This window comes from Giraffa tippelskirchi, chromosome 11, assembly GCF_054371585.1.
Source record: "Giraffa tippelskirchi isolate mGirTip1 chromosome 11, T2T-mGirTip1v1.2.pri, whole genome shotgun sequence".
Taxonomy (NCBI): Eukaryota; Metazoa; Chordata; class Mammalia; order Artiodactyla; family Giraffidae; genus Giraffa; species Giraffa tippelskirchi.
In genome coordinates, this window is record NC_137285.1 from 11,501,995 (window position 1) to 11,571,895 (window position 69,901).

The 69,901-nt window shown below is 50.7% G+C and overlaps 2 protein-coding genes across 3 annotated transcripts; one reads left to right on the forward strand and one right to left on the reverse strand.

Annotated features, from left to right (window-relative positions):
• The first annotated feature begins 1,670 nt into the window (after positions 1 to 1,670).
• On the forward strand, positions 1,671 to 16,888 carry SDSL (serine dehydratase like). Of its 2 annotated transcripts, XM_081546406.1 has the most exons (9): positions 1,671 to 1,945; positions 4,849 to 4,993; positions 9,408 to 9,602; positions 9,897 to 9,936; positions 10,596 to 10,735; positions 12,249 to 12,337; positions 13,193 to 13,420; positions 15,392 to 15,516; positions 16,477 to 16,888. In XM_081546406.1, exons 3-9 carry the CDS (start codon positions 9,429 to 9,431, stop codon positions 16,668 to 16,670), a joined length of 990 nt encoding a protein of 329 aa, XP_081402532.1. In that variant the 5' UTR covers positions 1,671 to 1,945; positions 4,849 to 4,993; positions 9,408 to 9,428; the 3' UTR covers positions 16,671 to 16,888. The 2 variants fall into 2 exon arrangements, with proteins under 2 accessions (XP_081402532.1, XP_081402531.1); XM_081546405.1 differs by lacking the exons at positions 1,671 to 1,945; positions 4,849 to 4,993 and adding an exon at positions 5,175 to 5,250.
• Positions 16,889 to 29,162: 12,274 nt separating this feature from the next.
• LHX5 (LIM homeobox 5) lies at positions 29,163 to 38,585 on the reverse strand. Its single transcript, XM_081546407.1, has 5 exons — positions 38,413 to 38,585; positions 36,133 to 36,356; positions 35,208 to 35,485; positions 34,338 to 34,503; positions 29,163 to 30,536 (listed from the first exon to the last, which is right to left on the reverse strand). The coding sequence occupies exons 1-5, from the start codon at positions 38,583 to 38,585 to the stop codon at positions 30,169 to 30,171; spliced, it is 1,209 nt and encodes a 402-aa protein (XP_081402533.1). The 3' UTR covers positions 29,163 to 30,168.
• Between the last annotated feature and the right edge of the window lie 31,316 nt (positions 38,586 to 69,901).

The following is a 69,901-nucleotide window of genomic DNA, read 5'->3' on the forward strand; positions in this document are numbered from 1 at the left end:
TGCAGCCAAATAAATAAATATTAAAAAGTTAATATTGTCATAAAGACTGTTTCCAAACACACAAAAAAGCATACAGAGTTGTACCACCTCCTTTGGTTGTTCAGTCGCCAAGTCGTGTCCAACTCTGCATGACCTGATGGACTGCAGCATGCCAGGCTTCCCTGTCTCTCCCTCCCTGTAATCACCCCCTAGAGTTTCTGAATACTTAATATGTTGTACGATATTTAATACATCGCACCCTAAAAGCAGTCTATCCATTTATCTTTATTTTAAAAATCTGAACATAGGGCCAGAACGGTTTCCCTTTTTCCTCTGGGCCCCATCTTTGCCATCCACAGTAAGGATGGGTTAGATGCCCCCTGCAGATACATCCAGGTCAGATATCATGGCTGTGAGAGTACGTCTCTTGGGACAAGACCATCCATGTTGGATGTGGTATCTCTCAATGATTGGTCCCGTGGGCTACTTGCTGGGCAACCAGGGGCGAGTCACTGAACCTTATCCTGTGCCTCAGTTTCTCCCTTAATAACTGACTCCTTTCCTTTTCAGGGGCAAGAGGAGAGAGGAAGAGTTCCTCTGCCCAGAGGTTCCCAGGGCAGGCAAACTCAAATAACTCCAGGGACCAAGTAGGATCCTGCTGGGTGTTGGGGAGGCAGTAGAGAAAGATGGGGACAGTGGCAGATAGAGCCATGTTCCTCTACGGAGGACAGAGTGAATCAGCTCCAGCCTGCAAAAACATCATCCCTAGTTTAAGACCCTCTCACCTCTGGAATGATTTACCATCTTGGTGAGCATCTGAGACATTAGCTCAGAAGTACCAGATGCAGGTTGGATCCCTGGGTTGGGAAGATCCCGTGGAAGAGGAAATAGCAATCCACTCTGGTATTCTTGCCTGGGAAATCCCATGGACAGAGGAGCTGGCGGGCTACAATCCATGGGGTGGCAAAGAATCGGACACAACTGAGCGACTAAACCCCCACCAGCACTGGCTGTCAGGAGACGTGGGGCCACATCCCATGGGGGTGGCTCCCTAGCTGGGCTGCTTGCTTGACTATTCGAGCTCCTGCTGTTTCACCTGTTAATGGAACTGAGCCTCAGACTTGGAAAATGTATGACTCGGAGCCCAAGGTTGAACCTACAAGTCCCGAGGGCCAGTCCTCCATGTCCAAGAATCTGTCCCTCCTCTCTATGTAGTTCCCCTGCCCTGGGAACAAAAAGGCCAGCTGGGGTTGAGGATGGTGAAATGAAGCTTAATGAATAATCCAGGAAGCTGGCCAGGGTGAGCGTTTGGCAGCCTGAGATGTCAGGGACAGGGACTGGCTAATGAATGTGGCTCTGGGACAGGAGGGGGCCGGGGTTGGGGGGGACCCCTCTCCAGCCTCCTCTGCTCTCTGATGCGACCAATCTGGCTTCCCCACCCGATCCTCTTTCAGATCAGGAGCTCTGGAGCTTGGTCCCTCTGGGTCTAAGCCCTGGCTCGGCCACAGCTGTGTGACCTCAGGAAAGTGACTCGGCCTCTCTGAGCCAAGTCTGACTCCATGATGTGGCGTTCACTACAATACCCACCTCACCCTGGGTGTTGTAATCATCCTGTGATAGAGCAATGTCATACCATGTCATGGGCTGCTGGTGCAATTGTTACCACACTGTTGTGTCACACCTTTCATCACAGTGACAACAACAACAGCAGCAGCAACAGCAGCGAACACAAAATACTTCCTACTGTTCTAACTATTTTTTTTCTTTGGCCACGCTGAGCGGTGGGCCTGTGAGATCGAACCCCCTGTGTTGGAAGTGTGACTTCTTAACCACTGGACCACCAAGGAAATCCTGCTACTGTTCTCAATATTTCACATCTGTTAACTCTTTGATCTTCACATCAACTCCACAAAGGAAGTTGACTTTACTCCTCACCCCACATTTGAGAATACTGAGTCTTGCTCTGGTAAGCAGGCCCCTGCTGGGTGAATCTTTACTCCAATTGTCTGCTGATGGGTGGGGCTGTGCTCCCTCCTTGTTGTGGTTTGGCCGGGTCCTGGAGTCTACAGGCTCTATAACAGGGCTAAAGGCGACCTCTAAAAGGACTTATGCCAACACAAACCTTCCAGGACTGCTGTGGCCAGTGTCCCTGTCCCCACAGCAGGCCGCTGCCGACCCACACCTCAAAATATCAACAGCCTCAGATATGCAGATGATACCACTCTAAGGGCAGAAAGAGAAGAGGAACTAAAGAGCCTCTTGATGAAAGTGAAAGAGGAGAGTGGAAAACTGGCTTAACACTCAGCATTCACAAAATGGAGATCATGGCATCCAGTCCCATGACTTCATGGCAAATAGATGGGGAAAAATGGAAACAGTGACAAATTTTATTTTCTTGGGCTCCAAAATCACTTCGGATGGTGACTGCAGCCATGAAATTAAAAGACGCTCTCTCCTTGGAAGAAAAGCTATGACAAAACTAGACAGCGTATTGAAAAGCAGAGACACTGCTTTGCCGACAAAGGTCAAAGTTATGGTTTTTCCAGTAGTCATGTATGGATGTGAGAGTTGGACCATAAAGAAGGCTGAGCACCGAATAACTGATGCCTTCAAACTGTGGTTCTGGTGAAGACTCTTGAGAGTCCCTTGGACTGCAAGATTAAACCAGTCAATCCTAAAGGAATTCAACCCTGAATATTCACTGGAAGGACTGTCGTTGAAGCTGAAGCTCCCATACTCTGGCCACCTGATTCGAAGAGCTGACTCATAGGAAAAGACCCTCATGCTGGGAAAGATTGAGGTTGGGAGGAGAAGGGGATGACAGAGGATGATATGGTTGGATGACATCACCGACTTGATGGACGTGTGTTGGAGCAAACTCTAGGAGACAGTGAAGGACAGGAAAGCCTGGCATGTTGCAGTCCATGGAATCACAAAGAGTCAGACATGATTTAGCGACTGAACAATAACAACGCTTGAGAAAACAAGACACAGAGAAGTTAAGCAACTTACCCAAAGTCACACTGCCAGTAAGTGCAAAGCTGGTATTTGTGCTAGAGCCTGGCTTCAAGTTCTGTGTTCTAATTGTTATTGTCTCTTCATGCCAGAAACTTACTGCTACTACTTCATATTTTTAAAAACAACAAACTCCATTTCAAAACTTGAACACCTGCCTTAACTTCTTTCTAAGCGATAATATTCATAAAATTCCGGATATTATTTTATGCACACACACACAGAGGATATAAATACTCAACTATTAAACTTTGAGAGGGAACTAAGACCCCACATGCCGCAGGGCAGCTAAGCCCTTGTACCACAACTAGAAAGTCTACACACCCCAATGCAGGGCCAGTGGAGCCAAACAAACAAAACAAACAAAAACCTATGGGAATCTCTTGTCAACACAGAAGGGCTGGCATACAGTAGACCTGCAGTCAATGCGGCTGTCATGCTTCTTGTCTGAGCATGTATGCTAAGGCCCCCCTCCTCCAGGGAGTCCTCCCTGATCACACCCCACCCTCAGCTGCCGTTTGGGGACCTTCTGTTCTGTGTCCTTTTAGGGGATGTTAGGGTTGTCACTGAGTTGGTATCTTCCTCTCCCCTCAGGATGGGGGACACCTCAGGGCATAAATTAGGTTTTACCACCTCCGTGTCCCCAGTTCCCTGTCCAGGACAGGACAGCTGACAAGGATGCCGTATGCTTAACGTGAGAAGAGGATGAAATTGCTAAAGTCTTTATCAAGAATCATGATCAAGCAGTTCCCCTGACCGCAAGGGGCTGGGAGTTAATCATCAAATCCGGGGAGGTCACAATCAGACCAAGAAGGTCCCAGACCATCTGGGCCGCCACATGCTTCCTGGACCTCACATCCAGTCTGACATAGGGGAAAACTGAGCCTGCCCCCACCCCCTACGGATGTGACCAGCTCTGAATCACCCATTGAAAGGGCGATAGAGACAAGACAAGAATCTGATCATGTCATTCCCCTGCCTAATGCCTTCCATGCTCCCCAGTGCCCCGGGTGAGGTCCACACTCTGCACTGGTAGGGGCATCCTGTGGGCTCTGGTCCCTGCCCACCTCTCCAGCCCCAAACCCACTTCCTCTCCTACCCTTGCCTTTTCTGTTCCAGTCCTACTGCACACATCTGTTCCTGGAATACCCCATTTTTTTTAGTTTCAGACATTTGCTTTCTGTGTTCCTGACTCCTGGTTTCACTAAGTCTCCTCCTCCAGGAAGCCTTCCCAGCCTCCAGGGGCCAGGTGAGGTACCTGCTCTGGGCACCCACAGCCCTGGCCCTCCCCGCTTCCTGCCAGCATCTGACTGCACTGATCGCAACTGCTCTTCAGTGGTCCCTTGGGGCTTACTTATTTTATTTGGCTGCATCGGGTCTTAGTTGCATTATGCGAGATCTTTGGTTTCAGTGCATGGCCTCTCTAATTGTGGCACACTGGCTCCAGAGTGTGCAGACTTAGTAGTTGCAACAAGGCAACTACTTACTTTCCTGATCAGAATCGAACCCACGTGCCCTGCATTGCAAGGCAGATTCTTTTTTTTTTTTTGGCAAGGCAGATTCTTAACCACTGGACCAGCAGGGAAGTCATCCTTTGGGGCTTCTTGAGGGCAGGGGACATGCTGTCTTGTTTGAGGCTAAAGGTCCCAGGGCTTGACCTACAGTCGATGTCCGATAAATATTCTTGGAATGAATGAATCGATTGTCAGAGTTATTCATTTGAACAATAAATAATTGTTTGAGCCCCAATGTTGGGCATAAAGTATCAGAGATGAGGAGGAACTTCAGAAGGAAACATGACTTTCTCATATGACAGATAATAATTGTTTCTTTATCCTTGTTTTCTCTTCTCAGACTTAAGCTGACCTTGACAGTGGTCCAGGGGAAGTGGCTTGGCATTTGGGACAAGCACTGGACTTGGAGGTGTCTGTGTCACAGCAGAGGTGATCCAGAGGGAGGGGTAAAGGCTGACCCTTGCTGGCTGGGTGGCCTTGGCCAAGTGAGTTTCCATTTCTGGGCCTCAGGTTTTTTTATCTGTGAAATGGGGCCAGGTCATCACATGTCTGGGACAGCAAACCGAGAAGCAGTGAAGGCTGATCTTGTCCCCTTTTCCCTCCAGTGGAGAGCTATCCCTTTAACACGGAGGGAGGGACCAAGGCCACAGGAGGCAGCAGGGAGTTGGCACAGCTGGTGCCCAGGAAGGCTGGTGGGCAGCGGGCTGGGCCCGAGCTGGTCTGAGAACTGTTGGGAAGGACGGTAAGTGGGTCTGGGCTCAAATAGGGCCCTGGGACTCTGTGTGCATTTGTGAATGTGAGTAGAGGTTAGTTTGGAAGGTTCTGGAGCCAAGTCCCAGCTGGTTGGACAGAAAGTGGGAGAGTGAGGCTGTCCAAAGTCCTCCCATAGGTTCAGCTCTGGGTGCCTGTGGCTTGTCTGCCGTGCAGCAGAAGGCTGGGGGCCCAGGACCTTGAAGACTGGGGAGCCCACCCTGCTCCCAGGGTGGTAGGGCTGGGCATTCTGGCAACTAAGAGGTGGCTGAGTTTCCCTAACCCTGGCATCAAGGATTTGGCTGCGGATGGTCACCCAGGTGGCCTCTGGAAAAAAGCCTGATGGACAAAGGAGGTGGAAAAGTAGTTAGTTGGTCTTGACCCCAATTCATAGATGTAGCAGGTGCCCTCATGGGCGTCTGGGCTTGGTAAGGCTGTTGGCAACTTGGGGCTCATTCATTTAACTGATGCCTGCTGGTCTTTTCTGGGCAGTCTGACCAAGAGGGCTGGGGGAGCCTGAGGACTGAACCAGGAGCATTTGCTTCCAAAGACAACCGGCGGTCAAGTGCTAAATGCTCATATCTTTAATCTTAATAATAATGCTACTATAAAAGAGAAAGTACAGCATGGTGGGGAAGGGCACAGATGCCAACTTGTACTGCCTGACTTGGAATCCTGGCCATGCCATTTCTAGCTGTACGACCTTGGGCCAGTTATTAATACTTAACCTCTCTGAGCCTCAGTTTCATTGTCTATAAAGTGAAGTTAATAATTGAGCCTATCTCAGGATTGTTGCAATTATTATAAGGTGCTTGGCATAGTGCCTGGCTCACAGTAAGTCCCATATAACTATTAGCTGTTCTTGTGCGTGAGGCAGAGTTGATGTCTTTACTATTTAATATAAGGCCTTGCTTAATCCTCACAGTGATCCTGTGATGCTCACGTTCTCCCAGTTTGTTGTGTGGTTAGTTCATTCTCATTTTTTTAAGTCTTAGATTTAAAAAATTTTTTTTAAATTAACTTAGTCGCGGCATGTGGGATCTTCATTATCCGCTTATCATACTATTAAGTCCCCTCCAAGAGTAGACATCTGTCTTGTTCACCATGGTATCCCCAGTTCCTAGGTCCGGGCTTTGTAAACATTCTAGAGTAAGGACGAGCATATTAGCATTGTTAGAAGACCCCAAGGAGATGACACCTCCAAAAGACTCAGCCAATTTCTGGCACGTAATAGGGACTCAACAAAGAATATCTGTTATTATTATTGTGCTGAGCCGCTCAGTCATATCTGACTCTTTGTGACCCCACGGACTGTAGCCTGCCAGGCTCCTCTGTTCATGGGATTCTCCAGGCAAGAATACTGGAGTGGTTAAATCTGCACCCTAACCTGTGAGTTGGGATGTTATTATTCCCATTTTAGAAGGGGAAACAGGCATAGAGAGGTTGAGACACTTGCCTGTGCCACACAGCCAGGAAGTCCTAGCTAGTTTCTAACTTCACCCTCTGATTGACCCCCAAACTCAAATTCTTGGGCTCTGGTGCCAAGCTGAAGCCCAGGGCTGGGTCTGCTGGATTTGGGTGGCCCACAGGCTGCTGCTCTCCCCCAATGCCATGCATTTTCCTGGGTGGAGCTGGGTGGAAGTGTTTCAGGCTTTTCCCTGCCTGGGGAATCTCAGGACAATCCCAGCAAGGACTCGGAGTCAAATCCAGGGATAAGAGACCTGGAACCCTCTGATGCGGGGAGCCCAGCCCTGACTTAGAAAGTGTGGACAAGAAGCTTTGAGCTGGTGGTAGCTGACGGAGGTTGATGTGCTCCACCTAGTGGCAAACAGTGGAACTGCAAGGGGCGGCCCAACACTTTTCCCTCCCAAAGGAAAAATAAAAGGGACACAGCGTTTGCTCCTTAAAAAGCAAAACAAAACAAACAAACAAACAACAACAAAAAAAAAACCCTTCTACTTTCCATCCCTTCTAATTTCCTCCCTCTCTGCTTCTTACCCTTTCACACTGGTTCATTCACTCCCTCACTCACCCGCATCTTAGCTTAAAACCTCCCAGCGGCTTCCCACCAGCAAGTAGAAATAGAATAATATCCCAACTCCTCACTGTGGGCTGGAACGCCCTCCCCAACATCCCTGCTCACCTCTCCGTGTTCAGTCCCTCGGTCTTGCCCCACCCTTTGTGACCCCTTGGACAGCAGCACACCAGGCTTCCCTATCCTTCATTATCTCCTCGAGTTTGCTCAAACTCATGTCCATTGAGTTGGTGATACCATCAAACCATCTCATCCTCTGTCGCCCCCTTCTCTTCCTGCCTTCAATCTTTCCCAGCATCAGGGTCTTCTCTAATGTGTCAGCTCTTCGCATTAGGTGGCCAGAGTATTGGAGCTTCAGCTTCAGCATCAGTCCTTCCATTGCATATTCAGGGCTGATTTCCTTTAGGATCAACTGGTTTGATCTCCTTGTAGTCCAAAGGATTTCTCAAGACTCTTCTCCAGCACCACAATTTGAAAACATCAATGCTTTGGTGCTCAGCCTTCTTTAGGGCCCAGCTCTCACAAGACTAAGTACTTTTCTTTGCTTGCCTCATACTCTCACCTCTACCCAGTCCCTTGTCTCATCAGCGCCAGGAACACTCCAAGTTCATCTCCCTCAAGCGGTGGTTCCATCTGCTGTTCCCTCTGCAGGAATGCTTTTCCCTTGCTTTTCTTCTTGCTCATCTCAAAGTTTCCCCTTTGTTGTTGTTGTTGTTTAGTTGCTAAGTCGTGTCTGACTCTGCGACCTCATGGTCTGTAGCCCGCCGGGCTCCTCTGTCCATGGGATTTTCCAGGCAAGAATACTGGAGTGGGTTGCCATTTCCTTCTCCAAGGGATATTTCTGACCCAGGGATCGAACCCACGTCTCCAGCATTGGCAGGCGGATTCTTTACTACTGAGCCACCAGGGAAGCCCTCCTGCTCTGAGAAGTTGCAGATCAAAAGAAAATTAAATTATCTCTCAACCAACCAAAATGCACAGCTCCCGTCTGCAACCTGATTCAAACTGTTAAAAACCTTAAGCTGTCACCATCTGCAAAACTGACCGTTAATCACGTTTACTGAGATGATTGGAATTTTGAACACTTAGCAGATATTTGATGATGTTAAGAAATGATTGTTAATATTTTTAGATGTGATAATGGTATTGTGATTACATTTTTAAAAATGAACATCACTGAGGTATAATTTCCATGAAATAAAATTAGCTTACTCAAGGTTAGAATTCGAAGATTTTGGGCAAAGGTATACTGCTCTGAAACTGTGGCTACAACGTTTTAAAAGAGTTATTTAATTTTATAGCTACATGAGGAAATATTTGCAGATCAAATAATATGGGAGGAAAATATAATAATAAAGGTGGAAAAAATAATAATACAGAAAGGGGGATGGGTACAGATATGGAGCAAACAAGGTAGGCATGAGCTGATGACTGTTGAAGCTGAGTGGTGGCTACATCAGATGGTTCTTGACACTTTTGCTGTGTTTAAATTTTCCATAGTACAAGTTTTAAATTTGTTTTTTCCTGAGGTACGTGGGCTCTTTGTTCGCCAACCTGTGGTACAACCTGTGTCCCCTATATTGGAAGAGCAGAGTCCCACCAGGGAAGTCCCCTTAATACAAAGAGTTTTTTTTTTAAGTTTCTTTCCTGGGAGAGGCTATTTCCTGACCACCCTCGATAAAATAGTGCCCTCCCCACTAGGTCACTCTTGTTTGCAATTCTTTGATTCTGTCTCCCCAACTAGAACATGGGGCTGCCTCTGACCTGTCCACTCCTCGATCCCCAAACCTGAAACTGCCTGGCACACAGTAGGTGCTCAGGAATGTTTTTTTTTGAATCAATGAATGATGACTGCATGAATTCTCCCAGTCTCATTCATTCATCACCGCTATTGGCCAAGTTCTCCATTCCCACGCTGTAGCATCCACAGTAAAAGAAGAAAAGCGCCCTTAGTACAAATCTCCTTGACCGGATGGTGAAACTGAGGCCCAGAGAGGTACAGATACTTGCCCAGAGCCTCACAGCTTGGCAGCCACTGGGATGGAGGGAGCCAAGCCGAGGGGCTTCTCCCCTCCCCTCCCCACCTGGGCTATGACGGTCCTGCCCTCCTGCAGGCTCTCCAGGTGGTTGCTGAGATGAAGAGCCCTCTGGCGGAGTGTGCCAAGGATGAGCGCTTCCACATCGTCACACCTCTGCTGGAGAGCTGGGCACTGTCCCAGGTGGCCGGTATGCCTGTCTTCCTCAAGTATGAGAATGTGCAGCCCACGGGCTCCTTCAAGATCCGCGGTATCGGGCATTTCTGCCAAGAGGTGAGGTTGTGCGGGCAGGAGGGGAGGAGCGAGGTTGTAGAGCTGGGAAGGGACTGCTGTGGGCAGGACGAGGGATGGGGAGAGTTGGAGGTCGATGTGGTGTGCTGCGCTGTGCTTAGTCGCTCCAACTCTTTGCAACCCATGGACTGTAGCTCTCCAGGCTCCTCTGTCCGTGGGATTCTCCAGGCAAGAAGACTGGAGTGGGGTACAATGAGGAGAGTCTAACTCCATCCCCCCCAGGGCTCCAGGACACCTGCTCAGGTCAGCCCCCGCCTACGTTTCTTGTCTTCCTAGGTGGCCAAAAAGGGATGCAGACACCTGGTGTGTTCCTCAGGTGAGCCTGCCCCCCTTTCTACTTCCTGAGGATTCTCAGGGCTGGGTGTTGTGGTGGAGGAGGAGGAGGAGAGGAGGAGGAGTTGGAGCTGCAGGAGGTGTCCAGGGCTTGGCCTCTTCTTAAAGGTCCAGTCTTATCAAGCCTCCTGGTAGTAAGTGATGGAAACCCAATTCATACAGGTTTAAATTACAGACTCTAAGAATCAAAGAATTCTTGGGATAATGGGTTTCAGGCACAGCTGGATCCAGGTGCTCTCCTCTGTATCCCTCCTTTTCTTGGTTTGCCTTCCCTCTACACTAACTCTTCTCTCATATAGACTGCCTGATGGCCATCGGGAGTTTTAGGCCTGCTTCCTACCATCCTGCCAACCATAATGAAAAGGGAGTACCCCTTCCCCCGTGACCTCCTCGATCTATGAATTGGTCTTTTTGGCTCAGCTTGTATCATGCACCCATCCCTGAATGAATCATGGTTCAGGTGACTGAGTTCTCTGATTGGCTCCACCTAGATCATGAGTCCACCCCTGGGGCCAATAGGGGGACATATAAGTGTATAGAAGGAGTGACTCCCAAAGGGAAATGGAGGGGGGTGGGCAGGAGAATAGTGTGTCAACAGACTAATGCAACCGCCCACAGCACCCTCTTCTACTGCCTCTGCAGGGGGTAATGCAGGCATCGCTGCTGCTTATGCCGCCCGGAAGCTGGGCATCCCAGCCACCATTGTGCTCCCCGAGGGCACCTCTGTGAAGGTGGTGAAGAGGCTGCAGGGGGAGGGGGCCGAAGTTCAGCTGACTGGAAAGGTAAGGACCCCAAGAAGGGCAAAGCAGCTGGAGGGGCTGTTCCCCCTTAACCCCCCCCTCACCCCTGAAAGACTCTATATTTTCTTCCTTTTGGTGAACTATGCCTGGGACCCAGTCATCCCTTAGGATGGCTAACCTGAAGGGTGAGTGAGATGGGATGTATATTAAGGGCTGAGATCTGTTGACTAGTCTCTCCCCATCTGGAGAAGACTTCCTGTGTGAACCCAGGAGAAACAGGAAGCTGGTGATTATCAGGATAGTATCTGTCTCCCTGTGTGTGTGTGTGTGTGTGTGCGCGCGCGTGCTCAGCCACATCCAACTCTTTGCAACCCCATGGACTGCAGCCCACCAGGCTCCTCTGTCCATGGAATTTTCCAGGCAAGAATACTGGAGTGGGTTGCCATTTCTTACTCCATCTGTCTCCCTACCTCCTCACTAACCCTTGGTATTATTCGCTATACGTTTTTACCATTCAATAAGACAAGAAAATGTAAAGATCATGATAGCATCACTACCACTCTGAGGCCACCTGATATGAAAGGATATCATCTGATGAGGACGTCACTGGCTCACTTTGTTACCAAAGAAACAGAGACTTAACATGTAACTCTTCTCCGTTCCTGGGAAGAAGGAAAAAAAAAATCTATCCATCCATCCAGCTGACTGTCATCCCTAGAAAACAGGTTTTATCTTTAATTAAGTAATAATTAACAATTAATTGATTTTGGGGCTTCCCTTGTGACTCAGATGGTAAAGAATCTGCCTGCAATGCGGGAGACCCAGGTTTGATTCCTGGATTGGGAAGATCCCTAGGAGAAGGAAATGGCAACCCACTCCAGTATTCTTGCCTAAAGAATTCCATGGACAGAGGAGCCTGGTGGGCTACAGTCCTTGGGGTCTCAAACAGATTTTGTCTTTAATTAATTAATAATTGGTGGTGGTGGTTTAGTAGCTAAGTCATGTCCAACTCTTGTGATCCCTTGAACTGTAGCCTGTCAGGCTCCTCTGTCCATGGGGATTCTCCAGGCAAGAATACTGGAGTTGGTTGCCATTTCTTTCTCCAGGGGATCTTCCCGACCCAGGAATTGAACCCAGGTCTCCTGCATTGCAGGCAGATTCTTTACTGACTGAGCTAACAATTAATTAATTATTAAGGATTTTCCCCACAACATGTGGGATTTTAGTTTCCTGACCAGGGATCAAACACACACCCCCTGCACTGGAAGCTCGGAGTCCCACCTTCCCAGCACTGCAGGCTGGTGGGCTTTGTTCTCATCCAGGCTGGCAGCTGAACGGGTTCCACCTGAATTGCGGAAATCACGTGGGATCCTTTTCTCCACCCGGAAGCTCTGCCTTTGTCCCAGGAGGCTGCTGGGTCCACACCAGCTCTGGTCCCACCCATGGGGGTCTCCCCAGTCCATCAGACCCTGGAGCCATCCAGGAGACCTCAGGCACTGCTCCAAACTCTGTAGCTGTCTGAGTCCCACCTTCTGAGTGTTTGGTTTCTCTTTAGATCTGGGACGAGGCCAATCTGAGAGCACAAGAGTTGGCCAAGAATGACGGCTGGGTGAATGTCCCTCCGTTTGACCACCCCCTGATATGGTAAGGCTGGTGTCCCTTCCCTTATGAGTGCTGGGAGACCCTCATTGAGTCAGGGTCCTCCCATTGGACAGAAGGGAAAATTGAGGCCCAGAGAGGAGAAGAGGCTTGGAAGTCAGGCACATGGAGGTCCAGACCCGACCTCTGCCACTCCTGAGTTGTATGACCCTGCAAAGCATCTTAGCACCCTGTGCCTCAGTTTCCACACGTGTAAGATGGAAATGCTAAGAATAAATCCCCTTGACTAAGTGTGTACTTTGGGACACATTTAATCCATTTATCCCTCCCCAAGAGAGATAGATTTTTTATGCATATTTCACAGGTGAGGAAACTGAGGCCCAGAGGGGTTAAGCAACTTGCTGAAGATCACACAGCTAGTAAGTGATGGAGACCTTGGGTCCCAGACCCGGTGTGAGTTGGCCTGATTCCAAGTGATACACTGGTCTGCCCTTTTAATTTTGGCCACACCGTGTGGCATGCCGGATCTTAGTTCCCAGACCAGGGATCGAACCCATGGCTCCTGCAGTGGAAGCGAAGAGTCTTAACTACTAGACCACCAGGGAAGTCCCATGCTGGTCTGCTCTTAACCAGACACACGAACGCTGCCTCTTTCCAAAGCTGTGGGATGGATGAAATGGATTGAGAAAGTGCCTGGGAGGCTGGTGAAGGGGAGAAAGAATGAGTGAATGAATAAACTGAGTGGATGGAAGCTGAGTAAACTAAGTGTGGCAGGGTCTCCTCTCCCCTTGCCGCGGATGGGACTGGGGATGGCAATGTGGGGGGTTGTGTCCCCGTGAGACTTGGGGACCAGGTCCTCCCTCAGCCCTGCCACTCTCTCCCACTCCCTTCGTCCCACAGGGAAGGCCATGTGAGCCTGGTGCGGGAGCTGAAGGCAGTGCTGGGCACCCCACCGGGTGCCCTGGTGCTGGCAGTCGGGGGCGGAGGTCTTCTGGCCGGGGTGTCAGCTGGTCTGGCAGAGGTGGGCTGGCAACGCGTGCCCATAATTGCCATGGAGACCCAAGGGGCACACTGCTTCAACGCGGCCATCAAGGCAGGCAGGCTGGTGACGCTGCCTGGCATCACTAGGTAAGTGTGGGCTGGGGACATTTGTGGGGTGCTGGGCTGTCCTGGGGCCTCTCAGTCCCAATTAGTGAGGGTGGGAGCACTCAGGGGAGTCTCCTTTTATTTTTTTTTAATTAAAAAAAATTTTTTTTGGGCTGCACCACGTGGCACGCGGGATCTTATTTCCCTGACCAGGGATCAAACCTGTGCCTTCTGCAGTGGACGTGCATCCTAACCACAGCAATGCTAGTGAAGTCCTTAAGTATTTAATTATCTTTTAATTTTTATTTTCTTTTTTTTGGCTGTGTCATACAGTATGCAGGATTTTAGTTCCCCGAGCAGGAATGGAACCCATGCCCCTTGCATTGGAAAGGCAAAGTCTTAACCACTGGATCACCAGGGAAGTCCCTCAAGGAGGTCTCCTTAATCCTGCATGACTGATCTATAGGAATTTTTCATTCCCTACTTAAATCCATCAGTGCGTTCCCCAAGGTCTCAGGCTGGAATCAGACCCCTCCGCACTCCACTCCAGCCACTGGCCTGTCTTCCTGTCCCTTGAATGGGCTGGGCACTATCCTCCCTCCATGCTTTTGCACCGGCTGTGTCCTCCGCCCGGAAGTGCTGGGGTTCCCTCCTCTTCTGGTTGGTTTCTCTCCCCCAGAGAGAGTCTCCCTGAAACCCTGTTGTTGGAAGTTTTTCTCCCAAGTTCTCCCTTGTGGCATCTTCCTACAGTGGTTATTTATTTTCTTATCCTTGGGTTTCCTTATTCACTGTTGTCTCCTCTCCCAGACTTGGTTCTGGATAAAAGCAATAACCATAATTGCAACTAACACTTTTATAGAACTCACTCTCTGGAAGGCTCTCTTCTAAGCACTTGAAATGCTTTAACTCATTCTCCACGACAACCTCGTGAGCTAGCTACTCTTCTTCATCTTATTTTGGCCTTGCAGCATGTGGGATCTTAGTTCCCCAACCGGGAACTGACCCCATTTCTCCTGCAGAGGAAGCTCAGAGTCTTAACCACTGGACTGCAAGGGAAGTACCCCCAGCTATTATTATTATCTCCACTTTTCAGATGAGGAAACTGAGGCTCAGAGAGGTGAAGTGACTTTCCCAAGGTCACACATCTAGTTTAGAACCCAGGTTTGAAAGCAGGCAGCCTGGCACCAGAGTCCATGCTGTGGGCCATGTAGGACTCAGAGTCAGTTCTGATGAGCTCAGCAAAAGCTCTCCTGGCCTTGAAACAGTGCCCAGCTCAGGAAAATACCAGCAGGTAGGTCATCCCAAGCACAGAGGTAAAGAGCATGGACTCTGGAGCCAGACTGTCTGAATTTGAACCCACATTCTGCTGTGGACTAGCTGTGTATCCTTGGGCAAGTTGCTCAACCTCTCTGAACTTCAGTTTGCTGACCTGTAAAATGGGACTCATACACTTCTAACTCCAAGGGAGATTGTAAGACTTAAAATAGAAAATCCTGGGGACTTCCCTGGTGGCCCAGTGGTTATGACCCCACTCCAGGGGCGCGGATTCAATCCCTGGTCAGGGATCTTAGATTCCCACATGCCAGGCCGTATGGTGCAACCGAGAAATAAAACAAACAAAAGAACCCCCAGGAAAATCCATGCATCCAGCACCCTGTAAATAGTCAATAAATACAGCTATAGTATAGACACGATCAGTGGTTATGAATGAATACAATGAAAGAATCATTTTCTAGGCTTGGCTTTCTGGGGTTTGTGCAAGAACAGCACAGTCATGGTTGTAGAGTCAGAGGGATGTGCGCTCATCAGCCATTCATGGAACACATAATTTTTGAGTTCTCCCCCTGACTCAGGCATTGCTCTAGACTCTTAAAATGCTGAGCCCCAGGCCCGCTGCAGGATGGGAGGGGTGCCTGGGGCTGGGGAGGGCTGGGGCTGTGCGGAGAGGAGATCTGATTCCCCAATTCTTCTCCACACCCCTGCCTTCCCCGCCCCAACTGCCGGCTCCTGCAGTCTAGCCAAGTCCCTGGGGGCCAGAACAGTGGCTGCACGGGCCCTGGAGTGTACAAAAGAGTTTAAGATCTTCTCTGAGGTGGTGGAGGATGCTGAAGCCGTGAGTGCTGTGCAGCGATTCCTGGGTGAGTGAACAGTGCCCTCCACCTGGGCTTGGAAACCCACAAGGTCCCTGGATCCCCTGGAGAGAGTGTGTTTCCTCTTATCCATATCCTGAGTGCCTATCACAGGGCTGGGTATACAGTAATCATGCAGTAAGTGCACACTGAGTGGATGGAAGGGGTGGGGGTGCAGAAGAAGTGTGTCCTGTCTCTAGCCTCCAGATTTCTGTACATACTTTTCTTTCCTCTGGCTGCCCATCCTGCTGCCTATTGGTTTCACGTAACTAAAGGGCTACTCAGACCATTGGCACCTCCTCCAGGAAGCCTCCTCTGATTTCCCACCCCCACCCCACTGGGGCTGAAGACTTCCTGTGCACCAATCCACCATTCTTACAAGTGCCAGATTCTTGTTCACCTACATCACTAGACTGTGAACTCTATGAGGGTGGGGGCTGGTATGTCTTGCTCCCTGTTGTGTTCCCAGGGCCTGGCAGGGAGGGGGTGCTCAATAAATATTTGTTGAATGAATGGATGAATGTATGAGTGAGTGGAAAGGTGGATAATGAATAGGTGGATGGGTGGCTGGCTTGCTGGCTGGATTGATGGGCAGTGGATTGACAAATGACACAGAAATGGATGGATGGATGGGTGGATACATTGATTAATGGATACATTGATGGATGGACAAACAGTCAAATGATGGATGAATGGATGGATGGATGGATGATACAATGATTGATAGATACACTGATAGATGGACAGACAGACAGTCTAATGATGGATGGATGGATGGATGAAAGGCAGATGTATGGAGGGATAGATGGTCAGATTGATGGATGGACAGAGGGTTAGACAAATGATAGATTGTGAGATGGATGCCTGGATGGCTGGCTTCATGGAACTGCAGTGCCCAGAGCCTACTGAGCACTAACCGGTTTTCCCTCCCTCTCCTCCCCTCCACCCCCATTCCCCATCTCTGGGCAGATGATGAGCGAACACTGGTGGAGCCTGCCTGCGGGGCAGCCTTAGCTGCCATCTACTCAGGCCTCCTGGGGAGGCTCCAGGCTGAGGACCACCTGTGCCCTTCCCCAGCCTCAGTCGTGGTCATCGTGTGCGGAGGCAACAGCATCGACAGTGGAGAGCTACAGGCTCTGAAAGCCCAGCTGGGCCAGGGTTGAGGGTTCCTGGTTTGGGAGGGCCAGCTGGGTTCCAGTGATCCCCAAGAGGCTCCTGAACACCCATATAGCTGGTTGAGGGGCCTCTGGGCTCATGGAAGGCAGTAGAAGCCGCTCAGTGCTGCTGTGCTGGCCGCCTCCTGCAGGAAGCCCACCTGAACTTGTCCCTTTGGCTTCCCTGCAGCTCTGGCCAATAAACCCTTTCTGAGTTGAGTCTGTAACTCCAGCAGGATCTTTTTTTTTTTACCTCCATGGACTCAGAGAAGGCACACGACAACCTTGATGTCAGTGCTCTGATGAAGTGACTCTTTTCATATCCTACAGCTTGGGCAATAAAGCCAAGAATTCCAAACTCGGGTTTCTAAGGGAATCCGGCCATGCTGAGTTCCTTACCAGGCTTCCATTACCTGGGGGACCTGCTCAGGAAGGGGAGGGAACGTTCGGTCACTTCTCAGCCCTGGGTCAGTGAGGACAACTCCACCAATCTTTTTTAAAAAATATTTTATTCATTTATTTGTGGCTGCACTGAGTCTTTGTTGCTGCGTATGGGCTTTGTCTAGTTGCCTCAAGTGAGGACTACTTTCTAGTTGCTGTGCATGGGCTTCTCATCGCAATGGCTTCTCTTGTCGAGGAGCACGGGCTCTGGAGCCCATGGGCTCATTAGTTGTAGTTCATGGGCTTAGTTGTCCCGAGGCATGCGGGATCTTAGTTCCCAGACCAGGATTCAAACCCGTGTCCCCTGTATGGGCAGGTGGGTTTTTAACCACTGAACCGCCAGAGAAGTCCCTTCACCAATCTTTACAAAATACTTGTCATGTGCTAGAACTTCTAAGAACTTTCTATTTGTTGTCCTTTTTAACATTCACAAAGGCACCATGGATTAGAAACCCTGTTTATCATCCCTGTTCTACAGATGGGGACACTGAGGCTCGAGAAGGTGACATACCTTGATTAAGGGCACACAGGCTGGAGTGTCGACCAGCTCGTTTCAAATCCGGTGATTTTTCAACATGACTCTGTATTTCTTGAATTTCCGCCTTTTTTTTTTTTTTTGCGTGGTGGGCCATTGGAGAAGGAGGTATGGCTTCCGGGTGGGTCTGGACCTGAGGGTCACAAAGGGACTGATTTTGGAAATGGGCTCCTGGGGCCCTGGAAAGGGAGCTCTTTGAAAACAGAGGAAATTAGAATCCTTTGCAGCCACCAGGGGGCAGCAAAGCATCTCCAATGGGAAGGCAGAGCCTCCAGGCCGGTGAGACCTGTCCTAGGGTCTCGTCCTTTGCTCCAACCAGCTAGGGGGTGCTGAGGTCCCAGAGACAGATGGCCCCACGAGGTCTTGGCATGGGGAGAGCCCTATCCGACCGCTCCCAGTGCTGCAGGAAACAAAGCTCAGTGTGGGGCCACCCTGCGTCACAGCCCAAGGCAGAATCCAGCTCCTGAGTTCCGCTGTTGGGGCTGCCTCATGAAGGCTGTGTGACCCTGGGCAAGTGCCTTCCCCTCTCTGGGCTTCAGGCTGCCCCTCTGTGCTGGAGAAGGTCCACTTGCTGCTTCCCACCTCCTTTCCTTGGGCCAGACTGCTCCCTCCACCAGATGTCTCCTCCTTTTCTCAAGAGGAGGATTTGAGAGCGGCAGTGATCTCCCTCTGTGTCTCCCGCTGCCTCAGTTTCATCTTCCCTTTGATCGCAGACACTGACTTCGGCTCCTCCAGAAGCCTCCAGGATGCAGACTTATGTCCTTGTGAGTTACCAGAATAGACACTGAATGCCCCAGAGCCAGACACAGCCAGGCTTGAGCCAGAACTTTGTTCCTACTCACTACCCTGGTGACCTTGAGTAAATGATGCTCTGGTTTAGTGCCTCAGTGTTCTAGTCTGTAAAATGGGTTGTGTGCAGATTATTATGACGACTCAGAGTAAGTAGTCTTTCAGTCATTACTAGTTTTTACCATCTTCTGAGAGTTCCTCCCCCAATGATGAGGGATGTGGAGGAATTAGCATTTATTCTTGTATTGAGCTTGTGTGTATTGTATTTTACTGTGCGCTAGAGGTCTTAGCAATCATTTCATTTATTTTATTTTTAATTGGAGGATAATTGCTTTACAAGGTTGTGTTGATTTCTCCTGCACAACAACCTGAATCAGCCGTAAGTAGACATATATCTTGGCTTCCCTGGTTACTCACTGGTAAAGAATCTGCCTACCAATGCAGGAAATGCAGGTTCGATCTCTGGGTCGGGAAACTCCCCTGGAGAAGGAAATGGCAACTCACTCCAGTATTCTTGCCTGGGAAATGTCATGGACAGGGGAGCCTGGTGGGCTACAGTGCATGGGGTTGCAAAGAGTTGGACATGACTTAGCAACTAAACAACATACATATATCCCCTCCTTCTTGAGCCTACCTCCCACCCCCAGTCACTTTATTTAATCCCACAATAACCCACATTGTAGATGCTGTTATTACCTTCATTTCTGCAAATGAGGAAACCGAGGTGCAGAACCATCTAGCACTTTTTCCAAGACACACAGCCAAACGGGAAACCTGCTATGTAAACATCTGGGCTTGTGTCTCTAACCACAGCGGCTCTCCTATCTCCTTTCCTTTGCTCAAGCCCGGTACCCTGCCCGCCATGCCCTTATGCTTCTAAATCCTACACATTCTTCGAAGCCCAGTGTGAGGGTAGCCTCTTCCCTGAAGCCCCCTGAGATTGCTTCAGCCAGAGACCATCTCCACAACCAGGTGAGTTGGCAGGGCCCGTCTCCATCCCAGGTGCTCTGTCTCCCACTTGGGCTCCCGTCCTTGGGAGACTTGTCAGCTGCTGTTTGCTCCTCTCCTGGTCTTGGCAAGCTGGAGATAAGTTGCCGAGGGGTCTGTTGACCCTGTCCAGATAACACGCGTTCGTTACCTTGGTGTGTGGTCCTTCCTGGTTGACACCCAAGAAATGCCAAGGGCGTGTTGGGGACTCAGGGAGAGAGCAGAGCGTGGGTGGTTCAAGCTGAGGTGATGGTTGTTATGACCTGATCCAGCAGGATGGGCACCAGGGCTGAGAGACTCTTGCCATCGCCTCTGCCCTCCTGGGCCACTTGGTGGGGATTTGGGTGCTGGGAGCAGATTGCTGTGTTGGTCTAGGGCTGCATGCAGAGCACTGGACACTTGGTCCCCAGGTGTGTGTGCCTCCTGAGATGCACCCAGGCTCCCCACCGCAGCCGGGCTCCCTCTCTGGGGCAAAGGGGGAGTGCCCTTGGTTCCCTGTGGATTCTGTCGGCCAAAGCACCCCCTGTCCTCTCATCGGGTGACTTTAGAACCCCTGCCTCCCCAGGCCCACCTCCATCTAATCCTCCACTCCACCCCACTCCAGCCATGAGCCAAGGTGGTACAGAGGGCAGAAAGCCAGCCTTTAGCTGGCAAAGGAGCTGTTTTTACACCAGAGCCGACCCCAGGCATGGCAGGGGCATGGAAAGATGGAAGCGGCTCATGGTGGGAGTGATGGTTCCTGGGGGCCCACAGCTGCCTCCGTATCCCGAGAACAGCTGATGGGAGGCTCTGTGTCCAGAGAGGCGTGGGAGGGCTAGAAAAGCCAGCCTCTCTTGCAACCTCAAGGCAAGAGCATCTCTGTGGTCCCATCCACAGAGCAGAGAGCCCCCTGCGATCGGGCTGAGCCACGACTCCACCGGCACCCTCCCCTCCTCCTGTTCACCTCCCCCCGCCACCGCTTCCACTCTGAGGGCTCGCTTAATAAATCACGTGCCAAGAACCCCCATCTCAGGCTCTGCTGGTGGAAAACCCAACCTCAGTGGGCCGTCTTTCCCCGGCCCCGGCCCATTGGCTTCTCCCTTCCCCAGTGTTTGTGCTTTTTAAACTCCACCAAAAATGTCACGGGCAGGTTTCTTGCCTGGCTTCCAAATTCCCTGATAAATTCCACTGGCTGGGCAACCCCAGGAGAGGTTTTCTGGAGCAAGGAACCCCATAAATCACTCTGCTGCCACTCCGGCGTGGGCAATATCTTATGTAAAAAGGTGTTTCCTGGGAGCGCCACAGGCAGGAGAATCCTATTACAAGCCGCCCCATTAATTATAAAGAGTCAAGTCGACCCTTTGCTGCGATTTTTTATCTTAAGTCCGAAAACTGATTACCTTCACCAATACTACCCCTTTCAAAAAAAAAAAAAAAAAAACCCTAAAAAATAAATGTTTGAAGAACAAATATCAAAGTTTCTCCTTCTAGGGGAGAACCAACAGAAAAAGAGAGAAGGGGGTGGGGGAGAGAAAGTGGTGGGAAAGAATTTTTTTTTTTTCCTTTTAAGGTAAAAGTTATTGAGCCTTGGTTTTTCAATTTCCTGGATGCCTCCACCTCAGGAAGTTGGTGCTGTAATTCGTCCCATGTTACACATGAGGGAAACTGAGGCTTGCCGGAAGTTATAGGACCTAGCCCTTTCTTCTGAGGTGGTAAGGTGGGCGGAGAATGGACCAGGCTGGATAGTTGAAGACCTGGGTTCAAAACCCACCTCCGCCTCTTAGAAGCTAGGGCCCCAGGGCAGATGAATTAACCTCTCTGGCCTCAAAATTCTTCTGCAAAGTGAGGAAGAAAAACACCCCTTCCAAGGAGACGACATGCAACAGCCAAGACAGAGGGCAGAAGCCGGGCCTGTCCCTTGCCTGGGTGACTAGCACCCTCCCCACTGGCCTGCCCGCTGCCAGTCTTGAGGCTGCCCCCACTCCCATCCCCAATCTATTCCACACTAGCAGCCAGAATAATCTTTAAAAAATTTTAAAAAAAAATTTCTTTTTTTTTTGGCTGTGCTGGGTCTTCAGTGCAATGGGCAGTCTTCTCTAGTTTGGCGTGCAGGGTCAGTAGTTGCGGCACATGGGCTTAGTTGCCCTGCAGTATCTGGGATCTTAACTTCCCGACCAGGGATCGAACCTGTGTCCCCTGCATTGGGAGGCGATTCTTCACCACTGGACCACCAGGGAAGTCCCCAGAATAGTCTTAAGCCCAAGGAAGAGTCTTGCTGCTGCTGCTGAAACTCTTACCTGCCCCTGGCTGTGTTTCAGATAAAGGGCTGACCCCTTACTTAGGCCCACCGGGCCCTGTATCATCTGGTTTTGCAGATCTTTGAGGTCTCTCTCCCCTAGACTCACCAAACTGCAGCTTTTTCTCTTTCTAGAACTCACCAAGCTTGATCCCGTCGCAGGGCTACTGTCTGTACTGTTCCCTTTGCCTGTCACATTCTTCCAGATCTCAGCCAAATTGGCAACTTCTCATTCTGCACTCCAGCGTCACCTCCTCAGGGGGGCCCTCCTGACCCACCACCCAACACTCAGGGCCAGGACGAGGGCGAGGCGAGGGAGGCACTAACTTTTGGAGCAAAATGTAATGGGTGCCACAAAACTTGAAATAAAATTTAAAAACAGAAGAAAAAACCCTCAGAAATAAGAAAAAAGATTGTAATCAAACAACTCTAAAATGAAAAATACATGCAAAAGACATTCCTTTATGTGAAAATAGCAACATTTTTACATAAAAATAGGATCTCACCTTGCACTTGGCCATCTTGCCTCACCAATGACACAGACCCTGTCTTTATTTAAAAGGTTACCATTCTGTTCATTATGGGTTGTTTTGCACTAGTTTTGAGTTTTCAAAATATTATGGAAATACTATTTATCTTGATTCCTGAGTTTGGGGTATGCATCCCTACTACATTTTCATCCAAGTACCCTGCTTGTCTCACCCAATCCTGGCCTGACTGCCTTTTAAAAGATTATTATTATTTTTAATTTTCATCAAATGCAATGTTAACTTTTTTTTTCTCCCATGCAGCATGTGGGATCTTATTTCTCCCAACAGGGATCAAACGCATTCCTCCTGAATTGGAAGTGTGGAGTCTTAACCGATGGACCTCCAGGGAAGCCTTCTGACTGCCTGTTTTAACAGCCAGTTATTCTCAGTCTCACCACCCTCTTTTCCTACCACTATTCAAAATTACCAATTATTTTCTCCTGGTTACTGTCCGTCTCCCCCAGTAAAATATCAGCTCAGTGAGGGCTGGTAGCAAATCTATCTTTTTCACATCTGTAACCCAGAGCCCAAGAGGGTGCCCAGTGCATTTTATTTCAACATATATTTTCTGATAACTGAATGAATGAATGAAAAGAAGATTCAGGAAGGCAGATAGATGTCTGGACAAATTGACTTTAGGAGCTTCGTTCCACCTCCCATCCTCATTTTCCAGATGAGGAGGCTGAAGTCCAGAGAGGGTGAGTAATCAAATCATAGTCACACAGCATAACCACATCAAAGCTAGTCCCAAACTGAAAATCGCATGGGACTGAATGGTTAAGACTCTGTGCTTCCACTGCAGCGGGCACAGATTTGAACCCTGGTTAGGGAACTAAGATCCCACATGCCACGTGATGTGGGCAAAAAATAAATAGATAAGCAATTAAAGAAATAAAAAGGGAGAAGTCTCCAGTGACCTGGAATGGGTCTGTAGGGATCAGTTCTCTCTGAATGCACACATTCCTGAAATATCATCCCCAAACCCATATTGCCAATGAGGGTTGTGCTGGACCTATGCATCATCTTTACTATTACCTAATTCACACGCTTCTTGAAACCTTAAATGCTGTTTAGAAAGAGAACGTTATCACTACTCTAAATGGAGAAACAGTATCACTTCCCGGAATTAGATCTATGTCGCAATAAATAAAAGGAAAAACAAAACGATGCCATTACCTCGTAGCCAGCTTCTGTTGTGCTGAGACTCCAAGCCTGCCGGCATAAGCAAGCTAGCACCAGAGATTTGCTCTCAAACAATCAGACGGGCTGAAAATAACTGAAAAGGCAGTGAGTTACTCAGGAGGCATCAGGCACCAGTTCCTCCTGTGGGTCGGTGTCTTGTTGGTGAAATAATAGTGTGGCAGCATCCCACAATGATAGTGGTTTTGATCACAGGGGCCCCCAAAAGGCCTGGGAGGAAAGTCTTCATCCTGCAATTTCTGCTGGTGAGAAGTGGCTACTGCCTGAGCATCTGCAGCAGGTATGAGCACAGGTTCCCAAGTTCTCTGCTGGGCAACAGTATTTCTTTTCTTTTTGTAAATGCTATTTGGCTATGTCAGTTCTTAGTTGTGGCATGCAGGATCTAGTTCCCTGACTGGGGATCGAACCTGGGGCCCCTGCATTGGGAGTGCAGAGTCTTAGCCACCGGGCCACCAGGGAAGTCCCAGCTTCCAGAATTTCTTTTTTAGTGAGGTTGGCGTGTTCTGTGGGTGCCCAGATAAATGGTATTCTTTCCCCCACATACTTTTAAGATGAGGTGTACCATAACATAAAACTAACCCTTTTAAAGTGAACAATTCAGAGGCATTTGTTACCTTCACAATGTTATGAAAGCACCTCCTCTATCTAGCTCCAAGACATTTTTGTCACCCCAAAAGGACTCCCTGTCCCCACGAAGTAGTCACTCTCCATACCTCTATTCTGTCCAACCCCTGGCAATCACCAGTGTGCTTTCTGTCTCTACAATTTACTTGTTCTGGACATTTCGTATAAAAGGAATCAGACAATGTGTGGGTTTTTTGTGAATGGCTTCTTTCACTTAGCACCATGTTTTCAAGGTTCACCCATGTATTAGCATGTACCAGCACATCATTCCTTTTTATGGCTGAATAATATTCTGAATGGGCTTCCCAGGTGGCTCAGAGGTAAAGAATCCACCTGACAATGCAGAAGACGTAGGAGACGCGAGTTCCATCCCTGGGTGGAAAAGACCCCCTGGAGAAGGAAAGGGCAACTCACTCCAGGATCCTTGCCTCGGAAATCCCATGGACAGAGGAGCCTGGCGGGCTACAGCCCATGGGTTGCAAAGAGTTGGATGCGACTGAACATGAGCACGTATAATTTATTTTTAAAAATTGTGTTGTCCTTGAGAGAGTTCCTCTGGAAATTTGTACTTGTTCCACAATTCTCAAAATATTTTTGGAAACCTTTGGAAAGTTCTTTTCTTTATTTTTTATTGTTATTTTATTTTATTATTGGAAAACCCTTGTGATGACTCTTGACATCGTATCTTTTTTTTTTTTAGCCGTACCTTGGATCATGTGGGATCTTCTCCAATCAGGGATCGAACCCATGCCCACTGTATTGGAAACACAGAGTCTTAACCACTAAACCACCAACGCAGTCCCATGAAGTTAGTTGTGCCCTTTTTATAGATGGCAAAACTAAGGCTCAGAGAGGTTGAGTGCCTGGAATCAATCTCACACACACTTCCTGGCCTCAAGTTGCTAACAGCCAGGGGATGGAGGCATAGACACAACGTGGGCTGAGAGGTTGTAAAGGAGGAGGCAGTGGACAGAGTGATCCGGGGGTTCAGGTGGGGACACTGGTTTGGCCAGCTGCTTCATCTTCGCTTGGTATGAGTGTGGAAGTGGAGTCTTTGCTGCTTTTGAGCAAAGAGAATTTACACCATCAGATTTTCCTGCAGTGAAAAAGGGATCATGGAGAATCTGGCAATTCTAGGTGAATGCTTCAAAAAACTGAGCGCATGCCCCAGTCTCCCGGGGCTTGTGCTCTCTCTGGTTCTGAAGTTCCGGGGTGGGGCCTGAGATTCCGCATTTCCACCCAGCTCCCAGGTGATGCTGCTGCTGGTCCATGGACCATACTTTGAGTAACATGGGGCTAGAAGATTTGAATTCAGGTCCCAGCTCTGCCATAAACTCTTGATGGTAACTCTGGCTAGTCTCTCGCCATCTCTGAGCCTCAGTTTCTTTCCCTGCTCAGTATGGGGACATTGTCCTCATCTGGAACATTCTCTGAGGCATAAAAAATGAGTTGTGGTGTCATTTCCTGCGTGCTTGCCTGAAAGCCATGGACACCTGCCAGGGTGAGAGGTTTCCTCCCCAAAGTCCCCCCTGGAGCCCATCAGCAGGTGCTGGGGTGGGTCCCCAGCCCTGGCACGCAATGCAGAAAGAGGAGGCCAGAGGCGGCGAGGCCCCAGAGAAGCTGCGGGAGAGGTTTCCGTTCATCACAGAAATGGCCCATTTGCAATGATCGGTTGCCCAGGTGTTAATAACGCTAATGGCATAGGAAGGGTAAACTCGGTCACTTGGCTGAACAGGAGAAATATGCAGAGAAGTGCTTGGGTTTCCATAAATCAGCCGGGTGCCACGCGACGAGGGAGGCAGGACTTAAAATTCTGGTCAGGAGATGGGTATTCTCATAATCCGAGCTGGAGAGGTAATTTATTCTGTTTATATCTTTTTACTGCACGACAAGGCTTGGGAGCAGGAGCCCTCCACAGCCATTCTGCATTTTAAATATTAGTCCTAAGCACAGTGGGTCAGATCTTGCGCTCCGGCTCCGTGGGGTGTTCATTTCGGGGCTGGAGCACAGAAACAGGGGAGAGCATGCCCGCCAGGGGCTGGAATACATGTGGGTTCACTGTCCAGTGTTGGCCAGAATTACAACCTCGGGGCAGTGAGGGAGACACGGCATTCCCCTTTTCCCAGAGCTGGAGGGCACAGCCAGGGGCTGGCTCACTTCCTTACCTGCTCAGCTCAGAGGGTTTTTTTCCCTTCTCGGAGATCTTTTATTTTTAAATGATAATAAATACAGGCGATGAAGAGATAGAGGAGATGAACGGATACATTAATGCAGGAGGAAAGGGATGGGGAGGGAGGGAGAGAGAAAGAAACAAGGGCAAACATGGAGAAGCTGCAAGTCCTCTGTCTTTTGACCTTGGTAATTTTCATCGTGCCCTTTGCCCTTCCGGTTGATTTTGTTTAACCCGGCAAGGGGTTTTAAACGAAATCCAGTGAGGTTGCTACCAGTAGGAATTAGCATTCATTAGAGTCTTTCTTGAATCTCTTTTTAGGGCAGCTGGAGAGCGTTCATTTTATTTCATTCATTCACTCATGTAGTTGCTAGACACAGAGTGAGGTCTTACCTGTGCCAGGCAATGTCCTGGGTCCAGGGACAATGTAGGCTTTGGGAGCAGTTCTTAATTCAAAACTTGACTCTGCTACTGCACGGCTGTGTGACCCCCAGCAGCTCATGTCACTTCTTGAGCCTCAGTCTCCTCATCTGTAGAATGGGGATAACAACACTCATCCTGAAAGGGGTGGAAGATCAAATTAGGCTCTGGATCAGTCTTTTTCAGGCAGATGTCCTGCACGTTTGGGAGACTTGGAAGCAACTGGGGAGCTTGACAAACGTGAAACACCTTGGGCACCACGCCAGAGAGCAGTTCCAGCCATGGGCTGGGGGAGGGGGCAGGGATATTTATTTTTAGGAAGCATAGTCCTCTGACCACACTTTGAGACAATGGTTGTGGGTGTCTAGGGACAAATGTCCCTCCCCAGCTCTCTTCCTTCTCCACCCAACCTTCCTTAGGAACCACCTCCCAAATTAAGTGCACCCAAGACCATGGCTATGACACCTGCAGGGTCACTGCCAGGAGTGGGGTGGGGGTGGGATTTCTCCTCTTAGAGCCCCTGGGCCCTGCAGGCACTAGAGGAACTGAAATGAGCTTATGGGAGTGGAGATGGATTTGAGTTGATTTTGACAAGGATCTCCTTTTCTCCCCTTGTCAATCATCATCCAAGGAAGCTGCTGTGTGTGTGTGTTGGCAGAGGATGGGAGTGAGGATTGAACCCAAGACTTCGACTTCCCAAACCTTGGCCACAGGACGCATCTCTCTAATGTGGATGAAATGCCATTGTGAGCCCATTTCATGATAGGCATACTGAGGCTCAGGAAGGTGATACAGTGACCAGCCAGCCAGTCTCCCGGAGCCCAGGGCCCTTGCTCTGTTTTACCCTTATCTCACTCCTAGGTGACCTCTGCTCCCAATCCTCCTGACACACCAACACTCAGAGCTAGAGCCCGTGGGGAATCAGCCTCAAGTCCTGTTTAAGACCCCAGAGATCACATCCCTCCTGGACTCTGGTTTCTGGAGCCGCCCTCTGAGATCTTAAAGGGGCCGCCCCAGGGTTATTCAAGAGTGGGCCTCTCCCAGAGGCCTGGTGCTCCCGGAGTTATGAGCATGCAAAGGGCAAGTCTATACTCTGTGTCTACGTGTGTGTGATCTCTAGCCTCAAAATGAAAAGAAAAAAAATAAAAAACGTATCAACTCGTTGACTTGAGATTCCAGGGGCTTGTCTTTTTCTTTTGCTTATCTGCATTTTCTAGATTTTCCACCACGAGCAAGTAGCATTTGTCTGATAAAGACAAATGTGCTATAAGGAAAGAAAAGAAAAAGTCAGGTCACCTCGAATTATTCTTGTGATGTCCGTGTGAAAGAAGGAGTGACGAGGAGGGCTCTTAGCATGTGTCCATTCCGTGGTGGTTCACTTCCCACCAGCTCCCAGTCCCCCTCCTTTTCCTGCTGCTGCTAAAATGGATAAGCCCCTCCCCCACTCTAAGCTTGGGAGAAAAGATATCCAAATGCAGGAAGGACCCTCTTCCATCTATTTTCTCTCCTCATCCGTTTTTCTCATCCTACAGTGTTTGAGCTGCAAGGGAATGAAGTCATAGAAAGGACTCCCTCTGGTCCCAACTTTTGAAAGTAGGGAAATGAAGGCAGAGAGAGGGAGGGTCTTGTCTTTAGGGAGTAGCCTCAGACCCATTAAATGTCCTCAAGGACTCCCTTCCAGCATGCTGGTTTACCACAGGACCTAAGCAGGCACTGTGTTAAGAATTGCAGGACAAACAGCCTTGTTCTCCCTGTGGGCATTTCTGTCCTAACACAGCCTTGCAGATAACTAGCACTGGACCTTCCAGCCTGTTTTTTTTTTTTCTGTCCTCGCCACTAGGCATGCGGGACCTTAGTTCTCTGACCAGGGATCGAACCTATGAGATGTGGAGTCTTAACCACTGGACTGCCTGGCAAGTCCCAACCTGCTTTTTGTCTGTTTGGTTTTGTTTTTGCCACCTGGAATTACATGGAGGAGTAAGGAGTGAAGCTCGAATTGTTCTGGTGATAAACAAGTCACACATCCATTCAGTCATCAGATATTTTGAAGGCCTACTAGGTACCAGGCTGGCTTGTGTTAGATCAGGGTATTACATAAAACTGGGGCAGGTACTATTGGTGCATCTTAGCTGTCAAGAAAAATGGCAGGCATCTTCCTTACCTGTTAGTTGCTAAAAGAACTCCCCTCCCATCACCCTGCTAAATGAGAGGTCTTTGCATCCATCAAGTGTGTTTTTATGTCAGAAACAAGAACCAGAATAGTTCCATTCACTCAGAGTGACTGAAGACAGGGGCAAAAAGCAAAAAAAAAAAAAAAGAAAAGAAAAGAAAACCACACAGCACAGAGGGAAAAAAGAATTTTTTATTAATCTTTCTTTTTAAAAAAGTTGATTTTTTTGTGGGGTTTTTTTTTTTTTCGTTTTGTTTTTTTTTAGGTAAACCTCTTTCTGGCTCCTCTCCCCCACTCTGCCCACCCTCCTCTTAAAAATATAAAAATGTCCAACCCCAGATAACTAGTGTACAATAAATAAACAGTAAACACAAAAACATACTTTATTTGTTTCTTCTTTATACAAAATAAGGAAACTAGAAGCGTTCAACTTCCAAAAAAGTATAATACTGTACATCCTGACCGCCCAGCCTCCAAGGACCTGGGCACGGAGGGTGGTCTGGGGGCCAGAGCCCAGAAATCTTGGCGCCTTGCCCAAGGGGGAGCGCAGGATGGGCAAGTGTTTGAATCTGGCCTGGACCCCCGAGCTCAAAATAAATGTCAAAGGAAGGAAGAGGTGGGGGTCTGGCCCTGGGCTGGCCATGTCCGGACCGCTCCCATCTCTTCCTAGAAAAGCTGACCGTGATCATCGAGATTGACCACCAGGGGGCGCGAATGCGCAGGTGGAGCTGTCTTCCAATGACCCCCACCCCCACCCGCCCCCATCCAAACATGTTTCTCTCTCTCCATCTCTCTGCTGGCTCTCTCTCCATCTTCTAACTCGTTCTGCTCCCTTTCCTCTCACTCCCTTCAATCTCTCTTTTTCTTATCTTTTTTTTTTTTCAAGACGGGAAAGCAGAGTGAGAAATACGGTTACAAAATGCCAGTCGGATTCCAGGGAGAGGGGAAAAAAAGAAATCGTCTCCATCCCTTGGCTTCAGCCCTCTCTTGGTCCAAAGAGGTGGTGTGTGGGTTGGGGGAGAGGTCGGGGGAAGCCGAGAGCGTGCTTGAAATCTCTTGACTCTCCGGAGTGTTAACTTTGGTCCCAAGAAATCGCTCGCGGCTGCCGGGAGAGCGCTGGCAGGGGGTTCCCGGGGAGGCCGCGGTGGGTGGATGGAGATGGGGGGCGGGGGGCGGTCCTTCTCCTTCAAGCCCAGCCGAGAAGCAGCTGCCGGTTGAGTTCGGACTCGAGAGAGAGAGAGAGCAGTGTCCACGTCGGGCGTTTTGGTTTAGGGAGGCTGCGTCCTGGGTGAGGTTGGGGGGGCGGGGGCCGGCCGGGCTGGTCCCCGGGGCCAAGCGCGGGGGGAGGCGGCCCGGCCCGGTGGCCTTACCATACGGCGGCCTCGTTGAGCTCAGGGTTGGGGTGCGACAGGGGTCCGCTGTAGCCGCTGGTACCGCTCATGGGGAAGGGGGGGCTGGGGCCGCCGCTGAACACCTCGCCCGGCATGGGGTGCAGCGAGCCCGGCAGGCCCGGCTCGGGGCTCGGCGTGTCCGGGTGCGAGATCATGTCGGTGAACCTGGGGTTGTCGGCGGCGTGCGGGCCGGCGATCGGCGGCTCCAGCGCGCCCAGCGGCGTCGAGCCGGGCCCCGAGGCGGCCAGGAAGCTCGAGTCGGCCGGGGACTGCGCCTGCGACGGCGGGCCGTGCGCAAAGAAGTCATAGTTGCCTCCTGGCGCGTAGTAGTCTCCTTGGTAGTCTGCAGAGGGGACAGGGCGGCAGAAGGGAGAGTGAGAGATGGGGAGGTCGCTGAGGGAGGACTCAGGGGACCTGGGGGAGGAGATCCAGGGGAGGGGACCCAGGGAGACCAAGGGCAGAGAGGTGCAGATGCGGTTTGGGCTGGCGGGACAGGATGTTCATGGGGAACACGCGACACAGACTCGAGGTTAGAGAAAGACCCGTGGAGAGGCCTGCGGAGACCAAGGGAGAGGGAGGCCGGAGGGGCGGAAGACCAGACCCGGAGTTCGTGCTGCAGAGACAGACAACCTGTGAGACCGAAAGGCTACAGTCTCAGGAACTGGGAGAGACTCAGGGACGATGAAGGACGCACAGCTTTCAACATCAGAGGTTCCTTGACACAGACCGAGAGAAGACAGAGGTCACGGGGAAGCGCAAGAGACAGAGGATTCTAGACAGTGTCTTAGAGCTGGGGAGAGATACACAGAGAACCAGAGACACTGGACAACTGCCAGATAAAGAGACAGGGAAAGGTCGGTAGGACAGCATGCAAGTAGACACCCCAGGCTCAGAGTCCGTGGGGAGGCAAGAAAAGAGATTCAGTCACTGAACCCACGGCTGAGATAGACACCTGGGGTTATTCGAGTAAAGCAGAGATAGTCCAGGAGCCGGAAAGAGAAAGCTGAGGCTGCTCTGTGGTTAGAGACGCGGAAAAAACCCAAGGAGAGACCCGGGAACAAGATGGAAGGTGGGGAGAGACAGAGGCGTCCAGAGATGGCGCGAGATGCGTCAGGCAGAGAGCGAGAGACACGGGGACTGAGAGACCCGGGAGAGGGGCAGGGCAGGGAGGCAGAGGTGGCCGAAAGAGACCGGAAGGTGAAATGGTTGCGATCGGGCGGCAAACCCGCCTGGAAGAAGTGCAGCCGGAGCGCAGTGGCGCTGGCGAATTCGGCCCGGCCGCCGAAACCCGGCCGCGGACCATGCCAGGCGGCCTCAGCGCCCTCCCTTTCCCGCGCTGCGCCCCCTCATCTATCCCGGTGAATGTGGGGCTCTGACCAGTTGCCCGGTCTCACCTGGCCGGGAATGGAGAAAGCTAAGCCCTAGAGACTTGGGGAGGGGTGGGGGGACGATAAGAACACTCGCCGGGCCACGTCTAGAGATCCGTGCGCCTTGAGGTAAAAGCTGGGTCCCCCGGGGTGGGTTTGCCAGGACTCCTAAAGTTTGGGGGCATTTTGGGGATATTGAGCCCTTTTACTAATCTGGTGATAGCTATCGGCTCTCAGAGGAAAAATTCACAAATTCGAATTTTGCCCACAAATTCGGGGAGCGCAGTGGCTCCAGATTACACGCCTGCCCATTCTCGACAAAGTGTTTCTGAGTCAATTCCGTGACCTCATCCTAAAGCTCCCTTCCCTAAGCCCTTCCGAACAGAGGACAGAGCCTCTTTCCCTCCCTCTCGGGTCGCTCCCTGAAAGAGTGGGGCGTGGTACCCCACGAAAGGAGCACCCTTGACAATAACCCGCTTTGGGCGGAGGGAAAACCAGCGCTTCTGGAAGCCGGGGTCTCTTCAGCAAACCCACGCCTCCTGTTTAGGGCCGGGGTCTGTCGCCGGGGCGAGTGCTGGACTCCCCATGTCGCCCCCGTTCCCTCCCCGAACCCTCCTTGACATCAATCCAAATGGGGAGTGTCTGGAGGCGGGCTTGGAGACGGTTTAGGCAACAGCCAAAACGGTCGCCAATTACTTTTTAAAAACCACTCATTCCATTCTCCCCGTAAGTGACGAGAAAGGTTGGAAGCGGCGAATTTGGGGCCCCTAAGGGACGGCGATGGGGGACGGCCACGGCCCGTAGCGAGCCGGCTAGCCAGCGAGGGCCTCGGCCCCCGCGCGGAGCGCGCCGCCTCCGCCCATATGGCGGCCGGGCCGGAGGTAATTGGAACAAACGCCGTCTGAAAAGGGCACAAAAGCCGCAGCTGGGGCTTTGTCCCTGCTCCCACGGGGAGCCGCCGGCCCCGCCGCCCGGCCCCTTTCTCGCCCGCTGCCGGCCGCCGCCGCCGGGATCTCCCAGCACGGATTAGGCGGGGCTGCCTCCCTGGGGCTGGGGGGGTCCGCTGCCGTCCCCCCACCCATTCCGGGGAAAGAGGGGCCCCGCGTGCCCAGGCCCCCACCCTATCCAGCAGACAGGGGGGAAGAAGAGGCGGTCCGATCGGTGGGAGGCACGTTGGTCCTGGCGGAAACCTTGGTTAATTACCCAGGCGGGGAAAAATTCGGGACTGGCACCGCCCCACCAACCTCCCCGCGCCGGGCGGAGATTTTGCCCGCAAGGCAAAGATAGGTGAAGAGAGTCGGTGAGTAGAGGCCCCAGGACAAGTCCACTAGGCCGACCCCCTTTGGCGTCTGTACCTGCCCTGCCATCTCAGTCTCTTCCCTAAAAGCACATCACCATTTTTTAGCCACAGTTTCTGGGAACCCTGGTCGGGCCAGAAGAGCTAACCTCCCAGGCCTCCGGAGGTCAAAACAAAGCTGGTAGAGGGTGCTCTTATTTTCCTTCCTGGGTCTGCCTGGGCACCGGGATCCTGGCCCTCCCCTTCCACACTGCCACCCAGCTGACTTTTCTAAAAGAAGTCACCTCTCACCAATCTGGGTTACTAGGGTCACTCCCTTCCCCAGTCTGGGTGGAGCAGAGATCCCTCTCAGGCAAAGGCATTCTTGGGGGCTCCCCAAATTCAGAGGCTCAGGAATAGAAGGAGAGATGCCTTCCTTGAGCCCACAAGTCTGGGATACGCAGGACGGGTGAGTCAGTCCAACAGTGCCCCAGAGCAACTGGGTCTCAACAAAACACAAGGTGAGGGAGTCAGGAGAGGTCACCCCGGAGAGTGAAGTGAACGCAGAGGGGAGAAGGGAGGACAGAAGAGAAAAGTAGAAAGGGAAGAGGTGATTAAGAGGAGAGTGCACCCAGGCCTGACCCTGCTAACAGCAACAGGGGAATTCTTCTGGGCCAGGCTGGGCTCCTTGCCCCCTACAGCCCTAAAGACGAGAGTGGATAACTGGCTTGGCTCAATTCTTGCTTCCCTCCACCCCCTGCCGGCCCGTGCCCCCAGTCCTGATGAAGCCTGGTGTTCTTGCAGCTGGTGGGTGGGCCAGAGTTCTAGTTCAGCGAAACCCACCCACCTGCCGAGCATCTGGGCTAAACGGGCCAGATGCTGTGTGCACAGTCCCCGCGGTTGGAAAAGGAGATGCTATCTTGAAAGACAGCGAGGGGGTGACCCCAGGGGACCCCTGACCCCTCTATCTCTACTGTTGGTGCTGCCTCCCAGGGCCTGCTTTCCTGCTGGTGCCAAAATATGCCAGGCCAGCCCGTGGGCCAGTGCAGCAGAAGGTTGTGTGTCAGGCTGGGAGGGGTACATGCCGAGTGCCTGACCTGGAGAGTGCCAGGAGTGCCAGCGTGTCTGTCAATATACCTAGGGGGTGGGGTATACCTGTGTTGGTTGTGAGTGATCATGTGTCTAGATGTGGGTCTCCGAGGTCTCTGAACTCATGTGAATCCTGCGTGGGTGAGTGTGTCACTGCTTGTCTCACATGTTTATCTGTGGGTATCAAGGTGAGTGAACGCATGTGTCTGATTTTCTGTCCAGGAGGTATCTGAGCGTGGGTCTGCCCCTGTTGATGCGTGTCTCTTAAGGTGTGCTCATGATTGTGTATGTCTTGCGTGGGAAGAAAGGAGGAAGGGGTCCCCGGGCACCCTAGATCGCAGGGATCCAGGCCTGCACTCTCAACCAGCACTGACCTAGGTGTGGGGCACCACGTCCAAGGCGGGGTGCTTACCTCCGTAGTAGGTATACGGAGTGGACCCCAACATCTCCGACTCATCCAAGCGACCGCCCAGCGGACGCATGCGCCTCGGACTCCGGAAGAAGGCGTGTCTCCGGGCGCCCAGGGCGCTCAGCTGTTTCATCCGGCGTTCTTTGGAGCGTCGGTTCTGGAACCACACCTGGGACAGAGGAGGGGGCCATGAGCTCCGATCTGGGTCCCCTTCTTTCCCTTCCCCGGGCCGCCCCTGCTGGGTCCTAGCGCCTCCTTCGCACCAAGAATGCCCTGAGCCGAGGGGGCCGGGCCGGATTAGACCAGAAGGGTGGAGAGGGGTCTCGGCGAACCAGCCAAGGGTGAAGGATTTCGCGGACCCGTGGGGCGACTCATAAAGAGCTGGGTTTCCTGGTCCTTGGCCCGTCCACGGTGTGACGGCTTTATAAAGGCCTCCCGCCCGGCAAGGCGCTGGTCTCGGCCCCTCGCCTCACCCAGCCAGGCTCTGGCCGTTTGTCTGTCTGCCCGCGCGTCGGGCGCCTTGAGGAAGCACGGGGAGAACAAACAGCGCCTCTTTCTCTGCTCAGAGGATGGGAGGAAGGGAAAAGTCCCCGTACTCCAGCGAGGCTTAAAACCTTCCTTGAAAGGGGCGAGGGGCGGGAATCAGAGAGGTGAAGTGACCCGCCCAAGACGACACCGCTGGAAGACAGCAGGGCCGGCCTGGATCTTCCGGCTACGAGTGTGACCAGCGGGCCCCGACCTCCGGCACACCGCCTGCCCCTGGACCGAACTCGGCGCGCTCTTAGCCAAGGAGGCTGGGTGCGAGGCCCCTCCGAGCTTCCCAGCTCGCGAACGCAGCGGCGCTGGGGAGGGGTGGCCCGGCCTGGGCCGCACCTGGATGACGCGCATGTTGAGGCCGGTCTCCTGCGCCAGCTGCTCGCGGATGTGGCGCGTGGGCTTGGGCGTGGCGGCGAAGGCGGCCTTGAGCGTCTCCAGCTGCTTGGCTTTGATGGTGGTGCGCGGGCCGCGCCGCTTGGTGCCCGAGTTCTGCTCCTCGTTCTCGTTGTTGGCCGTCTCCTTGTCCGACGACGTCGAGTTGTCGGTCTCCTTGGGGTCGTCCTGGAGTGGATCCTGGAGATCCGGGGACAAGCTGCGGTCCGTACAGGACGACACTGCGGGCAGACGGAGCGGGAAGAGAACGGGACGTCAGCGGCGGCCCGAGACCCCTCCAGTCGGGTAGCGGGTTCCCTGCGGCCCGGGCCACCACCAACCGCGGCGGGTTTCCCACCCTAAACCAGCCACAGCCCCTCCCCCAGGGGCCCGACGCCCGCCCACTCCCTCCAGGCGGGGCCGCGCCTTCCGAGGGGCCCTTCTCAAGCCCTCTCAGCACTTCTCAGCTACCGCTTGCGAAAGGGGGAGTAGCGCTCTCGGGAGAGGGGACGTGAGGAGGGTCCTGACGCCATCCTGGCCTAGGATCTTCCTTTCCCACCTCTCCTTCCTGCAGACCCCAATTACTGTCCTCACTATGCAGCTAGAAATTACCAAGAGCTGAAAAGACTCGGAAAGGGGAAACTGCGCGGCTCCAAATTGGAGGAGGAGGAGGACCGCTTGGACAAAAATTGGAGGAGGGCAGGGGAAGAGCTGGCGTGGCAAGTTTCCTGAGAGGCTGGCTGCAAACGCTGACCCTCTTCGTCAGCCCCCCACCGCCCCTCCGAGTGCCTTGACCTCTGAGTGGAGAGCTCTGAGCACTGCCTCCAGGCTGGGGGCAAAGTAGGGAGGGCGCTGGGGCCTGGGCTGGGGAGGGGCGAGGGCCTCCTACCAGAGTTGAGGCTGCCCTCCTTGAGGCTGGACGAGCTCAGGTAGTCGTCCTTGCACACGAACTTGTTCTCATCGATGACGTAGAGCTCCTCGCCCGTGGACAGCTGCTTGTTGCAGACCATGCAGGTGAAGCAGTTGAGGTGGAAGACTTTGCTTCGGGCCTTGCGTACCAGGTCACTTGGCGAGATGCCTTGTGCGCAGCCCGCACACTTGGTGCCAAAGCGCCTGCGGACGGACACGGCCTGTCACCTGAGGCCAGCCCAGTGTCCCATCCTCCCCGAAGCCCTGACATGCTCCTGCCCCGCCCTAGCTTCTGAGAAGCCTCCATTTCCACATCTGTCAACAGGAGATCCCAGTTCTGTCCTCCCTGGCTGGAAATGCCAGACTGGAGACGAAACACCCTGGGCTGAGCTTGGGACTCCCGTGCCTAGGTGGTCGGCTTTATTTGAACTCTGCTGGGCTTCCGGCAATGGGCGCAGCCTTCAGCCGAGGAGAAGGCCCAGAGTACCCCAAGTCGTGCCCCTCCTCCACCCCCCACCCCTACCAGATCCGCCCGGGATGCTCCAGGCAAACTCTGCTCTCCAGGTCAGGGAGAATTTTAAAGACAGGCAGGCCGGGTTGGGACCACTTCGTGGCTTTGCCTTCTGGATCCTTAACAGTCTGCTGGGATCCAGGTGGGGTCAGTCAGCCTGGCTGGTGGGTCCTAGCAATGGATCATGGAGGGGGACCCTCTCCTGAGCTGAACCTAAGCAGGAAGGAGGGAGCCTCTGCTGATTCCCAGCATTGTAGACTTTTCAGGCCCTGCTCTGGGCCCCACTGGAGCTGGTCAGGGACCTGTGGACTCTGGAAGGCAGGGACTGGGCCTCCTGGTCCCCAGATCCCAGGCCCTGGCAGGCAGGGGAGGGGGATATGTGATCAGAAGACAGTCCTAAACCTGCATGGCCAGAACTCAGGATCTCTCCAATGCCTCCTTTTCTGCATTCCCAGTCTAAATGGTCTAAATCCTTTTCTTTCTTCCAGGAGTGCTGGGAGAAGGCCAGCCTCCCCCGAAATGGACGGTGCAGACCAGCACAAGGAGGGGTGAGGAGAAGGGGGAGTGGTGAGGTGCAGGGGGAGAGAGGGTGAGGGCCCGGGACTCTGGGGCTCCACTTCTACTCACACCCACGTCTCTAAACAGGGCGAATTTGGGTGACATTGATGTAGTGAGGGCATTAGAAGCCATAAGTCACTTTTGGCCTTATCCGGCAGCATAATTGGCCATATGCACCTTATCAAAAATCATTAGGTGCTTTGCAAGCACCACCACATTAGGGGCCTTGGGCCTCTGGGGCCGGGGAGTTTACACATGTAAAGGCGCGTCTGACATTTTCTCCTATTCAAATTCCCCAGTGCCAGCCACCGGGGCCGGTGAGCAGCCTTTCTGCACAGCGTTAATCACGCCCCCCTCTCCCCTCTGCGCCTGGAATTCGCACTCACAAAGCCGACTCTGGGCGCCGGTGGGGAAACGAGCCAGGCCGAGCGGCCAAAACCCCCACAGCCTTCCAGGCCAACCCTCAACATTTCTCAGCTGGGAAACCGAGACTTAGAGAAGTGCTCTCTGTGATCTGCCTGAGGGCCCGAGTGGGCAGCAAGGGTAGACTCTGCAGGTCCTGATTCCAGCTTCATTTCGTTTGTACTTTCAACAAAAGAGAAAATGTTTAAGGAGTTTGGGGCCATTGGGTGGGTGCAGGGGGGTGGATTGAGGAGAAGATTCCCTTCCCATCATCAGAGACCTTTCTGGATGAGCCCCCTCTGGAGCTGGAAGTTTCTGTTTGTCCAGAAAGGCCCTGGGAACCCTACCTGCCCGGAGCCCAGCCTCTGGACGCCTGGCACTCTGCCTGGTGGGAGAAGCCCTCAGCTGTCCCTAACTTCGCCAAAATCCTTAGTCTCTCAGAACCGGGCTGGAAGCTTCCACAGTGGGCTGGTGCCGGCTAGGAAGGGGCAGAGACGAGTGTGGAGCAAGTTAGTCAAGCTTCCTCTCCCTGCCCCACCGCCGATCTAAGCCAGCCTAGAAAAGCCGGCTAGAAGCAGCCCAGCTACGTTCTTCTCACTCCGCCTGGATTCCTGCCCTTGCAGGACCGAGGACAGCAAGAACTTCCTGGGCGAGCCAGCTCCCAACTGAAGCTGGTGAGACCGGGAGGCAGGGGTGGGTTTCGTGGTCTCTCCCGTTCCCCGATGCCCCAACGAAGCGCGCGCGGGGCGGACGCGCGGGCAGCAAGCAGGGGCTGCACGGGCCTCTTACCTGAAGAAGTCATTTTTGCAGTAGAGCTTGCCCTCGCGTGAGAAGCACTTCTCCGAGAGATTGGTCTTACACTCGCAGCACTGAACGCATTTGATATGCCACGCGCGGTCCAGCACGTTCAGCAGAAAGCGGTCGAGGATGGGCCGCTCGCAACCGGCACAGTGCACCATCATAACCCCGCGCCCCGGCGGCTCCGGCCGCCTCGACCTCCCTTTGGGCCCCCGGCCCTCGGGCCCCCGGCCCCGCCGCTGCTCTCTGCCTCTCCCCTTGGCCGCCGCCGGGCGAGTCCGGTCCGAACCAAGACTCAGCCGGTCAAATCCTCGGGTGATTGCTGGGCCTGGCGCTAGGCTGCCCGCGGTGGGGTGGGGACTGGTGGCATTCACAGCCTCATGCCCCGGGCCGCGCTCCCCAGTATATCTTGGGTGGCTGCTGGCCTCGGCTCTGCCGAGCGGCTTTCCCCGGTGGCGGAGGCGCCGGCACTTTCCCCCACTTTCAAGCGGTCCCGATCCTCATCTTTGTCTGGCCGCCGCCTAATTCGCGCATCCTTATTCAGATTTGGTGACGTGGCGAGGCACGTAGGGGGCCCGGCGGCCAATGGGCGCGCGGTGGCTATGGCAACCTCTTAAATTTATAGCATATCTAAATTGGCTACAGCGTTGCGGTCCGGACAGAGCAAAAAAAACAAGGCATCAGTATTGTTGAGTATTAGCTTGTACCTGGTTCGGAGACAAAGTAAGTATTTACCTTCCAGTTTGGGGCTGGGGGCTGGGGGGCCGCGTGATCTGAGAACTGCCTCTCTGTTCTCTCGCCTCACACACATTTGGGGGGGCCAGGGTTCCAAGGCCTAGTGGGGAGGTGAGGAACCTCTGCCCCCTTCTCTATCCGCGGAACTTGCAGAAGTTGCCCAAGGCGAGGATCGCGCGCTCTGTCTGCCTCCTCTTCCTCAGCCCAGCCCGCCGTTTTGGACCCCCCCACCCCCACCCGCGCGCCCCTGGGGTCAGCGCCCTGGAGCTGAGACAGAGAGGTTCCCGGGACTCTCGGGAGGCGTCCCCGGTTTCCTTTGTCATACACGGGACCTGGGGACGAGCCCGGCCTTTCTCATGGAGAGAGAGAGAGAGAGACCGAACAGGCCCAGGCCCAGGTTGGGGGGCATGTCCTCTGGCCCGCTCTGAGACCCCGCGCTGGCCACGGGACTCGGGGGGCGATGTGGGGAGTGGGGTATTCAGGGAGCACCGGTCTTCCCGAAGCCAGCTCAGAAGTGGCGTTCACCGCGTCTCCGCTCGCCTCGTGGCACCTTCCGGATCCCGGGTCATCCAGTCCGGGCGCCGCGGTGAGTGGGTAGCGCGGCCGAGGCGGCACCCTGGAAGATTGCGCGGGCGCTGTTTGCACACGCCGGGCGTCCTGGCGGTGTGTGTGGAGGTTCGATTCTTCACAGGAGGCAGGAAGTGCCTTTCCACGGGGCTCCAAGCCTATTGGGAGGGGTGTTCGCAGGTGTATGTGGAGGGGGACTGTGACTTTGGTGGGGGAGGGGAAAAATGCCTCTTTCCCAAAGTGCCAATCCAGTCACTGAACTGGATGCTCTAAGTTAGGGAGGCCAGGCAAGCTAGGGGGGGATTTTTCCTTCCCACTCCAGAAAAGGGGGCTGATGGGGTCTGTAGGGCTTGGGCCCACAGGCTGGGAGCCAGATGAGTGTATAGTTGTGTGTGTGTGTGTGTGTGTGTGTGTGCTCTTGCATGGGTACACGCCAAGGCTTGGGTGTGGATATGCATTTGGGTGCATTTGTTGAGTTTGTTAATATACGTTTGCTGTCTGAGAACCTTGTTTTTGCTTCTCTTTATATTTACTCAGGAATCAATCATATGAATACTTTTTGGCATGTGTATCTTTTGTGTTTGTACCTGTGCATAGCTCTGCTAATATTTGTGTATATTAGTCTGCGTGCTTTTGTTTTTGTTGGTTAGTGGGTACATATATAAATGTATATATGTGCATATTTGCAGCCACATGAATGTGATAGTATTTGCTCGTGTGCGTGTGCATCTGTGTAAGATTGCTTGTGTAGGTGTGTGCTAACATGGATGTGAAAGCGGACTTTGAGGAATCTGAATCGCATGCAGGTGAGCATGTGTGTTTGTGACTGAGCTGGGTTGGGCATGTTCGTGAGTGCAGAATTTTGTGGATATGTGTTTGTGGGTCAGTCATTGTGTGTGTATGTCTGAGTGTGTGTAGTTCTGCAGACAGCAGTATTTTTGTTTATGTGACTCCTGTGGTGTTATTTTGTTTTCCCCAGGGAGGCGTATGTCTGTGTGTGTACTTGTAGTGCGCTTGCCCTTGTGGATTTAAAAGGGGGCAGGATTTGTGGATGCCTGAATTGGGGCAGTTGGTGGAGGCTCAGGGGTGTTCACTTTCCCCCTGTTCTGTCCAGACCTCTAGCTTCCTCTCACAGGCCACAGTCTCTATGGCAAGTGATCTGGCTTCGCACAGGAATTGAAAGGTGCTGGTCGCTAGGGTGGGGTGCTGGCACCCAAGCTGGATTTCTGAAAGGGAGTCCCCAGACTGGGCCACTTCTGCTGTTACTCCCTCCTCTAGCTTGCCGAGCAAGGAACAGGTGTGGCTGATTGGCGCTGGGACCAGCCAGGAACAAGGAGGCCGGATCTCACCGGGTCTCCCAGGCCAGGCTGGGAGATCTCCAGAAGCGCTACATGAAATCACAGTTTCTGACAGTGCCTGGCCCTGCCCTCCTGGGCTACAAAGGGTCTTTGAGCTGAGACAGGGCAGGGACAGAGTGAAACAAGCACCCAAGAGAAAAGAGGCACTCGGGCTCCAAGTGGAGGCAATCGCGATGCCTCCTTGGTCTTTGTCTCCATCTCTCCTGAGCTCTCGTCACAGCCTTTCCTCTCCGTCTCTCTGACCGTCAGCCTCTGTTCTTTTTCTGCTTACTTTCCCCTCCGTTTCCCCACCACTTTCTTTCTCAGTTTCTCTCAATTTTTATTTCCCTGCCTCTGGCTCTCTGCTGGGCATTCTGATCTAGTATCCAACTCAAAGCTGCGATGAAGGATTCTCTTTGTGCACCCCACGGATTTTGGGGTGTGTGGATCTCCCACACAGTCATTAAAAGCCCCCGTGTGGATGATATCCTTCCCCCTTGCTCTGGACTAGGTGCGCTGAGTCCAGTCTCCCCCACTCCGAGTGAGTACCTGAAAAGCCAGGTCTTTCCAGCCCCAGGTCTGCCCACGCTGCTGGCTGCTGGGTGCCTGTGTACCAGGCTCCATCTAGGATAAATCCACCTGCCCTCACCTCCTCTATGTGCTTAAATGCCGACACACAGTCAGGCCCCAGCCGCTGAGGTGCAAGGCCGGGGAGGTGGGAGGAACATGCCCCCTCCCCCCAGCCTGAATGTGGCGAGTCACCCCAGGAATGGACGCCGGGTGGCTGAAGATGAAGCTTCACTTCCAGAAGCCCCGGCCTGGCCATCTGCCTCCTGTAGTTGAGTTTACCCATCCTGTCCAGGTCACAGCCTCTTGGAATCGCCTTGGGACCCTCAGCACAGCCCACATTCAGTCCAAAACCGCCTCGCTCCAGCCCAGTGGCAGCGGCATCCTGTTTGGCCCTCCACCTTCCAGGGCGCACAGCTTCCAAAAAAAAAAAAACACCAGCAGACCAACTATTAGACGAATTATCCCGCCCTAACAGCGCTAACAGATGGCGACCAGGCAGCGAAATCCCCTCCTATATGTAACTAATAAACTGCTTGTGTCTTAACAGGGTAATGCATGGAGACGCAATGTCACTTATACAAGATGTTGATGGAATTTACTATATAAAAATCTTCCTCCTAGAGTAAAGAGTATCAACATTACAACTCGACAGACGGCGGCGGGATAAGTAAAACAGACAAAAGACAAACAAGATAGTAATCTGTTTCCAATCACTTAAGCCCTGTAGAGTTAGTAATACGCGGTTTGCATATTCCCCCTTGAGTTCGGTAATTAATTACCGGCGAGGAGGCGCACACCCGCCCGGGGTGGGCGTTTCGAGGTGCGCTGAGCTGGAATTGCGGGGAGGCGCCTTTCCCGACTTCTCCAGCCTGGGACAGGCGGCAGCGGCTGCAATGGGGACTCTTCTGAGCGTTTGGAACCGACCTTCCCGCAGGTCGTAGAACATTTCCCTGCCCCTCACCGGAAACTCTCCATCCCGGGGAGATTCTGCAGCCAAGCAGAAACTGGGCTTTTCTGGCAGCCAGAGCATCTCCCTTCGCTCCGTCTGAAGACAACCGCTTGCTTTGAATGGACTGGAGTGGCCTGCTTTCTCCGGGAGCGCGCGCTGGGGGAACCCGGGAAGCGCGCCCCTCGTCTTCTTCTCCCCGCGGTCTCTGGGGCGGCCCAGCCTGTCCTCTCCCTACTTCCTTCATTACCGCCCCCCACCCAACATGCACACTCCACCCCCGCCCCCCCCCTCCCCGAGCCATCGCGGCTTTAACATTAAACAAACGCAGCGAGCGCCTCAGAGCTGCGCTCTCGGCCGGGTCTGCGCGGCGGCGGCGTTACAAATTGTAAATTTAAATTGCTCGCCGGATTCATTACCTCCCCTCTTTGATTTCAGCCAGCCGTGAAAAATTATACTGGTGTACCACTGAGAAACTGTTTTGCCGCAAAGAGCCCGAGCCTAATCACTGGCTTTCTCCCTCCGACAAAAGTGTAATTATTTTGTTTGGGGTGTAAATATAGGCCGCGCTGCGCACACACACTCAGCGTCCCGCCGCGCCGCAGCACACTGCCCGCCGCCGCGAGGAATCGGCCCCCGAGTAGGAGCGGGCGTGGAGGCTGGGCCCTACCACCCGGAGCCTGGAGAAGAGCGGCTGGTTTGGCGCTCCGGCAAGACCCAGAGAGCCGAGTCCGGCAGGTCCAGTCGCCAATCCCTGCCCTCTGGAGTTCGGGTTTGCCGGATGATCCCCGGACAGTGTGCGCCCAGGCTGGCTTGGGTGGACGTCCATCGGGTGCCTGCAGTGGGTCAGGGCGCGGGCTTAGGCCTAGGCATCCGGGCAGGAATACAGAAGGGATGGTAGGAGGATGGGAGTGAGGTGGCCGTGGATGAGATTTCTGAGGTCCCCATGGGGGCGGCCAGCTGGGGACAGCCCCAAGTCCAGGCTGGGAGAGTGTTGGGGCCTGGGCGTCCCCAAGAGGGCAGGGTGTAGGCTGAACCCTGGAAAGCAGGGGTGACAAAGCCGATGTATCCCCCTCGCTCTCCTCTGTGGACGGCTTGGTTTCCAGAACATCTCTGCGGGGGGCAGGGCCTTCCTGTCAGTTGAATTCTGCGCTGCTTAATTAACGGTCTCCTCAACTGGGCTGGCCCGACCTGGAACGTTTAATCAAAAAGGCAGGGAATTCCTCCCCTCCCTTCCTTCCTTCTTCCCTCCGCTCTTCCGTCTCTTCCTTCTTTCCTCTTCTTTCCTTCATCTATTTATTCATCAGTGGTAAAACTTCTCCCCTCCTTAAGCACCCTTTCCCAGCACTGGGGTGAGAGGCTGCTGAGTCCCCAGTCCAAATATTGAGTCCCCTGCCCAGTATTTGGGGAGGGGCCTATGGGACATGAGCAGTGGCAGGAGTTGGGGACCACTGTTGAGTCTGGTGGCCTTGGGACGGGACTGGAGCCAGAGGGCGGTGGTCAGATTTCTGGGGGCAGGCTGGTGGAAGTGTGCTGAGGAGCCCTGCAAGCCACCACCTGGCGGGCATCTCTGAGAGGTTGAAGGGCAGTGGCTGATCGCACTTGGCCGATCCAGAAAATCCAGCTGCAAAGTGTGTGCATGCTGGCCAGCTTAGAGACCTAGCTGGCTGGGGCCAGGGTAGGGTGGAGCCTGGCCTCCCCTCTCTCTTTCCAGCCATCCATCCCCTCCTGGAATGCATCTCTCAGAGCCCCAGCCATCAGGCTACCCAGCCAGGTCCTGCAGGCTACAGTACCCTCTTTGGCACCGCAACCCAGGGCCCAACGTAGGCACCAATTGCAGGGGAGGGTGCAGACTGGAGCTAATCCCTGTGGGCCAGAGGGCAGCCTGGGGAGGACAGAAGGAAAGGTGCAAGCCAGTCTTCCAACTTGTGGGAGCAACGCTGACCCTTTGTTCAGAGAGGGAAAACCCCAGGCTTCTTTCAAGGCTAGAGGCTGCTCCGCCAACTGCCGGGTTAGGCTCAAATCCCAGGTTGCCAGGCTGACCGAGGGTTCAAGCTGAGTGCCGCTGGCACCTTCCTCTTCCTGCCCTTGGCGGTTTAGCCTGGAGCGCCGCCTCAACCTCATCCATGTGCGATGTCCGACAGCAGGCAGTGCTGGGCCGCGTGGGGTCGTGGTCACGGACTCTCTGGCCCCACTGAGGTATCCGACCGTGGAGGCTATCCGCTGGGCTCCCGGAGCTGTTTCTCAGAAGATGCTTGCCACCCCGTTCCATCTCTGGAACCCAAAGGGAGAGCGCTAACCTCCAAATGGAGGATCCCGAAGACTTTCTAATTATCTTCCCTCGGACCAGCTAGTCTGAATTTGAGTCTGTATCTTGCTTCTCGTTTCTTTTATCTTGGTCTTTTTCGTGGTCTCGATAGCATCTCTCTCTCTCTCCCCACTCCTTCTCCTCCTTTCCCCATTCTCTCCCACCTCCTCTCTCCGCCCCTCCATATCCCACCTCCTTTTTGTTAGCCTAATATGGGTTCCTTTAGAATTCACCCGACTTTGGCAGCCCGCGCGCGCTGTGTGTGTGCGTGCATGTGTGTGTGTGTGTACGGGCACGCGCGCGTGTGTATTGCTCAGCTGCTAATGATTGTGTGTTGATAGAGCAATGCAGTGGCCTCATTAGCCTTTGTTTAGAAGGTGTTAAAAGGGAAATCTGCATCAGAAAGCCGCGGTTTACACCGCAGCCTGGCTGAACCTGGAGCCGGAGCCGGCTGAGGGGTGGGGGTGGGGCCGGGTGGGGCCGCCCACCGCCGGCCCCCGGGAGGGGGGGAGGGGCCCAGGGAAGGCGACCCCCAGCACCTTCCTCCCAAGGCGAGTATGTTTACCCTGCTGCGCGCCCCTCGGTTCCTCGGGGACCACAGCGGGAATCGCGCTTTCTCTAAAAGTCCTTTGAGCTGCCCAGCAGTGCGCGGTGGCTTTTCTCCTCCAGGTTTCTTGGGGGAAGAGAAGGGGAAGGGCAGAATGCTGCTCTGAAAAAAAAATTCCAAGGTTTTTTTTGGGGGGGAAGGAGGGGGCCAGGGAGGGGTCTTATTTTGGAGGCGAACACCAATCAGTCCGCGGCGGCAGGGCTGGGCTTCGATGTCGGTTTGTTTTGTGGCAATATCCGTGCGCCCCGGACGCAGGTGTGGGGGCTCCAGGCTTTCGAAAGCCCAGAAGAGACCTCTTGCTTTCCTCCCAACGAATTCGCCGACTGCCGGAGGAAGAGTATTCCTTGCGTGGTTGGGCTCATTCCTGAACTTCCCCTGTCTACCCCTACCCTAGGGCTCCACTTGGGAAACGAATTCCGTGAGAATAAATCGTAGCTCGGCTGGCCAATTTCTCTGAAGGTCGGCGGAAGCACCTAACTTTATTGACCGTGGGCGTGTGTGTGTGCGCGCGCGCGTTTATGTATGTGGAAGTAGGATTTGGAGAATGATCATCAAACGCTCGGCATTTCCCACTCCCTCGGGGAAGCAAGGTTTTAGGCAGAGGAAAACGTGAGAAGAAATTGTTTTTATCCTGGATTCTACGAAAACACCCAGAAAAAAAAATTATATATATATTGAGCCGCTTCTGTGGGTGAAGTTTATTGAACGGAGAAAGACGCCTTTCCTGGCAAAAGAGAAAGAAAGGAAAAAAAAAAAATCGCTGCGGAATTCGAGCGGCGAAATGTGTAATCTCTGATCATAATTCATTGCTTTTGCCGGGCCTGGGTTGCTTCCGAAGCAACCCTTTCTCGTCTTTCTGGCTCCTCTCTCTTTAGTTTTTTCTCTCCGCTGGATTTGATGCTTCAGGTCTTGGGGCGAAGCTCAGAAGGTCTGGGTGTCCTTGCGCCTCCACAGCCCCGTATACCCAATGGCAAAGCGTCAGACATCGCCTTTTCCCCCTCTTTGGTCGAAGGCTAGGCTAGGCGTCGCCTGGGGACAGATCGTGGGCTGCTAGGGCCTGGGGCAGTGACAGCGAAACGAATTCCAAGCCTAATCTGGACTCGCCACGGAGACGTCCCCGGCCCCCAACACTATGTAGCCAAAAGCAAGGTTCCGCGTGAAGCCAAGTGAAAGGCGACCGCCGTAATGTAGTGGGATGGGATCAGGGTCGAGTTCGGAAGATGCGGGGAGAGGATGGAGAAACCTCTACCTGTCTGCTCTGGTCTCCCTCTCTTTCTTCCCAAAGCAGGTTTGGCGGAGAAGGCAGCGGGTGCGCCCCCGGTCGCTGCCTGGCTACGCGCGGGCGCGGGAGTTTGGACCAAGACAAAGACGGGAGCTGTCCGCGGTGCTGAACCTGCCGCGCCGCCGCGAGGGCAAATGGGCTCCTGTAAGCTGCCCTCTCCTCCTTTACTCCTTCTTTCTACCTCCCCTTCACTCTGTGATTCTTGCCCTCCCCTGCGTTTATTTCCCTCTTTTGTCTTTCCCTAGAATACGCGTTCTGCACGTAGGTGTATGTGTATATCAAACAACAAAACAATTGATTAAAAACGGTGTCTTCTCTTTTCTTCCCAAATAAATGATGCAAGAAGGGTTTATTTAAAATGTACTCTCAAACAAATACAAACAGCTATTCCGACCCCCAAAGAATGGAAATGCATGCTCAAAACAACAGAACTAAGCATAAACAAATGCTATGAATCTGTTCTTTGATTTATTCTGAAGAAGAGGTAAGGGGTTTAGAAAATTTAATGCCAGGAATATCATATTCTTGGCATCTTAACTTCTTGGGTGGGAAAATATAACAGCTGGGAGGATTGGTGGCCAAATATGAAGGTGAACAGGCTAAGGAGCTTGTCTATGAGTCAATAGATGGCTTATGAAGGTGAAAGTGATGGACATTAAGTTGCCTTAACCCTTTGAGAGATCTGCAAGCGTAACAATCTTCTGGATTATTAACAGGGAAGTGAATCCTTTTGAAACTTTGGGTGTAAAAGTGTTAATATGGTGCTTCATTTTCTAAACGTGCAGAGTGTTGTCTAGACGTCTGGCATGGTGTATAACCAAGCACTGATTCCTCTGCTCAAATTTGTATGCAACATTTGTCTAACGAAGTTTGTGCAAGGGAGAAAAAAATCACATATTCCCTCCCAGGAGGGTACACCCATTTTAGTGCACACGGATCTGTACACAATCCCTCTGGCATCTCATAGATACACTACCTCCCAGAGAGCCCAGATGCCCTGGGGCCACCTCTTCATTTGATCTTCTCAGCACCCTCCAAGCCTCCCCACCACAGGGGTGCCAGCTAAGCCTAGTTGTTAGCACCACCAATACATATGGGGAGGGGTTCTTGAGAATTCAATGGGATAGGTTGGCTCTGGCTTCCCACCTGGACTTTCTAGAGCTAAATTGCCCCATAAAGGCAGAGGAACTAGAATTCTCAAGCCAGAGTGATTTGTAATAAAAGGTTGCATTTTGGGGTTGGGGTAACGTCACCCCAGTTCCTCCATACCCTGACTGTTATCTTCTCACCAAAACACTCAGCAATCTTTCATTAGGGCCAATGCACTATACCTTTCAACCTCTTGAAATGCAGCAGTTCATTGTACCAGGAAAGAAACCCTGAGCTAGGGTGGGGGGGGAAGCTGCTTATTGAATGACCATTATGTACACTTGATTCCTTGATCTTCACTGCAACTCTGAAAAGCAGTAGATATTTATCATGGCGTCATTTTACAGTTGAGGAAATAGAGACTCACAGATGTTCATTGAGTCACTTATGGTTACATAGTTGAGGCCTGTGATTTTAACCCAGATCTCATTAGTTATGGAGTCTGTGCTTGCTCTAGGGTGCCACAACTGATGGTTATATGGGGGATATCCAGAGGTCACTGTACTAAATTTCTTTAGTACAATAGCTTTGGATTCCCAGGCCATTATGGCCTGTGGTCTGGGTTTGTAAGTTGGTTTAAGCCCTAAATGTGAAAGCAGGAAATTAGAATGAAGAAGAAACAGGACTCTCCCTTCATGTGGGTTGGGTGGATATTTCACTAAATATCCACAAAAAGACCAGTTTCTATTAAAAAAGGGTCCTGGACCATCTCCTAAACCCACACCTAAGAGTCAGTTCTTGAATACCCTTTTCTCTCCTGCCATGCATCCAATCCATCAGCAAGTTCAGTTAACTCTGCCTCCGAAATATGTTCCAACCCATCTACTTCTCATCTTCATCTCTGTTATCAACCTAGTCTAAGCTACCATCATCTCATCTGTTTTACAGCAGTAGTTTCCCCGTTTCTTCTGTTTGATTGGTTTCCCTGTTTCTTCTATCCTTGCTCTCCTTGGCAACCCATTCTCTACACTATAACAAAAGTTATATTTTAAAATCATAAATCAGATCTTGTCATTCTCCTGCTTTTAACTCTCCAATGAATCCCCAATGCACTTAGAATAAATCCACATTCCTTATCCTGATCGGCAGGGGTCTCTGTGATTGGCTCTTGCCCATCTTCTTGTAACACCCCCTCCCTGCTTCAATGCCTAGCTTCACACACACCTAATTTTTCTCACCTCAAGACCTTTGCACTTGGTTCGTCCCTTTGCCTTCAGATTCTTACAAGATTGGCCCCCTTTTGTCACTTAGGTCTCAGCTCAAACATCAACTTCTCAAAGAAGTCTTTCCCAACCACCTTATCTAAAATGCACCCCATCTCTCCTGACTCTCTAGTCCACCTCTCTGTCTGTTTTCTTTGTAGCCCTCATCAATATCCAGAATTATCCTATTTATATGTTTAGGTGCATATTGTCTATCTTCCTTAATAAAATATCCGTTCCATGAGGGCAGAGACTGTGTTTGTCTTGTTCACTGTTGAATCCCCAGTGCCCAGCTCGGTAACTGAAACATAGCTGTTCAATACGTATTTGTTGACTGAATGAATAATGAAGGAGTACACACATGACAAGAGAGCTGCAGAAGTGGATGGAGATGGATGGGCAAAGCTGAGAAGGGCCTGAACTTTTTTGCCTGTCTTCCGGGCTCTGCAAATGGAATAGCTGGCTGGGTGCATTCCCAGTTTGGAAAAAGGAAGCAAGAAAAGTTTGCACTAGGACCCCAAGAGAGTGCAGTCTTTGTAGACCAGATATCAAATCAGGATGGAGAAATGGATCTTCGACCTTAGAGAATGATTTTTATTTGTTCTGGTTGGATCTGAAACCTTCACTTGGTTACAGACAGAAGGGTGATAATGGAAAAACACAGCAAACCAGGAAGATGTCTAAATTACAAAATCTTTTTTTTTTTTTGATAAATCTAACCAATCTTATTTGTAGGAAAATTAATACAGTGTTGTGTTATCAGTTCAGACTCTGGAGCCAAATTTCCCAGCATTGGAACCTGGCTCCATTGTTTGTAGGCTGTGTGGTATATGTCAAGTCACTTAGCCTCTCTGTTTCTTAGTGTCCTTATCTGAGGAATGGGGATAAAAATAGTACGCTTGCCTCATAGCATGGCCATGTAGGATGGTTTTAGTCTGTTTTACTTGTGTCAGAGCTTGGTTTAGGAGAGGAAAAGGGGAGCAGAGTATGTTCAGGGCTGTGGATTTGGGAAGGTGGTGGGGCAAAGGGAAAAGGTTGAGACTGACCTTCAAAAAATCTCATTTTCTCTTTTGTGAGCTCTTATCTGTCAAGGTAGAAGAGCGTCTGAAGCGGGGTCTGGCCAAGAGTTCTAGCTCCAGTGCTGACCAGCTCAGTCATGGCAGGTAGAAACGCTCAACCTTTCTGAGCCTCAGTCCACTCATCTGTAAAGTGGGGCAGTAATTGTGCCTGGAACATTGGGGAGATATTTGGGAAACTGGAAAGCAGTAGACAACTGCTGTTACTTGGCCTTATTGGGCTGGGGCCGGGGGCAGGGGACTAATTTCTTTACAAAGTGTCTCCTTGAGCTGGTGAAAGTGACTAAATCTTTTGTTGGGGCCTGGAGTAGATAGAGTATGAGGTGAGAGTTATCTTCTTGGGGAAAGAAGTAAAGAATTATGTGCTTGGAGTCATTCAAGGACCTTCCCATATCCAATCCCAGGGCCGGGGCTGGCCCTGCTTCAGACAGAGCTGGTTCCCAGAGGCATTATCTGGACCACTGTGGTCACTGTCACCCTACAGGAGGACTTACATGATAGAAGTGCCCTACAACAGGGGTCCCCAACCTCTGGGATCTAACGTCTGATGAGCTGAGGTAGAACTGATGTAACAATAATAGAAATAAAGTGCACAATAAATCTGATGCACTTGAGTCATCCTCAACCCATCCTTCTCCCAGCCCTGTCCACGGAAAAATCATCTTTAACAAAACTGGTCCCTGGTGCCAAAAAGTTGGGGACCACTGTTCTATAAGGTGTATCTCCATCCTTCCATGGTCAAGGTCACCAGGTGTTAAATGCACTCCTGGAATGTGACATTAAGATAATTCTCCTGGTGAATAACCCTGTTGTTAAGTTAATGATCACTCCCCTAATATGTGAGCATTAAAAAGTCATTGAATCTTTGTAGGTGCCTGACATTGTGCTATACAGTGAGATGATTCGTATAAAATGCATCATCTTTTGGTATTGTCAGAACAGTGCTAGGCGGCGGAGGCTGTAATTAGCCCCATTTTGCAGATGGAGACACACAGCTAGTTAAGTGTCAGAGCCTGGCCAGAGTTTTTCCTGGATCTGATGACCGACCATGATGTGAATATACCTTTCCCCTCCCTTTCTTTGGGGGGTAATATTTTAAAACAGAAACTGCCACAATATAATATAGACTGTCCATAAAACTCTTCTGTAGAGGGATACACAAATATGAGTTGTGAATAGAGTAGAAATACTTAAAATGGGGCCCAGCCCTGAAAGTTATACTTCTTTCTTTTTTTTCTTTTTTTTTTGGCTGCACTGGGTTAGAACCTGTACCCCCTATAGTGGAAGCTCAGAGTCTTAACCACTGGACTGCCAGGGAAGTTCCAATGGTAAACGCATATTTTTTTTTTTGGCTATGCCATGTGGTGTGTGAGATTTTAGTTTCTTGACCAAGGATTGAACACCTGCCCCTTGCATTGGAAGCACAAATCTTAACCACTGGATAGCCAGGGAAGCTTCCATACTGCTTTCAATGTGGTTCCCCATGTGGGTGTATCACATGGACATACAGTTGAAAAGATCACATAATGTCACTAAAGGGAGACAGTGTCTCCTTTTCTCAAAGGACCTTCCAAGGCAGTTTTCTTTCTTCTTGGGTTCTCTTCTCTTTGATTGACTGCATACACCTCCCTTTTCCTACCCAGCATTGTTGCCCATCCTTATTGGAGACTCTAGCAGCTGGTAAGCTTGGTGGGGAGCCAGAGTTGAGGCTGAGCCGTAATCACCTCTGTCTCTCCCTCACCCACTCCTCATGGTTGTCTTATATCAGAAGGTTTTGACAAAGATGTCTTGAATGAGTAAATGAATAGCCAGATGACCCTGTAGCATTTTCTCTCCAAATATTTGTAACAACCCTGAATGGTAATTCATCTGCTTACACATCTAGATCAGGGTTTACCCCCCCTGACACTATTTACATTTCAGGCTGGGTAATTCTTCACTGGGTGGGACTCTTTTGTGCATAGGAGGCATCTCCATCCTCTACCCACTAGAGGCAATTAGTACCTTCCCTGCACATTGTGACCACCAGTGGTGTCTTTAGCTATGTCCTCTGGGGTACAAAAAGTCACCTCTGCTTGAGAACCACTGATCTCAAGGCAGATCTGCGAGACTTCCTCAAGCCCCAGGATTCCAAAACCTACCCTTTTCCTCCTTGAACAAACACAGTGATACCAAGCCGCTACTATGGACCAGACCTCTGCCGGGTCTGGGGAGTGGTGTTCATAAATGTGGATTAGACATATGCAAAGGGCCCTTCTTCATTTGCTCCTTTGATAAATGTGCTTTGGACACACACTGTGCCAGAGGCTCCAGTGAGGACATGAACAATCACCCCTTACCCTCTGGCTCCTAAACTGCTTTCAACATAGCAGGGGAGACCTGCTATCAATTCGATTTTCCATACAGTGTCTACATGTGGACCCACAGGAAGAGTAAGAGCTGTGTTACCAGTTTCATTCATTCATTCACTTCCTCCAAAGTGTATCAAACTGGGTGCTTTGGGCTTAGTTACTTAACCTCTCTGAGTTCACATTTCTTATTTGCAAACCAGGAAGAATGATAATGATAAAAGACATGAATAAGCTTATGAAGTTATTGTGAGGATCAAATGAGATGATAAATGTAACAAGCATAGCACAGTGCCTGGCACAAGGTAAGTGCCCAGGGGATGATGGCTGCTGTTAATTATTAGTGATGAAATATTAAATAATAAGAACAGTACAGATTTGTTGAATAATTGTTTGTAATGAGTGTGTGAGAGTGCCTTGTCTACAGAAAGCAATCATTAAGTATTTATGGGACAGAAACATGCCCCTTTTAAGAAGAATAAGGACTAATCTCTTAGAATAAAGGAGGGTGTAAGGTCCCTTACCTGGAACAGATTTCCAGGGCTACTAGATGTGATCTGTGAGGTATCAAGCCCTTTTCCCCCTCCCACCCGGAAAGCCAGGCGATATCTCTGCTTTCCCTTCCCTTTCTCCCTCTTTATATCCATCACAGTTAATCTGGGTGTCTGTTTTTCCCTCCTCCTCTGGGAAGCTCTTTACACCAGTGGTTCTCAACTGAGGGTGATTTTTGTTTCCCAGGGGACATTTGGCAATATCTGGAGATGTGCTTGGCCAACACAACTGGATGGAGTGTGTTACTAGCTGGTAGAGGCCAGGGATGCTGCTAAACATACCCTAGTGTGCAGGACAGTCTTCTCCAGCCTGAGAATTATTCAAGAGAAAGTCTCTTTAGTGTGGAGGTGGAGAAACTCAGTCTTACATCCCATGACTGGCAGGAAGACCCCATTCTCAGTCAAGGGGTATGACCCTGATGCCCAAATCCTTGCACTAAAAGCCCCCACTGGGGGAGGGGTGTCCTGCTCAGTCAGGCTCCACCCACCTCCTCCTGAGCCAGTGGGGAGCCCCTCCAGCCCTCGGCTGGTCAGGGTCCCAGGGCCAGTTCATGGGCTTCTCCAGAGGAGTCTCCAGGCAGGCAAGGGTCTGTGGAAACTTCTCAGAGCCTCTTTGCCTTTCTCCTTCTCTCTAGGAGGCTTTGGCATTTTCGAGGTCTCAATAATGCCAAAGCCAGACCTGAGAAGGCTTTATATTTAAAGATGCTGTTGGGTCCTTCTCTAAAGGGAGCTAACCCAGCAATTGCGTGTGGCTCTCAGCCCAACCACACCATGCCCCTGTGGAATCTTATAGGAGGGGTCAGGACAGAGGTGACCAGGTGGTCTGGGAACAGAAGCCTGTGACTTTTGAGAGGTACCAGGGGTCTTATGGTCTAAAAGATCTCCTAGGGGCCTAGGTTGGATCCCTGGTTGGAGAACTAAGACCCCACAAGCTGCATGGTGCAGCTCAAAAATAAAAAAATTAAAAACTTCCAAGTTGCCTGGTGGTCTAGTGGTTAGGACTTGGTACTTTCACTGCCAGGGGCCCAGGTTTGATGTCTGATCAGGGAATTAAGACCCCGCAGCATGGCAACAAACAAACAAACAACAAACAAAACAAAGAAACTGAACAAAACACAGAACTGTAAAAGATCTCCCGGCCTTGTCTATTTCAGCACAAGGCATTCCCACTATTATGGTCACTTCTCAGGGGACTTTTGAGAAGTAAACAGTAGCAACAACAGCTTATCTGAAGATTGCATGTGCTAGGAACCATGCAAAGCCCTTCACCTGCATCTTCAGGGTAGATGCTATTATTAACCCATTTCACAGATGCCTCTGATCACAGAGGCATAGAGGTTAAGCAACTTCTCCAGGATTTGATGACCTCTAACTTTCAAAGCCAAATTGAGCCCCAAATTTTCTGAGGTCAACTTATCAAGACACCTTTCCAACAGATGTGCTCTCACTTGATTAACTTCAAGCTGCCTGACTCTGTTACTCTCTTGCTGGGTGAGTTTGGGGGAATTACTCTACCTCTCTGGGCATGAGTCTGTAAGGTGGGGCTAATGAATCAGTCACTCTGACCTTGTATGGACTTGACTGTTTTTATTTGAATTGATCATATCCCACTGTAGCCAGTTGCAATCCTTTCTGGGCTCTGATCTCAACAATGTTTGGAGAGAGGAGAGGAGAAATTGTCAGTGTCCTGTCACTTTTTACTTGGTGGTGGGAGGGATTCTTTTCATGTGAATTCTGATCACTTACATTTCAAGCCCTTCCTTCTACGATTACTACAGTGTTACAGACATCCAAGCCCTGGAGCAGGTGGCTTCCTTGGTATTTCCTACAAGGTGGCAAAGAAGGCAAGGATAGAAACCCAGATTTCCAAAGGGCAATTCAGGGTTGTGGGCATTGTTCAGTCAGTGGCTTGTTTCTCCCCTCCTTCAATGATTTTTCCTGTTCCACTTCATCGAAGGATCAAAATGAATCAGCAGACATTTATTGAGCTTCCTCTGAGATTGAGGCACTTTGTGAGGGGCTGGGGAGCAGGAAGATGAATCAGACTCAGCTCTTGCCCCAGGTGTTTGGTAGAGAAGATTAAATATGAAACCAGGAAAAGATACGAAATGCCCCGGGAAGGAAAAGTTTGCGGTGACCAGGCTCGTCGATGTAGATAAATAGAGTGATTGCTGACTGTACATGTTCCCTGAAGAAACTGAGAAGCAAGGGAGAGTTGAAATTTCAGTTTCTACTCCAACAAAAAAGCACCCTGACCTTTCCTAGTTGTGAGATGGTGGGCAAGTCACTTTACCCTTTGACATTCTTCATGGCTTTTCTGAGACCCTCAGGGGTCTACCCTCAAGGCAAACTTTGTAGAATGTAGGCAGAGGGAAGATTCACCGGTGTTGAGGACAAGCCACACAGCATCAGGAAGCCTGAATCTGCCTTTGGACTTGCTGTGTGGCCTTGGGAAAGTTACTGAACCTCTCTGTTACACCTCTCAATCTTTACAGAGGGAGTTGTGTGTTCCCAGCCTAATGTGCATAGATCGGAGAGGCCTGGAGAGTTATGCTGAAGCTATCCAAGGTGTAATGATTAATATTTGGCACAAGCAGTTCTATTTCCTTCTGGAGGCAAATTGAAGAGGGGAAGCTGACCAGAAACTTACTCTTCTCCAGGAATGGAGAGCCCACCTGGGGGTCGTGGGGAGGTCTTGATGAAGTCGGCACATGGGAATTTAAGGCTGTTCTCCGTGACTGCTCTCACCTAGGGCTTGTCTCCAGAAGAGAAAGGGGTCTCACCAGCCAATGCATAGATGTCCTCTGAACCTGGGTTTCTGAGTACAAATCTGGAGAGATAACTCAGCAATGAGTCAATCAACAAACATCTATTAGGAGAAAATGATGTGTTGGACACTGAGGGCAGTTTGCTGTGGATGCAGAGATCTTCAAGGACCCCGTGGCCTCTTCCAGGATCTCATAGCTTAAGGAGAGGACTCTAAGACCTGAATGGAGTTCCTAAATGTTGGCTGCATGTACTCAACTACCTTCAGACTCGGCATGATCAATACTAAGTCATTCCTCTCCTTCCCCTCATACCTGCTGCCTCTCTGGGCACTGCATCCATCCAGCTGCCTGAGCCAGAAAACCATGCTGGCACCTTCCCTCTCACTCCACTTCTAATCCCTCCTAAATCCGGCTGATTTTCTCTCTTTCACGTCTCTCATCTAACCGCAGCCATGCCTTAGTTCAGAGCAGAGCCTTCTTTTTCCAAGACACTCTGCTCCCATCCCGTCTCTTCCAATTCATTCTCTATGTTCCAGCTAGAGCAATTTTGTTGTAGAACGAAATTGATGAGGTTACTCTCACACTTAAAACCTTCCTCACTGGTGCCAGGGCAAACCCAAACACTTTGGTTGGTTTCCAAGCCCCTGGCTCCCTGTCTTGACTCATCTCGTACCTCACCCATCCCTACTCTCCAACTATCCTGAGCTTTGACAGGATTGGCCAACATGCTCTCTCCCTTCTGAGCTTTTTGTCTTAACTACTTTTCCTCCCTCACTTGCCCCTGCCTTTCTCGCCTTTCAGGTCTCCTCTCAGACATGTTTCCTTCCAGGAATCTTCATACTCCCACAAACCCCTTATCTATTTCCCCACAGAGCTCTGAGCTCATTGCGGGCTGCGGCTTGTCCATAGCATCCAGGCCAGTGTGGGGGTCGTAGTAGGTGCTCCGATTAATAGTTAATGAATGAATGCCAGAGTGCCAACTACCAGTGATCAGGTTAGGAGGTGGGGAATCTGAAGATTTTGTGGGGAATTGTTTTTTTTGTTTGTTTTTTTGTTTTGCTTAGCTACCTCTAAAGACAATGGGTGTGTGATGAGCCACACATGCTTAAAGTATACAATTTGATGAGTTTTGACATGTGTATACACCACTGAAACCGTCACCATAATCAAGGTAATGAACATATCTGACACCCCAAAAGTCACCTCGTGTCCCTTGGTGATCCCTCTCTTCCCCTACACCCTTATCCCTAGGTAACCACGGATCTGCTTTCTGCCACTATGGGTAAATTTGCATTAAAAATTTTTAAGATATAAATGGAATTGCATTGTTTTGTATCTGGCTCCTTTCATTCAGCATAAAGAGAGAATAGATTTTGAGTTGTATTATGAAGGATGGGCATGCGACTTAGAGAGGAAGCAGAGAGAAGAGACTAGTGGGGACAAAAATTCAAAGTTAGAAAAATGCAAGGTAACTAGGCTGGGCTGGATTATGGTCACTCATTCATTCATCTAATATTTGTTGAGCTCCAATTATGTGCTAAGCACTCTGCTAAGGGCAGGGCTAGAATACGTGTGGGGGGTCTTCTTGTTCCTCTAGATTCACTCTCCATCCTTCTCCACCTGCTCTGTGTTCCAGGAGGCTGACCTGTACATGGACACAGAATCCCTGGGTTCTCTTCCCTCTGACTTCTGGTTGGGCTTGGCCAGCAGGATCCCCAGCAGGAGGTCAGAGGGAGGTTGGGCAGCTGTACCACTGGCCTCCTCCCTGGAGCCCCAGCTCCAAAGAGTGATTCCTTCACTACAGCCTGTCAAGCCACCACTCCAGTGGCTTCTCTGACATATTGATCAAAGCTGGTGCTCACCTCTTGAAATCTTGGTGAAACCTATGGGCAAATAGTCTGGGGATAAAGATAGCTTATTTTCCAGAGTCCTCATACCTTAGCATCCTGGGAGTCTTCTTGGATGACACTAGACTGGTGGCCTCCTTGGAGAACTTGATGTCACCTCCAAACCTAACTCCTTCCAAGACCTTCCCACAGCGGTTTCTGGGAACCGAGGTGCTAGTCTCACCCATAGGAACAATTTCTCAATGGTCAGAAAGAGATTTTTGAATTTATACCCAGTCCCATATTGATCAACACACTCCTCCCAACAGCACAGCTAGGCAATCCCCGAGTTGGAAGCTACAGTCCCTTGCTCTGTCTGTTAGAGAACCACATGTTTGATCGGTCGAGCTGGCTAGAGATTTGTCATAAAGACAGTCTGTGTCTCCCCAAGTGGACTTCTTGGACAAAGAGACACATTTTCTTTTCTTCTTTGGAACCCAACTTAGCATCTTCAGGAAAGATACTTTCTTCTCTGCATTTCCTGTGACTTCCACTTCTCACTACATGTTATCCTTCTAGACCATAAAGAAATGTGCTTTTTGGTTTTGGGGGTGGTGTGAGGTGGGAGGAGAGCGATCGCCCATAAATGACTGTTAGTTTGAATAGGGTTACTTCTTGAATAATTTTCTTCCTGATTATGGACAGAATCCAAGTTCATGGGGGTACATTTTGGAGATGAAGCTGGATGTCAAAGAATAATAAATGGGAAGTGACTAATACAGAACAAGGTTGCCTCAATTAAATCCTAGTCTTTCCACAGCAGAAGGGAGACTTAGAATTTGAGAAGTCTTGCCTCGTGGTTCAGCTGGTAAAGAACCAGCCTGCAATGCAGGAGACCTGGGTTCCATCCCTGGGTTGGGAAGATCCCCTGGAGAAGGGAACGGCTACCCACTCCAGTATTCTGGCCTGGAGAATTCCATGGAGTATATAGTCCATGGGGTTGCAAAGAGTTGGACATGACTCACTTCATTTGGGAGGTGAAGGTTTTTAAGGGGCTCAGTCATTTGGTGGTGGAATTATGTCTGTTGTTAGGAAATCTTAGGATGAGATAAGGGCCACTGGGTGGAAGCCATAGGGGGTAGATTTAATATCCATACAAGGTCAATCTTACTTTACTTCCCTGGTGGCTCAAACAGTAAAGAATTTGCCTACAATGCAGGAGACCCAGCTTCAATCCCTGGGTCGGGAAGATCCCTTGGAGAAGGAAATAGCAACCCACTCCAGTACTCTTGCCTGGAAAATCCCATGGACGAAGGAGCCTGGAGGGCTACAGTCCATGGGGTTGCAAAGGTCAACCTTGCCAACTGTTAGGGCTACTGAAAGAGGGGATGAGTCTCCTCATTGTAGGGGTTGTGCAAGAAAAGGTTGATGAGATATAGAGGGGATTCCAATAGTGACCAAACCAGACCATTGGCTCCCCGACACCCACAGACTGGCTGTATCAGAATCGCAGGGCACTTGCTGAAAACCCAGACTCATTCATTCATGTGTGCACCTGATGCTTATTGAGCACCTACTATGTGCCAGGCACTGGGCTTGGCAGGGAGGCCACTCCAGGGACAGGACAGATGAGATCCTGGCTCCCACATAGCTCTCATTTTAGTCGGGGACACAGGCAGTAAGACAGAAATAAGGTACCTTCTATGTGTTATGATCAGTTCTCCAAAGTTAACCAACTCAGGTCACTGATGGAGCAACAGGGGCTGTGGACCAGTTTTAAGATTTAGGCTTCAGGAGCTGACATTTAAGCTGAGAGCAATGAGCCCGCCTTGGGAAGATCCAGGGAGATGGTTCCTGGTAGAAGAGGTAGGAAGTGCAGGAGCGCTGAGGTGGAGGTTTGATAAGAGGTTGTTAGCAGGGGAGGGTGTAGGGGGCAGGCCAGATGCATGATATCCTTTGGGGAGTCTTGACTTTGCCTACCTGCAGTGGAGTCACCAGACCTGCCCCCCCAGAGATGGTGAGACTGGAGAATCCACTTTTCCTGGTGATTCTGATACTCACTTAGTTAACTCTTGTCTCCAGACAAGAGGACCTTGGAGGCATCTCCTTATGCCAGCTGTTTTTCTCTTCCTTACCATCCAGTCCCCCAGGCACCCAGCATCTACAGAACAAGCTAGAGGGAATCTGGAGTATTGTCCTTGTCTCTTCACTTTCCTGCTTTCTCTGTGCTTCCAGAGAAGGCTTTTAAAACAGGGGATGAGCCATGAAATCAGCAATGAATACGGCTTGAGGTGACCTACTGGGTCCAGCTCCTTCTGACAGGGATTTTCCTACAAACCAGAGATGGGCAAAGTGGTTCTCTTCTTGGGGGAGGGTCAGGACAGAGGGTGGCATGACCAGCCAGTGCAAAATGGAAATGAGGGATCCCTTGCTCAACAATTATTAATAATTTCAAGATGGCGACTGCAAAGCATCAAACCAAGTGTGGGGCCCTGTGGGACTTCACAGGTTGCCCACTCACAGAGCCCATCCGGGAGGGAGGAGAGAAAAGGAGGAGGAAATGGAAAAAGAAGAAGAAAGCAGAGAGAAGTGAGAGAGAGAGGAGCAGGGAGCAAAAGGGAGGAGAAAGGAAGAAATCCAGAACTGGTGATCCACAGCCTGACTCAGGGACCCCCTGCTCAGTAATGTTTCTGGCGGACTCTCTGCTAGCAGGCACTGGACAAAGCTTTGCTTACCTTATGCCAATGAATCCTCCTGAAAACCCCTGAACTAGGAGCTACTATGATTCCCACCCAACAGATGAGACAACTGAGGCCCAGAGAGGTAAGGTCACCAACCCAAGGTCACACAGCTGGGAGGGGCAGTCCTGGAATCTGAGCACAGTTTCCTAGAACTTGCACCCATACTCTCAGCCACTGGTTTACTCCTGAATTCCCCGAAACCAGATGTTTATGGCACAAGGAAGGGTGTGGAGGCCAAAGATCTGGGCTTGAACCCTGCTTCTAGTAGTGTCACCAAGACTGGTCACTATGGTCTCTCTCTTGGACAAAGGCAGTGGCCCTTTCATTCTCTACCGAGAAGCATTGTTTTGCCCGTTTGTTTTTGGCCTCTCCAGGTGGCACTTGGGATCTTAATTCCCTGACCAAGGATCGAACCCACGCCCCCTACAGTGGACATGTGGAGTCTTCACCACTGGACTGCCAGGGAAGTCCCCCAAAGTATTTTTTTTTAATCGTTATTATTATTAAAACTTGCCATTTTAACTATTTTTTTTTCAGCATCGTAAGGTCCATCCACAATGTTATGCCATCCTCTCGAGTATTTATTTTGAAAACTTCTCTCCAAACACGAAGCCTGTTCCCTTTAAGTAATGTCTCCCCCTCCCCCAGCTCCCCGGCACCTCTGTTCCCCTCTTTGTCTCTGAGGATTGGACTATTGTAGCTACTTCGTGTAAGTGGGATCATATACAACATCTGTGCTTTGTGTCTGCCTTCTTTCACTTAACGTCATGCTTCTGAGGTTCACCCAGGCTGTAGCCTGCGTCAGTGCTTCGCTCCTTACAGCTCCATGTTACTCCATTGTCTGGCCTGACTACATCTGTTTATTCATTCACTGATGGGCACTTAGGTTGTTTCCACCTTTTGGCGATTATGAATAGGGCTGCAATGAACATTTACATTCAAGTATCTGAGTCCCTGTTTTCAGTTCTTTTGAACATGTACCCAAGAAGTGGTGATGTTTTTTTAGCGTAAGTCAGATCCTATCACTTCCCTTCTGGGAGCTGTCAGTGATGGTGGCTCTGAACACTTTGGAATAAAACCCAAGCTATTCACGTGACTGGGCTTCTCCCTGCCCACAGCCCTCTTCCCCATTCCTCTCCTCTCATCACTTCTGCTCCTGTACCCCCCACCTCCCTGCTGGCTATCACACCCTTGCACATTCCCTGCTCTGGGCCTTTGCACTGGCTGTTCCTTCTGTTTTTAAATCCGCTGGTTCCAGATACCCACGGGGCTCAGCCCTGTTTCACTTAGACCTTGGCTCCAGGGTTATCTTCCCAGAGAGGTCCTCCCTAGGAGGTCCTCCCTCATCTAGAGCAGCCCCCACCCCATCGTGCCTCATCCCCTTGTCCTCTGCCCTTCACAGCACCTACAAACCTGTACCCCTACCTTGCCTATGACCATGTCAGTTTCAGGTCAATCCTTGTATCTCCAGGGCTAGCCCGGTGCCCGTCATGAGGGACCCCACTCATTAAGCACTAGGATGCACCATTTGAGTGTGCTAATATTTGGTGCTGTTGACCTTGCAAAAATGGCAGTTCCAAATGAGTCAAGTTGATCTTGAATGAATGAACAAACGCATTTCTCCTCCCTGATCCTCTGCCTTCTCACCTGCAAGGTGGGGGCAGTATTTGCTGGGTGAGGGATGGGGGGCAGGATTTGATGCCAGCCTCCCTCGGAGTGGCTGCGGTTGCCCCTCCGTGAGGGAGGGGCTGCAGTCCATGGGAGGCCCTGCGGCTAGAGATACAGGCATGATGAATGGATCGGGGAATAGGTCCTAGGAGGGGATGGAAAGGATGGGAATGACACTATTTAGCTGAGGAATGACCTCCTGACACACTTCAAATAAACGCGGGCTTGTTATAGAGACGGGGAGGGGGCTGCTGGTGTGGCTGCCGCCTCTGATTCTGACACAAGAGAATAAAGGGGACTGGAATTTGTGTGTGTGTGTGTGTGTGTGTGTGTATGTGCGGGCGCGTGTGTGTGCATAGAAGAGGGTGTCTGTGTGTGTCAGTCTCTCTGTGTGTGTCTGTCCATGTGTGTCTCTGTGTGTCTGTCTTCTTTGTGTGTCTGTGTGTCTTTGAGTGTGTGTATGAATGCCTGTCTCTATTTGTGTGTGTCTGAGCATGTCTGCCTATGTGTGTCTGTCTTTATGTGTCTTTCTGGGTTCCTGGGTGTCTTTGTCCTAGAGTGTCTGAATGTGTCTGTCTTTATGTGTGTCTATCTGAGGGTGTGTCCCTGTGTGTGTATGTGTGTGTGTGAGTATCTTTGTGTGCATAGGTGAGGGTAAGAACTGCCTGGATGCCAGAAGAAAGCTTCTTTGCATCCCTGGAGCTGTTTACATTCCAATTTAATTAAACAACCATTGGCTGAGCACCTACTATGTGCCAGGCACGGTATTGCTGGGAGAGATACGAGAGTAAAACCCAAACCAAAACCTCTGGTTAGCCAAGAGCGAGCAGTGCCCCTTGGAGTCTCACCAGCAGGTAAACCACGAGTTGTGAACACAACAGCTGACAGCGATCAACCACCAACTAACTCAAACATTTCTGTGTCTCAGTCCTTTCTGTCGATGTTTTAAAAATCGTGCTTCCACTCTTTACAAAGTGAAACTATCTTTATTCCTACTTTGCGTATGGGGAAAATGGAGGCAAGAGAGGGGAATTCACTTCGCAAGGTCACACAGCAAGTGAATGGTGAGATGAGGGCGTTGGTCAGTCCCAGGAAGTAGGACTCTGCAACTCACATTCTGCTTATTTGCACTCAAGATCTTAACTGATTGACAGTAAGAGCAACTGTTTGGGAGAATTTGTTTTTTCCTTGGTCTGGAAGAACACGTTTGAAAAAGAAAAGCCATACCTACCCCCCAGAACCAGGCAATAAAGTTATACACAATTGCTCCAAGGGCTGCACAGGAGCCCATGGCTTCCAGGCAGGAATGAGGGGACCCCTGGGGCTAAGGTGTCTGGGGTAAGGGCCCCCACTTACTCCTTCCAGGCAGCTTCTCTCATCAGAGATGCTGGGGAGGAGTGCCAGGGGGGAGATGTCAGTGGGCCAGCCCCAAGCCGGTGCTTAGGGCAGATGGAGGCAGGAGGGAATTTCAGCTCACAGGAGAGACCCTCTTACAGACTGGTCCAAGGATGACCCGTATCCATGTCACCTGGGGCACAAGCCAAGGATGCAGGTTCCTGGGCTCACCCCAGACCTACAGAAGCAGAGTCTCGGGTAGGTGGGGCAGGAATCTGTATTTTAACAAAGGCATCCGATGAGTCTTACGTTGCCTCACATGTGAGAACCACAGACGTTTGGGATGCGGGGAGAATCTAGGGGAGGTTAGGTAGTGCCAGATCAGACAGCCTTGAATGCTACATGTCATTTGGACATCAAAGGTGTTTGAGCAGGAGAGGGCCTGGGTAATTTCTCTGGTGGCATAGTGAAGGAAGGTTGGAAAGAAATAAGGCAGCAGGCAGGGAGAACTGATATAGGATTTGGGTGCAGCAATTCACATGAAAAATAATAGGGCTTGAACTTGGACAGGGAAGTCCAGGGAGGAGGCAGAGAGTTACTAAGCAGATCATCCATGGAGCTGGAGAAGTTGCGGAAGGTTCTTCCTTGTATGGAGGTCAGGGATGATGGGAGACAAATGTCTTGATCTTCCCACATTGGGCCCTCTTCCAGTTTAGATCCATCTATCGAATGTCACCAAACCAGAGAAGGCTTCCTGGAGGAGGTGACACTACCCACAGGCCTCAGTGAGAGGCAAACCCTGAGAGAAAAGAAAAGGGATTTAAGAAGAAATGGTCCATTGTTTCAAAGCTTCTCCTTCCTAACTGGCTTCTTACATCGCAGGCATTGAAAACTTTCTCCACCAAGAGTTTCAGAGACCCCTCCTGGGTGAGTGTCTTCCATCAAGACTGGAGAAAGTTGAAGAGTGTGGGCAGCAGCCAGGACTGGCATTTTCTAATTAACACGCAGGCAGGGAGAATGCCTCTTCTTCCAGAGTCTGTGTTCAGCTGATTGAATATCAGGGCTGGGGCTAAACTATGAATCGTGTGTCAAAAATAAAGCCGGCGCTCTTCTCTCGTTAAAGGAACAGCGTCCATGTTTGCAGTCCTCGGCCTACTGGGGGAATCGGATGGCGTGTGGCTTTGATCCTTGGGGCTGAGTGTGGAGACTGTGGGCTCAGCGTAGGGATGAGAAAGGAGGGGCACTCAGGGAGTGGCGGGAGGGGCACCAGCTTGGGTTGGGGACTGCCCGAGGAAGGCAGAAAAGAACCCCAGGTGGGTTTCAGGAGTGACTAGGTTCAGGAGGAGAAGGAAGAGAAACGGGCCATAAAAAGAGAAAGGCGGCTTGCCGTGGCAGGGGAGAGAGAGCGGGGCAAGCAAACACAGGTTCATTAATCTGTAGTTCGTCTGCCTTTTCTGTTAGGCGGATGAACTTGATGAGTTAATTAAGTCGCAGTCTGTAAAACCAGTTTATTTGCATAGCAAACTCCTGGGCCAGTGTGTGCTGTGAGTTGAGTGTGTGTAGGAGCAGACAATTCGGGGGAAATTACAGCCTCATTAATATGCTAATCTGGTTGCAGGCCTGGAACGGAGTTTTGGGTTGGTGGTGCTCCGGGGTGGTGGGTGTTTGGTTGCTTAGCAACCCTTTTCTCCAGGTAACCCTTCTCTGGCTTGCCCTTGATATCCCCCAAAGGATTGCAATGTGGAAGAGGAGGTAAGCGGGGGAAAGCATTCTGTTGTCACAGAACAGTGAGCAAAATAAAAGGCAAACACACACACACACATTCGCACACACATCCACATTATGCCGGGTGTCTTTACAAACAGGCTTGGGGAGGGGGCAGGGAAGGCTGGGTGGGTGTAGCAGACAGACACCAAAATGCAAATGCAGTGTGTGGTCTGTGGAAATAAACACAGGGGTAACACCCTTCTATGCGTGCGCACACACACACATTTGTGTGTGCACATAAACACAATTGACAAATGTGTTTTGTTTAACAAATAAATGCACATAATGAGATTCTCAGTTTATGTAATAATACGTGTTCCGTCTCATACCCTCCCATCATACATACACACGCATGTACACACGCAGCCATAGTCTATGGGCAGAGTCTTTTCCAAGAACACAATAGATACAAATGCACTAAACACAGTGTGATACTCAGAATATGCAAATGATAAATAATAATTGATTGTCCAATGCAACACACACACACAATCCACAGAGCTTGTACAGACAGGCCCTGGTAAAAATCACAGGGAGGTGTGTACATATGTAGATGCGCAGAAATGTACATGCATCATGTATGATGTCTCTGCAAACCAACGAGTGCAATATATACGGGAATATACACCATGTATGACCAGGTATCCCAAGAGTCACTAGATGCACACACATACATGCACACACAGAGGTATGACACAGAGTCCCAGCCCTTTTCTCTTTCCCTTGTCCCTTGCCAATCTGAAAAAGTCTGTTTTGTACTTATTTTTTTATCTTTTAAAATTTTTTATCTAGAGAAATCTCTCATTCAAAAAGGTCCATGCACCCCGTGTTCACAGCAGCACTACCACAGCAGCTAAGACATGGAAGCAACCCAAATGTCCATCGACAGATGAATGGGTATGGGAGACATGGCACACAGACACACACAGAGGAATATTACTCGGCCACAGAAAAGAAGGAAACAATGCCACTTGCAGCAACATGGCTGGATCCAGAGACCATCAGACTAAGTGAAGAAAATCAGAAAGAGAAAAACAAATACCAGATGATGTCACTTACATGTGGAATCCAAAATATGACACAAATGAACCCATTTACAAACCAGAAACACCCTCCCAGACATAGAAAAGAAACTTACCAAAGCCTACTTTTTATATTGTATACCCCACTGCATCTCCGGATCCCAGGCCCAGTGATTATCTCTGATTTTCCCCTTCCCTTGTCTCTTCCTGCCCCACCCCTCAGCAACATTTTTGACATGTTTTTATCTGACAGGTAACTTGCAAGATATCCAGGCTTCCCCAGAAAGAGCAAAATATGGGGTCAAGGGTGTTAACGCCTCCTCCTGCCATCAGGAAAAAAGTACCACACCCAGATGGTCTTACAGGTGAGTTCTACCAATATTAAGAAGCAGAGGCTTCTTGTATTACATAAGTTGTTCCAGAAAAAAGAAAAAGAAAAAGGAAAGCTGCCCAATTGACTCTTTGATAGCAAATCTGGATAAGAGCACCAGAAAATAATCACTAGTAATCTGAGAAATGCTGAAACCTAAATGGGAGGAAGTGTATTTCTATTTACTTGATAAAAAACAGACAGTTGAGAACATTAACAGCCAGTGAGGATGTGGGAGAATGAAAGCCCTGATGCATGCTGGAGGGGGCGGGGGGGGGGGATAGGGCTGCAGTTTGAGGAGTAGTATGCCAGTATTTTATGACATTTATTGTTTGCATACATCACACTGCAGAAATCCAATTCTTGAGTATTAACTCCAGAGCACCAGTCACACAGCTATATAAGAATACCTGTGTTAGGCTGTTCATCTCAGTGTTGTTAGTGTAGGCAAATAGGCAGGCTTACTGTCCTTCACTTGGTGAGTGGACAGAGGAAATGAAGTGAAGGAAGGCATGGATGATTGTGCAAACCAGAAAAGCAAACCATAGGCACACATAGCAGCATGACGGCTAAAAGAATATTTTATGTGAAAAGGTAAGAAACAGAATGTGAAGAGCTGTATCACTTATATAAATTTAAAACAATACCAAAGTCTCTCAACAGTTGACTAGGCTAAACAGCAGTCCCCAGCCCTCCTGGCACCAGGGACTGGTTTTGCGGAAGATCATTTCTCCACAGATGGCAGGAATAGGGGGATAGTTTGGGGATGATTCAAGCCCGTTACATTTATTGTGCACTTTATTTCCATTCTTCACCTCAGATCATCAGGCATTAGATCCTGGAGGCTGGGGATGCCTGGATTAACACCCTGTGGTACATTCATATAGTGGAGTACTACTCAGCCAGGAAAAGGAATGAAGTGCTGATTCAGGCCACAACACGGATGAATCTCAAAATCATTATACTAAATGAAAGAGGCCAGACACAAAAGACTACATGCAGTAGGATGGCTTCATGTATATGAAAGCTGAGCATAGGCAAACTTAGTCTATAGGGACAGAAAGGAAGCTGAGGGCACCTGTGGCAGAGGTGATTCCCAAGAGGTACAAGGGAAATCTTGTTCTGGAGTGATGGAAGTGTTGTATATCTTGATTATGGAGGTTATACGAACAGGTACATTTATTAAAATGTATCAAGGTAGATACTCAAAACAGGTACCTGAGTTTACTGAATGTAAATTAGTACAAACAAAGTTTATTTAAAATGATATTTTATTGTAAATAGTAAAATAAAGCAATAATACTTTAGAATTTTGATGACTACAGATTTGTATATATATCTCCATGGGTCTGTCTCTCTAGGTGTCTGTGTATGTGTGCATGCTATGTGTGATTTATGTATGTGTCTATAGGACATACATAAGAGTAGGTGCCTGTAGCAGGGAGGAAAAAGAAGTTATGAATGGGGAATTGTGGTAGATTGGCTCCTTGTTCCCAGTCCTCATTCCCTGTGTACACTGTGTAAAGTGCTTCACATATGTCATCTCACCTTTTCTTCCTAAGAACCTCATGAGATAGGTGCTATTGCTGTCTCCATTTTATAAATGGGAATCTGAGACCAGAGAGGTTAAGTAATTTGCCCTTGGTCACACAGCTAGCAGGCAATGGAAATCTATGAATATGACCCCAAAGTCTAGGTTCAAGATGAAGGAACTTTGCTTCAAAATGTCTTTTAGGCTTTTTCCCCTCCGTTGGGTGTTTCTGTCCTGCAAAGACGGAAAACTTAATGTTGTTGAACCTGAGAACATCACCTTGGGGAAGGGCTTTGTCCCTTAAGAAATTATAAATATTTCATTTTCCCCTCTTCCCTCCTGCCTTGTCAGTCCTGAGATGGAGTTATCGATGGGAACCAGGGTGATGGACAGATTGGCAGGGTTCTGTATTGATGAGTTAATAGATTGTTGGCTATTTTTTTCTTTCTCTGGAAAAAAAAAAAAAAGTCTTGACAGCTGTTTTCACTGTTGTGGGGGTGGGAGAGGCAGCTGTAGAAGGTAATGGAAAGCAAGGCCTGGGTCAGGGTGGTGCCCATCAGACAATCACCTCAGCTCGACCTTCAACACTTACCCTGAATCCCACCAGCTTCCATCCTCTTCCTTGATACCCCTTGTCCAAGGCCCCATCATCTCTGGGCTGATTAGCACTGAGTTCTCAGCACCTCTTAGTCCATTCTGCAGCCCCAGCAGGCAGAGCTGTCTCAAAGCATAAGCCAGGGACTTGCCTGCTGATACAGTGGATAAGAATTTGCCTGCCAATGCAGGGCACACAGGTTCGATCCCTGGTTGGGGAAGAACCCACGCGCTGCGGAGCAACTAAGCCCCTGTGCCATGACTACTGAGCCTATGCTCTGGAGCCCTCAGGCTGCAACTGCTGAGCCCATGTGCTGCCACCATGGAAGCCGGCGCGCCCTGGAGCCTGTGCTCTGTCACAGTGAGAAGCCTGTGCACCGTAGCTAGAGAGCAGCCCCTGCTCGCTGCCAACTAGAGAAAAGCCCTCAGAGCAGCGAAGACCTAATGCAGCCAAAAATAAATAAATAAATAAAAATTATTAAATAAACTAAGCACAAGCCGGATCCTGTCACTCCTCTGTCCCAAGCCCTCAGGTCCCCCGCATCCCAACTGAAGCCCCTGCTGTGGCCTCCCCGTGTACTTTGCCCTCACCCTCACCTCAGTTCTCTTCCTTACTCTGCCCTAGACTCAGCCTCCTTGCTGTTGCTCGAACTCCGCAAGGATGGTCCTGTCCTGGAATGTTCACACCTGCTGTTCCCTCTGCCTGGCCTGCCCTTCCTGCAGCCGCTCACCTGACTCTTGCCCTTACCTCCTTCAGGTCTCTGCTCAAAGGACCCCACACACAGCCTTCTGTGATTGCTCTGCATAAATACTCCTGCTCCCCATCCAGTTTTATGCTTCTTCATGGCCCTTATAACTTCTTGACATTACTCCTAACTTGTCTGTTGGTTGTTTCTCTCCCTAGAATGAAAGCTCCGTGAGGTCTCCATGAGTCTGAGTGCCACAACTAAGAGATCCTGCATGCCGCAATGAGACCCAGTGCAGCCAAATTAATATATAAATATTTTTAAAAATAAATAAATAAAATTGAGCTATTAAAAAAAAAGGTGGAGGCAGACGGATCACAGTCAGAGAAGGAGATGTGAGGAGAGAAGTGGAGATCAGAGAGAGAGAGAAGAGAGAATACGCTAGCTTTCGAAAAGGAGGAGGGGGCTGCAAGCCAAAGAAAGCAGGTGGCATC

Bases quoted from the DNA above. Each gene is read 5' to 3' on its own strand.
- SDSL (XM_081546406.1), top strand. From the start codon at position 9,429: ATGAAGAGCCCTCTGGCGGAGTGTGCCAAGGATGAGCGCTTCCACATC. The intron at 9,937-10,595 runs GTGAGCCTGCCC...CTGCCTCTGCAG, and splicing joins ACACCTGGTGTGTTCCTCAG to GGGGTAATGCAGGCATCGCT. The intron at 15,517-16,476 runs GTGAGTGAACAG...ATCTCTGGGCAG, and splicing joins TGCTGTGCAGCGATTCCTGG to ATGATGAGCGAACACTGGTG.
- LHX5 (XM_081546407.1), bottom strand. From the start codon at position 38,585: ATGATGGTGCACTGTGCCGGTTGCGAGCGGCCCATCCTCGACCGCTTT. The intron at 36,357-38,412 runs GTAAGAGGCCCG...GTCCGTCCGCAG, and splicing joins TGCAAAAATGACTTCTTCAG to GCGCTTTGGCACCAAGTGTG. The intron at 35,486-36,132 runs GTAGGAGGCCCT...GTCTGCCCGCAG, and splicing joins GGAGGGCAGCCTCAACTCTG to TGTCGTCCTGTACGGACCGC.